Raw genomic sequence first — 72089 nt, forward strand, 5'->3', positions numbered from 1 at the left:
GTGTTGCACAGTCACCTTATATTTTTGTGTAAAAATACTTGCAGAATGTGTTACTATTATACTCCTTGTCCCTGTGCCATAATGCCAGGGATACTTTTATTGTTGTGAATGCTGAAGCACAGTGTTTCAATGCACCTGTTAAAGTTACTCTATGCATAACCTAAATCTTCTTAACAGCAAATTTTAGTGCACTGAAAATATGGATAGGCATTGTACAAAACAGTCATTATTTGACTGCATTGCACATTTAAAATTAACTCTTTAATAAATATAATCTACTTCCTTCCTGCTTTATTTTCTGTTTCTTGGAGGTATATCGTTGCTGCTCAAGCTGGCTGAGGACAACCATAGCACTTTAATCCTTGAGAATGCTGCTGAGTAGTTGCCTATAGGAGATCTTTTGACATGAGTTCGCTGAATTCACTCGCATTATTTGTCAAGCATTTCTTTTAACTCTCCAGGCCTGTGTATTTGCCACCTACAATAAAAAGCATAGAAGTGTGCAGAAATATTCACATTTCCTTATTTATGATTAATCGTCCATCTGCATTGGTTATTTATATCTAGGAACATGAGCTTGCAAATGTAGCTACTAGAAATGATTTAATCTGACAAAATACATCCAATATGATCAAGTTTGTTTGTTTTGGCTTTACCAGACTTTGTTAGTTGAAATTCTTTGAATATGAAAGTGCAGTTTGAACAATGTATTTTCATCAGTTTCTGTTTAATGCTAAGAAAAGGATCATCCTGTATTTATTCATATAATTGATGTACTTATTTATTTCTTGAATTATTTTTTCTTATTTGTTTTTGCATTTTATTGTATGTACGGGTTCACACTTCCCCAGAAATAGTAGCAACAATTTGTTGGGTTATTAACTATCTGTATTACTAGAAATTATAGGCATTTTGTACATTATCGTTAATGAACTTTTTGTTTAGATTCACTATTTTAGGTTTGCATTATTCTATTATTATAAGGTTTTATAGTGTCAAACTTGATCATTAATTCTGTAATCATCAAATTTGTTTGTTTTGTTGTTGTTTTCTGGACTTAAAAAGCTTTCGCATAAGTTAGTGAATAGTTTTTTAGAGCACGATATGCCTTTGAAAGCACAGTTTTCATGTATCACTTACTTGGGTGTATTATGGCTGAGCAACAAAAGGTTCCTTCTGATGTAAAAATAAAAATAACAAGAGAATAATGCACCTGATTTAAATGGTATAAATAGTAATGATAATAATATAATTCTGTATCGTATTCAGGTCTCATAAATCCTATTACCTGCATTTGTTAAACTTTTGAATAGGATGCCTAATTGTAAAAAGGTAATCAAATAAATATTCATTGTGGGTAATTTTCTTGTCAGCGAATATTCTATTTGCAGCGAAATGTACCATCTTCTATCTAAAAATGGATCTCGGTGATGACCCTTGTCATGTGAAGTGTTCATTTAGTCACTTTGTAGATCATTTGATTTCTAACCCAGATGATTTTCTTGGTACGACAGTGGAAGTAATTTTCTCAAGTAAGTCCTGTACTTTTCCCCTATCACAGGAAACTGCAGCTGTCAGTCTTCCAGGGATTCTGTTATTGTGTTTGTAACCCATCCCTATCTTAGTGCTGCTTGGTGCAGATAGGAGCAGTGAGTGTTATGTCAGGGATAAATTATCACGCTCTGTCTGGCTGGCAGCATGGTATTGTTTTGGCCACATTCTATTACAAAGCTTGACTTGTCCTTATAAACAAGGTTTCAGCTCAGTGTTTGATGTATCTTTTAAAATCTGTGAAGTGGATGAATGACAATAAAACCACATATTACACTTTCAATGGAGCAATGAAGAATAACACTGGTTATGCCCCCTAAAATGAATATGAAAGCTTTCTACCTTGCAATGATATGATCTAAGTACATATATTAGATCCAAGGTGTTCTTATTCTTCAATTTGAAGTATCATGCTGTTTTGTCTCTATCAAAAGTCACTTTTTACTAAAGCGTATTGTTCTATCTGGTCAAATCCCTAACCTTTTGGAGACAAGGTGAAAGCTCAAACTTTTTGTAAAGTATACCTATTCTTTATTAAAATATCTAAGATGATTTATTCAGTCAGACCATCATCTACTCATCAGCAGGAGAACAAGGTAAGAAGGAATTATATCTTTTCTAGCATAACACTTAACGTGCAGCATTTTGATCTAAGAGGAAGAATCGTCTCTTTGAGTAAAAGAATAAAAAATAAAAAAAAAAAGCTTCCTGAACTGAAACTTGTTACAAGAGAGACCTCTTGTGGATAGAATATGCATGTATGCGAGCCGTTCTTTGTTGCATTATTAGGAAGTTCGGTTTTTAATGAACAGTGACTTTCATTTAAGTTGGAAACCATTGAAGTATTGTTCAGGTATTAGTTTATAAGGTGCTGCAGAAATGCTTTTTCAAGATGTTTTGTATACAATTATTGGATGTTAAAGAGTGTATTTGCTTCTCTTTATTGATTTTTATTTTTATAGCTTCTCTGGAAAATTCTTAATGTACACTGCATCAATAAGTTCCCATGTAAAAAAATTTAAATGGAATGAAAAAGAAATAAACAAATTGTTCTTATCATGATAAATACAAATTGATTAGAAGATTTTATTTAAGAATAGTACCAATACCAAAGTGCAGCTAAGCTTTGCTGTTTCAGTTACATGATGTAGAACATTCAGGGCTATTGTTTTTAAGAATATACAGACGTGTACTTTTTGGAGATTGTTTATACCCCAAAACACAACATAGTGTTAAACGTAAGCTATCACTTGGACTAAGTCCCTATTTTGTTTTGTCTCATGTACTTCATGTCCTGGTCATTTCTAATTAAACTAAAAGCATTTTTTTTTTTGTTTAAAGCACAAATTTGTTTTCCCTTGATCAGATCTAGTTTCCTTAATAATAACTTGGCAAGACCAGAAAAAACTGAAAAAAAGAATCCACACCAGTAATATTTTAATTAAAATGTATATAAGTACTGTATGTGTGAAATTTTTTATTTATACATAATATATATATATAATTTTTTTTTTATTTATTTTTTTTATTTTAGAAGTAACTTAAGACATGTCTGTCTGTCAAGGATAAACCCGTCTGCCATTGATCATACAGAGCCCCTAAGCCACTCTGCAAAAAGATGTAATTATTATAACTTCAGTAGTAAGATAAGAATAAAGAAAATGTAACTGTTTTTACAGGCACATGATAGTGGGTTTACAGGTAAGCACAAAAAATGCACACCACACAGTCTGATAAAGAAATGCATAATAAGAGCAAAGCACAAAACAAGTTGCTTGCAGTTCCATACAAAAAGCTGTACACTGTGTGCCAATCGTGCAAAATGTCTAAAAAAGGATTCAGGAAATATATTTCCATGCTGAAAACGCTTGATATAGTATGCTTTACTAGCCACAGTCTACAGCAATGGTACTGAAGCTACCAAATAGGTTTGTATCCTCAATATAAATCCCCTGGTAAAAAGTAATCTAATAAAAGTACAAAACATGAGCAGCAAATCTAATAATGTAATAAAAGTGCAACATATCAAGTTGTATTAGCAGTGTGTTACCAAAGAGTACAAAACCATGGAAGTAACTACTTGATTTCAAAGACTCTTTCGGAAAAAGCAGTGAATCACATTGACACACATGCTAAAGTAATGGGTCCCACAAACAACCAAGACAAGACAAAGTAACCTAACACAGACACAAAGAAGCAGGAGGCTATGTAATGACGTGACAAATGTCCCAGCTTTCAGTATACAAATTAAAACGATCGCTCCCAGTAAGGCTATTACTAGGCTTCTTAGAGCATTCCAGCTGTTGATGTCTGCATACCATCAAGTAGTGAATCATTAAAGAAAATTATCAAACAGCATAAGGCAGTAATTTATTTGGAGCAGTGGTTAAACACTACGGGGCAAATTCACTAAACGACGAAGCGCCTAACGCTAGCGTGAATGCGCCAGCATAGCGCATTTTCGTTAATTCGCTGATTCACTAACGGACACTGGCGTAAATTCGCTAGTGTTACTTCGCACCCTTACGCATGGCGAATTTGCACAATGGACGTAACTACGTAAATTCACTGACGCGCAAATTATTCTGAACGCTACCTTTTACGCCAGACTTCCTTCGCCACCTCAGACCAGGCGAAGTGCAATAGAGTAGATATGGATTGCTTTAAGTCCCAAAAAACGCTGGCGTTTTTTTCAGTTTTTATGGGTGATAGGCTGGAAAAGATCGAAAACATTTTTGGGGCTACCCTCCTTCCCCCCTACATTTCCTAACTCATGGCACCTTAACTATACAGTGGGCACATGTGTAGGGCAAAATAAAAATTTTATTTGCTGTTTTGAAGGTTTCCCAGGCTTGTGTAGTGCTGCTACATATACCTCCATTGTAACTTGAATTTGGCACCATATGCAAATTAACCATTGCTAGCGTAATTTTGATTTGCTTGGCGAATTAACACTAGCGCAACTTCGCAACCTTACGCTTCCCCTGAGCGCAACTTCGGATTTTAGTGAATTTGCGTAGCACTGGCGAAAATACGCCTGACGAATTGCGACGAATCCAGGCGCAACAACGAATCTTAGTGAATGTCCCACTACATGTTTTGGGCTGAGTGACACTTGATAAAGGGCTCAACCGAAAACATGAAGTGTTTAAACAATGCTCCAAATAAACCCACATTGTAGTTTAAAATTACTGCCTTATGCTGTTTGATAATTTTCTTTAATGAGTGACAAATGTCCCCCCTTCAATCAAGTAAAAGAGCTAATCAGTTTAGGTATGGGATCAGTTATCCAGAAACACATTATCCAGAAAGCTCAGAATTACAGGAAGGCCATCTCCTATAGACTCAATTTTAAACAAACAATTCCCATTTCTAAAAATAATTTCCATTTTCTCTGTAATAATAAAATAGCATCTTGTACTTGACCCCATAAGATATAATTAATCCTTATTGAAGCCAAATCATTTCTATTGAGTCTATTTAATGTTTACATTTTTTTTATTAGACCTAAAGCATGGTGAGACAAATTACTGAAAGACCCCTTATCGGAAAACTCTTAGGTCCTGAGCATTTTGGATAAAAGGTCCCTTACCTGTACTTATTTTTGGTTAGCATAGTGTAGAATTATAAAGCAAGTGACAAATGATTCATTTACTGGGGATTTTTACCTGTCATTTTTCACAAGGCATACACTGCAACTGAGAATTATTTAGAGACATACACAGAAGCATTGATGATAGATTAAAGGGAACAAAAGTTAAATCAGGCTAGTCCAGTAATCTTAATTACATATGTGTTAATAGCTCTTGAAATTCCATTGTGCTTATGCCAGGTATGGTTAAATTCTCAGCTTTATCTCATATATTTTTTACTTTTACTTTGTACCTTATGAAGATTACTCCCCTCTTAATTGAGCCTTATTATTTATTTAATCTTTTTAACTTATGACTCTCCTCTCCTTGTCCTTATTTTAGCCTTAACCTTCTCCATAATTTTTTATTCCTAGCACTGCATGTCATTTTTACATATGTATAACAGTAAATACATTTTTGTGTCATGTTGGTGCTGTTAAATGGCACTGTGTTGTATTATTTACTGCTGTTATTGGGAGTAGAAGTCTTAATGAATCAGATGAAAGTAACTGTAGGCCTTGCCGGATCAGGGATAACTTTGACGTGGTTGGGCAGCTAAGTAGAAGGAAAATCTTTGTGCACTTGAGGGTGCCAAATGTTAGTCACCCCCAAGTGATTGTACTGACTTACCTGAAACCCGCTCCATGGTGCTCACTGGTATAACCCCGGGCCGGTGCAGTTTTCTGCTGATAGGAGCACCTGCCCAGGGTTATATCAGTGAGCACCACGGATCCTCTTCCGGCTTTCCCTTTCTTCGCGCGGCATTGCATGCGCAATAGAATGAAGAGTTGAACTTTAACTAAAATGTTGCCTATTTTGTTCAACTACGCATGTGTCTGCCCCGCGAAATTTGAAGAAAAAGAAGCCAGAAGAGGACCGCTCTGTGGTGCTAGCTAGAATAACCCTGGCCAGTGCAGTTTTCTGCTGATAGGACACCGGCCTGGGTGCCAGGTAAGTAAATATAATCACTTAGGGGTGCCTAATATTTGGCACGTTCAAGTGCAAGATGACGTTCTTTCTCTTTTAAATATATTGCAGTATATGAAAAATATATGAACAAACAATGCCCCATTCAGTATCCCAAAACAAAGCCAAGGTTCCAGTCACGGCTCATATGTCTACCTACAGTATAACAGCTGCCTTTCACGTCAGGAGGAGCCCTTCTCTACTCAGATGCCTCCAGGTCTTAAAGTGAGAGAACCAAGGAGATGGTTTTGGGCAGGCAAGGGAACGGAGATTAGAAGCGTGGTCACAGGACAGGCCGACTCAGAACCAAATCAGGCCGTGCTGTACCAAATCAAAAGACAATATGTCACAATCACAACAGGCGGTGCAGGATCAATAACCAAACAGACAACACAGTATAAAATCAGGATCCAGAAGAATAGTCAGCAATCAGGCACGGTTGGTCAGGCAGCGAATAGGGATGTAGCGAACTGCCGATTTGGTGTTCGCGAACGCCGCTCGCGAACACCGGCAAAAAATGCGAACGTTCGCGAACAGTTCGCGAACTTCGAACACCCGCTAAAATCGTTCGATCGAACGATCGAAGGATTTTAATCGTTCGATCGAAGGATTTTCATTCGAATCGAACGATCGAAGCCATTCGATCGAATGATTTTCATTCGATCGAATGCTTACAATCGTTCGAACGAATGGAAATCGTTCGATTTTTAGCGGTCAAAGGAATTCGAATGGTCGAATGGTCGAACGACTTGTATTCGAATCGAACGCGAACTCAAAATGCGAACGTTCCCAAACGTTCGCGAACATTCGGCGGACGCGAACGGTCGAAGTTCGCGCGAACTAGTTCGCGGGCGAACAGTTCGCTACATCCCTAGCAGCGAATCAGCAAAGGTCAAGGACAGGCAAAGGTCGGAGAACAGTAAATCAGATCACAAGCATACCCAGGAACCACCTCAGAATATACTTACTTTGGGCAATGAGTCAGTGCAGAGCAGGGGGGATATATAGGCACAACATGTCTCAGTGTCCTAAATATACTGCTAATGGGATGAGTGCTGAGAACATCTTGTATTTGTCTATATGAATTTTGTGGTCACAGCCTCATTGTACCCCTGCCTATGTGTGAATATATATATATATATATATATATATATATATATATATATATATATATATATATATATATATATATATATATATATACTGTATATACATATGTGTTCTAAATTCTTGTTTAATTTATTTAATATATGTATACTCTGTTGTATGCATAAGTTTTATTCAGTTGAGCACTGTTATTCACTTAAATCTGAACTTCTGAATCTGCAGCAGAAAACCTAATCTAATACTGTTGCATTGGGCCTTGTATTGCATAGAATAAGTAGTTGGTGCACACATCTCTATTTATAGCTCAATAGTTCCCTAAACCTTTGCTTCACAAACTGCATTAAAAATAAAAATGCATAAGAGGTAGACATGAAAAAACGGACAGTGTGAGACTTTGAGTGACTGCATTGAGATGCTAACTGGGAAATATTACAGTAGAAAGACAAAACTCAGAAAGCAAAGCATGACAAAGAGGGACATCATAAATTGACAGACTACCTGTGAAAAGGCTTTAGAAAAATTACATCAAAGGCAACATGGTGACTGAAAGGTTGCTACGCTGGCTAATTTAAGATGTTTGACAAAAAGCAAGATTTATGAGAATAATGGCATAAGGGAGGAAATACCTGTGAAACATAAAGATAGCTCACATGGAGATGCTATAGGATATAGAATTTAAAAACTAGTTAACTTTAGTCACCCTAAAAGGGTCATAGTTCAGAATGCTTATCAAATAAATATCTATCTCAAGGAGGAGCACTCACAAAACAGATCCAACTGCTTGTCTGGTATCAAGTAGAAAAAGTTTTACATGCAAGTAATGTATCTGAAAAAAAATCTATTATCAACACGGAACTAAAAGTAGGCAAAGATTCATTCCCTATAGCAAAACATTTTCTGGAAAAAGGCAGTAATTTTTTTATGATATTGCTAAGCTTAAAATGGGTTAAGGGGGGAGAAGCATCTCCACAATGGATCATGTGGTGCCTGGTGAGTTGAACACATTTATTAAATTGTTTATTAACAAGTACAGTACTTATATATTCCTTACATTCCCTTCATAAACTTGACTACAGTGGGTGAGGTTACATTAAAATATAGAGAGATAGCTATGAGCACTGGGATATTTAGAGAATGAGGAACGATACCAAGGAATGAGTGAATATGGTTCACATCTGTTAGTAAAAAAAGTATATAATGGTTACAAAATTGATACTTCCTACATAGTAATCCATTTGGAAGTATAGTAATGAATGAACAATGTGTTATTGAACATGTCTATGTTCTTCTAACATCACATTTTAAGCATGTATTACTTTAATTGAGAGGATAGCTTGCACTTCATAATATGTGATGCATACACAGTGATTGCAAATTTGCTCATCACTGGTTGTGGTAGGCCAAAGTAATAATTTGTATTCTAATATGGATTCTCGCTTTCCATTATTCCACAACACATGAAAGATCTAAGAAGCCAGAGCCCATATGCTTACCTTAAGGTTATGGTTGAGACATTAGACTACCTAACCCGTGTCTTCCTTTCCTAGTCATTGGCTATTCACAAAGAGAGAACCACATTGGTATGATATGATTGTTCAGCCTCATCAAATGAGTGGACCATATAGGCCTTTCAGCCAAGGACTGAATCCAACTGCAGTCCTTGTCTAATTGAATTTACCATCAAGTCCAGTTTATGGCTGATTGACACCCAAGCAAATATTGATCAGGGTGGGCAATACTTTTGGCTCCTTTAAGGGTCAATAGACATAAGTTAAGAGTGGTGGAGTCAGCAACCAAGGACTAAAGTTTTTTTATAGCAAGGTCAGAAAAAAAACAAGGCTTCCACTGACGCTACGCAAAGTACCTCAAAGTTCCCCAACGTCAATTGGTTCATGCAGTCTCGGCCTGGGGGGGTCTGTTGAACATTCATTAGGTATAAAACTTTCATGCAAAGTATTGTTTTTCAGTGCCACAGGATATGCAACATGTAAATGTGAATTTTCTTTTCAGCTGGCATGCCTTGTGATTCACATGCCTTGGACATTAATGTTTAATAATGCATCTTAAACTTTTGTTCTCCTTTAAGTCTTTAAAAATGTCATTCTGATTTTATATTACAATTCATTTATAACTTTGCATCTGTCATTTCCAAGGACATAGGGTACAGGATGGAATTATGAAAATTTAGCCTGCATTCTAAGAAGGAATGGATTTGCATATCTTTGTGAAGCTGCCTGTATATTAAGGAGCTTCATTCACTAGTAAAAATCTGTTTCATGCACTAGTCAACCATCTATGCTTAAATATTAAGCAAAGTATATGACCTGTGGCCTAAAAGATCAGTTTGATACAGAAAGAGTAAAATCTATTAACTGCCAGGGACGTGCCATGACCACAGCTCTCTCAAGACACCTATTTATGATCATTATTATAATAACCTTTCCACCAGGCATCCTAACGGCAAATAACCTTGGGCTTATCAGGGTCAGTCCGGAATTCCTTGGAGTAACATGAGGAGAATTTCTGGTTTATGTCACTCTAAAATCAACTACCAGCAGCTGTCATATTCTCAAGATAAGAACTATCTGTATCCAGACTGTCTTAAACATTCAATACATTGGAAGAATGAATGATTGTTAATGACAGAGCTCTATATTGTTGTCCTCAAAACCGACATCAAAAATATATTATTTAAAAACCTGCCAGATCATGGACACCTGTGTTTGATGCAGACAGAGTAATTGAGAACGCTCATTTGTATTCAACAAAGAAATGCACAATTACAATTCATATCTATTACTTTCCCCTCAAATGCAATAATATGCTATGGCTGAGACTGCAGAACTACATTAACCCTAAGCATGCAATATGACTAGAAAAATAGAAGCAGAATGCAGAATTAATGTACCTCTAAGTTAAGTACCTTCTATTCCCTAAACTTTTTACCTTGGAGGATTAGTACACGGTTCTGCAGGTTCCAGATGTGTGACACATAAAAAAAAGTGGCATAACTGCTATCCCAAATGCATCATTTCAAGTAAATGTTTGCTTCACAGATAAAAGAACAAATGCAATATAAAATAATGGTAATAGATGTAATATGAACACAGTTGTATAATGAACATCATTTCTTTTTTCTCTAAACATATTTATCCATTTATCCATTCATATGTGTGTGTGTGGGTAATGCCAAAAATTTATGATTTAAAAATAAAAGGGCTCATTCACGTCTGCTGACGCAGTTGGCAACTTGTGCTTTTTGCCACAGGGATTTGCGTCTAAAACCAGTTTCATCTAAATGCACTATTTGCACCTTTGTACAGTTTCGCACAGCACCATTCAGTCCTTCCTGCCTCCTGTTTCAAATTAAGCTCTGGTGTGACTATTGATTCATGGTACTATGCGAACCCTGGAGCTACCTTTGGCATTTGGTACAACTGCATCCAATATGCAAGGAAGCACAAAAGCAGTTGCACCATTTTGAGAAATCAGATGTTTTTCAGGGGAAAAATAATACATTGTGGAGTTAATTGCACTAGAAATTGCACTTTCCATACTGCCTCAATGATAGTAAGCATGCCCTGTAGTCTACGGAGAAAGAGATTAAGGATGGAAAGCAATCTCAACAAGATAATAATGGCCATATGCACCATGTAACATTTGGTAAGGTTAATATCTTTGTCGATGATGGACAGCACCTTTTTGTATAGATAAAAAGCCTTTATTGTTGCATGGCTACGCCCAAAGATACAGTAACGTTTCGAGCCACATCCTGGCTCTTTGTCAAAAAAACAGGTTAATATCTTTGGCCAGGTTGGGGTTTTACATGGCAGATTAACGTGGTTGCTCATAGCAATCTCTTGAATAACCAGATCACAGTAGGGAGGTAAGCAAATAATTGCTTTCACAATCAAATGTGATCATTATCAAAACATGTTTTACAGCAATGGATGTTTGAACTTAGTTTATTTTTGCTCACACTTGGGCAGTTGTTAGGCCAGTTTGGGTAAATAAAGGCAAAAAAGAAAATTTAAACAAGAAATTGTGAGTGAAGGGAGCAAAGAAACAATGTTTAAAGGCAGAAAAGATATAATGTGGTGATGCTACTTCGTAGTGAGAGTAACAAAAGTGGAAGACAATGGAAGATCAAAGACTTGGCTAAATGGATTGTGTCGTGATTTTTAATGTATAGTTTTTATTTCTAAATTACACTGTTGACATTACAAATAATTTACCATATAACATATTATTCCTGAACCAACAAGTGTATTTAATATTGGTGTGGGCTATCAGAAAGATCCTGCACTTCATAATGGTGTGCTATTCTCATGTCTACCATAAAGCTGTTGTTGTACAGCAGTAAAAAAATGACGAGGGCACCTGAGAAACTAACAACATGTCAGATTTCAAAATTAACTATAAAAAATGTGTTTGCTCTTTTGAAAAAAGGATTTCAGTGCAGAATTGCATGGGGATGGACATCAGGTCCCCCATTCTGGTGCACAAACAAGATTCTGAGATGATGCAAGACTTGTCTTAATAACAGTGTCCACAAAATCACTCCAGCCTGCTTGCTATAATTATGAATTCCCAGACTGAAGGAAACAAGATTCAAATACTTTATATAGTGTAATTAAAGTTAATTTTGCTTGATTCATGTGATAAAATAGGATTTTTAATCATTTTTTTTGGGGTGATGGCACCCCTTTAAGGAAATTATAGGGAAGAGAGAAATATACAAAACAACAGACAGGTTTTTCATATGCCCATTAAAAGATCATTTTATTATTTTAGGCCTGATAAAGAAAGCACACTGAAAAACAAACAGACACAGAGGCTTACATATGTAGTATTGTCCTACAGCAGATTTACAATTGGACATTGAATAGTCCCATACAAACTATAGGGGCTTAGATTTGCTTGAAGCCTTCTGTCCTGTTAAGCATGGCCACTACTGCATTTTGTATTGTCTTGCACTTCCAAACAGCTTTATTATCAGCACCAAAAGGTTGAATAATCATGGCAAAGGTGGATTTTTTTTGCAAATCATCTCTTACATAACTCCTTCCAGTCATTAAGTGTTTCCCATACAGGATTAATCAGTGCATTAGCTCCTGCTTTATTTTTTGCAAAAAATATACAACAGTAAAATCTGAGTAAGATTTTTTTATGCTTTTAACCTTCAAGCATTTAACACATATAAAGCTTTGTGCATCACATTGCTAGTTCCATTTCTCAGCATACAAAGCCAGACACAAGGGTCACTACAGAATAGAAAAACAAAATGAAGACTCATGTTCACATAAACGTGTATGTCCTTGAAAGATAAAGTATTGGTATAATTAATCTAGATATAAGATATTTAATGTTTTCAAAGATTGCCATTATCTAGTGTAATGTGTAGTCACATTTCACCTTGGCCTAAGAATTCCCAACCACCCTCACTTTGCGGCCCACAACAGAGTATGCAGTCTGTGTTTAACTTTCATCTTACAGCCACATTTTTTTCACTGGACAATACACTGCACAAATCTTAATATGAGAAGTAATTTCAAGGGATCATAAATCAGGAAAGGTCTGCTGAAACAGTTTATGAAGAGCAGTAAAAGCCTGAACTTGAACTGCATTATTAGAATCAGGTGCCACATATTGCTATTTATAATTCTGTCTACAGGATTCCTATTAACTGTTGATAAGGACTTAATATTCTACTTTGATGATTAAGATGGCTTAAGGCTCAGTTGCTTACAGAATCACTTAATATGTGCTGTACCAGATGTGAATTATGTATTATTATGTATTATAAGATTTTGTATTCTCAGTAAGAAATGAAATATTCTGCACGGGGGAAGAAATGGTTTTACAAAGGTGCAATAATAGTTTACACTGTTCAGTAATGTCAGTAATGGAACATATTACCCCCTGTTGGTACTTATTGGTTAGTAACATCAAATATTTTAAAATATAATTAGTACAAACTTTTCATCATAACAGGAAAACCAGGATTATGCTTAATGTTCACAAGTAAACTACAAGAACTATGTTAGATAATTAACTAGTTCTTATCCTTATCCTTAAGCAGAATATATTTTAACACTTTTAGTCAATTAGTTTTATCCTTTTCCAGCTTGAAACTGGATCCTGTCTAGTGTCCTAATTGCAGGGCTCCTTCTGAAGGCAGAACACACAGAGCTTTGTTGCTGACACTGGTACACTGTTGACACCATTTCAAAGCAGATCAAAAATGTGGCTGTACAAATGTGTGTTGTGGTGTTTATACAAATGACCTGTAGGTGCCACTGTTTACAATACTTATGCTTTGTTACATCGCATTTTTCTATACTGATAAAAGTGTTAGAGTTGTAGTTCCTGCTAAAGTATAAGAGCTGCATGAAGCTGTTAATAAAGCACTCTTACTCCTTACATAATATGTGGCATTGCTCGTATACCTGTTTTGGCAATCCCTAAGGCTTTTGATGGTATTTGGCTAAATATAAAGTCTCCCAGAAGCAAGCCTGCAATTAGCCTGCAAGGGTAGACAAAACATTTTTAAATATTGAATGAAATGCTGGGGCATTTTTTACTTTTGAGGAAGCTCTTGGTAGTCACAAAGTCTCTAAAGCAATTTATCCTACTCCCTATGGTTATTTGTGTTATTTATTTTAATATGGATTGATAGATACCGTATACTGTACATTTTCTGGACATTTGGTGGCCAGTTGCACCACACTATTTTATGCACTTTGACACATCAAAAACGAAATTGCTATTTTCTTCCCATGCATGGTTCTTTTTAACCCTTCTGTATACTATTTGCATATGCAAATTAAGGTTCCGATTCAGTTCCAGATTCAGACAAATTTTATGAAGATTCCTAAAATGCCAAACCCCAAAATAAGTATTATAGATACAGAGCATCCCTATTTAGAAACCTGCAATGTTCAGAAGTTTCCGTTAGGACATTAGCAAGTGTACCCTATTTATTTATAACTCTACATGAGATTAAACCAGACAAGGTGCACAGGCTCTGGAGCACTTATTAAAGCAATCTTCTGCAAAGAGCAGAATTTATAGAAAATGTTGCAGAAATGATGTTCAGATAATAGTTAAGGAAATCTCCAGGTGTCTGGCAGCCTTGGAAGTAACCTTAGTTGTTCCAAAGATGTTGTGATGTAATACACAAAAACACTCAACAAAAAAAATCAACTAATTTTAAGAGCATTGCCTTTTCTTAAATAGCTATAGGAGAGGTGGGGAACCCTCTGCCCTGAAGAGGATCAAAAAAATGGGTGTGCTCTCTGATACAGTGTTATGTAACATGATCTTTGTCTGCTAATACAGAAGTGTTAATAAAGTTACATTTTCTTGAAGCAAGGAAAGCATGGTGTCTCTGCGCTGTTTCTCTTCTGTCTAAAAGAAAGCTGCAGGCTCACGTGAGATTGAGCTACTGGTTATCCCATCTCTTAAGCAGAATGGCAACACATGCGCTGGCACACAATACAGAGAACCTCGTGGTTTTGTTGATCCATGCATCCATGGTACTGTTCATTATGTATGTAACTATATGTTCTATGTATGTAAACATTTATGGTTGCCACAGAAATGTATCACCCAGTGGGATAGCAAGAGCAATCAAGGTACCAGGCAACACACCACAGTGCTGTTACGTTCTGTCACTGAGGACAGGCAAGTAAAAGGGAGCCTCTATGCTGGGTAATCTTATTCATAACCATAAATAGGACAGCAGAGTTCGGAAGTCATATTGGAGCGAATGGTTTAATGAAAAAGGTGCAAAAACAGAAACCAAATGAATAAACAGACTATTAATGTGGTAACCAACAGAGTCCAGTAAACAGGCCAACCTTCTGGACAGGCAGCTAGCAGTGAAGGTCCAATAAAATAGCCGAGGTTGGAACAGGCAGAAGTCCAGAGTGAAAGTCCAGAGGGAAAGTTCAGGAAATAGGCTGAGGTTAGTACTGGGGATCACACAAAGTAGACAGGGAGTCAGTAGGAATGTACTGTGAGCGGGCCAAGCTCAGTACTGAGAGATCCACAAGAATTAGATATGAAACCGGGACTAGGGCACAGGAACAGGGAGAGGACTCATGAGACAATGACAACGAGACAGGTATACAATGAAGCAGGCTTGATCTGGCTGGGAAGCTCAATGATCAAGCCACCGGGAGTTGCTTGTAGGGATGCACCAAATCCAGGATTCAGTTCGGTATTTGGTCAGGATTTGTCCTGTTTTGATTCAGTCAAATCCTTGTGCCTGGCTGAACCAATCGGAACAAAGACTCGAAAGGCAGACGGCACTTCTGAAGATGGGGTTTATTGGAGTTCCTGCTGGAAAAACCTAACGCGTTTCGGGAGTTATTTTGTCACAAAACAAGGAAGTAAAAAATGTCTAACTGCATGAACAGCATACGGTTCTCTTTTCCGATCCCCATTTCTGATATGCATATTCAAATTAGGACTCAGATTAAATTCAGTATTCAGTGAATCTTCCACAAAGGATTCGGGGGTTCGGCAGAAATCAAAATAGTGGATTCGGTGCATCCCTAGTTGTTTGTAACAGGCTTATAAAGAGGCTAAATTGTTCATTAGAACACTGGGGGGCCCATTCACTAAGCTCGAGTGAAGGATTCGAATGAAAAATACTTCGAATTTCGAAGTATTTTTTGGGTACTTCGACCATCGAATGGGCTACTTCGACCTTCGACTACGACCTTCGACTTCGATTCGAACGTTTCGAACGAAAAATCGTTCGACTATTCGACCATTCGATAGTCGAAGTACTTTCCCTTTAAAAAAAACTTCGACCCCCTACTTCGGCAGATAAAACCTACCGAAGTCAATGTTAGCCTATGGGGAAGGTCCCCATAGGTTTGCTAACCTTTTTTTGATCGAAGGATTTTCCTTCGATCGTTGGATTAAAATCCTTCGAATCGTTCGATTCGAAGGATTTAATCGTTCGATCAAACGAAAAATCCTTCGATCGATCGAACGAACGTTTAGCGCTAAATCCTTCGACTTCGATATTCGAAGTCGAAGCATTTCAATTCGAGGGTCGAATTTCGAAGTATTTTTAACTTCGAAATTCGACCCTTAGTGAATCTGCCCCTGGAAGTAAATGAGGAAGGTGGGGCAAAAGAGTTGCAGAGAGAGGTAGCATAAGTCCATCGGCATAACAAACCCACATTGACTCCAAGAAGCCCCAGTGGCTTGGAGGTGCAGTTCAACAAGCAGATGATGGTTCAATTTCTGGTATTGCCTGACAATTCCGGTGCCTTTTAAAAAGCAAAGGTTATCAAGCGTATACAGCATGTATTAGCTCACAGTCCTTTCCAAGGGTCCCCCCATGGGTGGGTTTAAAACTCACCAGAGGGCACAAAAACAGTATTCTGGCTGTTTATAAACAGCCACTGCAAATGGCGTACCTTGTGTTGTATTAGAGGATTGATAAGGATGACTCGCCCAAGTTATGTTTCTAATTTATAGCGATTCTCAAAAAGTAATTTGACACAGTATATGCAAAATATAGCAGCAATCCATTTGGAATTGGTGTGGCAACTGAGGCAGCCAGATGGAGACTTGGAGATGATATGATTCACAAAATAGGCCATTGGGTAGCCCAAAGATTCAGGCCTTATGTTAGACCTCAGAGGGGGGGAATAAAAAGTTTAAAAAATGTTTCATGTGTCTACATATTAATTTATAAATGGATTATGTCACAGGAAAAAGTTTTTTTTGAAAATGCATCAGTTAGTTAATGATGTTGCTCAAGCAGAATCCTGCACTGAATCCATTTTTCAAAATAGCAAACTGATTTTTTTATATTTTGAAATCTGACATGGGGTTAGACATATTGTCAATTTCCCAGATGCCTCCAGTCATGTGACTTGGCTCTTTATTGCTGCACTACAAGTTGGAATGATATCACACCCCTCATTTTCCCCCAGCAGCTCATCATCAGAACAATGGGTATGCAACAAGATATAAGCTCCCTAACACAATGTAATTTAGAAAAAACTACACAATAAAAATCATGTCACAATCCCTTTATAATGGATTTATAAGGTAATATAAGTAATATATGTTTTACAGGTACAGGACTTTGGGTAGAAGGGGTAAGGTTAGAATGGATAAGGGTTAGGAGGTTTATGTGTATGAAATGGTACCACCCATTATTCAAACAGTCAGGAATTTAATTAAATGAGTGGGACAATAGTTTGGCACAAAGAGTTTTTAGGATTTTAAGACAGATGAAGTATAGCCAGATAGAGCTGGATCTCTTGAATATGGTCATTAAAGATGTATTGAAATTTGTCTGGAAAGTGTGGCAGCATATGGGTGCTTGAAGGGGATCCCAGCAGGTACAGCAGGTCAGATGGCTGGGATTTGTTGGCATGGTAGAGATGGTATCCTTAGTATGGTAAACCCCTTGGTGGGTAACAGCGCATGTATGCAATAAAACTCACAGTCTACAAAAAGTCATCACAGTCTAGGAGTAAATCAAATCACCTTTGGTTTCTTACATCTGAAATAAATTGTCTGTAGGCCTTAAATTGTAAAATGTTTGTCAGCTTATAGAGCATATTCTAAAAAGAAAGAAATATTATAGAAAATAATTTAATTCAATGTCAGACTGGAAGAAAAGAAAAATACTAAAGTTGGTAGCCGCACCTTCTAACCAGTTGTTTTTACTTAGGGTTGCCCCTAAACCGAGAGTCAGAAACAAATGGGCATGGATGTGCTGACCACTCCTATATACATATTTGGTTTGGTGCTCAAAGGAGAGACAAAAGCGGAGTATATGACGTCGCACAATCCCAAATTACCCCAGTATTAAACGTTGTGTGTGCCTGCTTAAGATGATCGACTCGGAATTAAACTAAACAAACAAACCAATGTGTTCACGTTGTGATCATACCATTCATGTCTTCTGTGATTGTCAGAAAGAAATTAAATAAAGTGCATTATTTGGAAAATTCATGGTGACTTAATATTTAAAGTGCATGGTGCTTGATTGTGAGCATAAAAAAGTGCTTGAGCTAGCAGTTTGGGCTGATTAAAGAGACTCGTAAAAAATAACTTTTATTAAATCTACTAAAATTTCATTAGTAAAAGGGAATTGAGAGTAACAAACACTAAAAACAATTAAAAGACGAGGGTGGAAATCGGATCTGGATTAAGTGTGAAAGGGGATGACAGTGTAAGTGTTACCTTAGACTGTTCCCTTATCGATCCCACGACACCCGTTTCCCTATACTGGCTAAATAGTAGTCAGGGAGTACATTAAGGATAGGTTAGCACAGAAGCAGTGATCTCCAAAGAGATTAAGCAAAGGTAAGCGAGGATTGGGGGTTATGAGGAGATGCCCCTGGATCGACAGGCGTGATATGTCAGCCACTATACAGTGTGGTGTGCGCAAAGTTAACTAACACTGTGTCCTCTCAGAGGCGCCTAAATCGTTATGGCCTAATCCCTAGACACTATATAGGCAACACACCATGCTGACAGATCCGCTGAACAGTGCAGACTGAGGAAAGATTCCCCCACCCCGAAAATATCATCCGTTCCTCCCCCCTTGCTCCTCTGACCCACTGCGTGCTTAAATGAAGTTCCTTATGGTTCCCAGTTTTTAAATCGCTAAGTTAGCGGTTAAGCTACAGTGCCTGTAAGGAACTTCATTTAAGCACGCAGTGGGTCAGAGGAGCAAGGGGGGAGGAACGGATGATATTTTCGGGGTGGGGGAATCTTTCCTCAGTCTGCACTGTTCAGCGGATCTGTCAGCATGGTGTGTTGCCTATATAGTGTCTAGGGATTAGGCCATAACGATTTAGGCGCCTCTGAGAGGACACAGTGTTAGTTAACTTTGCGCACACCACACTGTATAGTGGCTGACATATCACGCCTGTCGATCCAGGGGCATCTCCTCATAACCCCCAATCCTCGCTTACCTTTGCTTAATCTCTTTGGAGATCACTGCTTCTGTGCTAACCTATCCTTAATGTACTCCCTGACTACTATTTAGCCAGTATAGGGAAACGGGTGTCGTGGGATCGATAAGGGAACAGTCTAAGGTAACACTTACACTGTCATCCCCTTTCACACTTAATCCAGATCCGATTTCCACCCTCGTCTTTTAATTGTTTTTAGTGTTTGTTACTCTCAATTCCCTTTTACTAATGAAATTTTAGTAGATTTAATAAAAGTTATTTTTTACGAGTCTCTTTAATCAGCCCAAACTGCTAGCTCAAGCACTTTTTTATGCTCACAATCAAGCACCATGCACTTTAAATATTAAGTCACCATGAATTTTCCAAATAATGCACTTTATTTAATTTCTTTCTGACAATCACAGAAGACATGAATGGTATGATCACAACGTGAACACATTGGTTTGTTTGTTTAGTTTAATTCCGAGTCGATCATCTTAAGCAGGCACACACAACGTTTAATACTGGGGTAATTTGGGATTGTGCGACGTCATATACTCCGCTTTTGTCTCTCCTTTGAGCACCAAACCAAATGAGCACTTAAACTACCCTGTGATTGGAGTAGAGAGCAAATAAAGGCAAGCTCTGGCATGCAAACCATTATTTAGCATAACCACCAGCACTTATCTTTACATAGGCATGTCAAATATTTTACTGTAACAGAAAAATGGAGTGAGCATAGGTTAAGAATAAATGGCATATTTAAAGCTCTTTTATGTTACAGGACAAATTTCAGTATTCATGGATATACTATAACAATCCAACTCTTCCAGTGCAATTTTATTGTAAAATTGATTACTTCTTTGGTACAGTATATGCTGAGAGCATAATGAGAGCATAATGAGCCCAGATAAAGCAGAAGTATTATAAATATAACAGCACCATCATTTCATTCATAATGGTCCAGTCAAGGGTTATTGGTCAAACCTATTAGATTTTTGATAAAGTTTGCTCCAAATCCATTTGATTCCAAATGGATTTTTGGTGAGTAAAACAATCTTATTAACATTCATCATTGATTTTTTTTTTTTGCTTCACAATAGCTAGACATTTACTAATTCCAATGCTATGTACCCAATAGTACATATAGCATATACATCTATTGCTGGTACAGAACAGAGTCCTTGTGGCAGATGCACCAATAAAGGTAATACAGAGGCACTGCTAAAGGTGACACAGAGACACTGAGAACAAGCTATATATACAGTGCTTCTAGTATGAAGCACTTTATACAGACAAGCACATCTCTTTGTGCTCCATTCAGTGAGAACAAAGAGTTGTATTTGCACACCTCCCAACATTTGAATACAGCAAATGTTTTTGATCATGCCCATTTTGTGGCCACACCCCCTAAATATCATGTCCATTTTACAAGATTTGGCAGGTTATGGAAAGTCTGAACACATTTCTGGGGTTTTAAGAGCCATTTCTTACGTTTACAAATAAAGATAGTCCTGTATCACATAGGGACTCACCAATCAAGGAGGAGGCCCAGGTGCACTGCCCTGCGCCTTCATCAAAGGGAGCAGTTCAAACCAGAATTTTGTAGAGCAGGCACTCAAACAAAGGCACTCTTCCACCAGGCAGTATATATTGGTAAAATTATTTATTATGTCACATGTATAGCACATGTATAGCCTTACGCATTTTGTGTTACAAACACTTGTAGTCATAGGCTAACTGCAAGCAGTTCTAAACATTATATTTAAACATCACTACACCAATCACATAACACTTCCAATCTTCCAATTAACAAATCAACAACAAACAGTCAATTAAGAACATACGACTGTATTAGGGCGAGGACCACACCCCCATTATGAGGTAGTGTGTGCCATCTTGGTACACCTCAGTCCTGAAGTCAGATCACAACAAAACTCATTATTAGTAAACACTCATGACAGGAAACGCGTAAGGCTATACATGTGGAATAATAAATCATTTTTCCTATATCTACTGCCTGGTGAAAGAATGCCTTTGTTTCAGTGCCTGCTCTACAAAATTCTGGTTTGTACCATTTTTTTACGTTATTACAGTTTTGCTAATGAAGATGCCCTTTAAGCTGAGACCAAGAGACCTGATTATCTTAAATGGTTACAATTGTATCTTTGCTTATCTTAAATAGTTACAAAAGTGCAGGGTCATTCGGAAGGTATGCATCTGTGGGCATCAGGTGCGACTTAGGAGTGGCAAGGTGCACTGGGTGCAAAGGCCCAGTTTCCCTATATGCAAAATGAATCCTTATAACTACAAATGTAGTTATGAAAGACATCCATTGACAAAATTACATTTGAATATGGACTAAATGTATTTTCTTAAACAATAAATCATAACATGAAAATCTCAAATGTACATTATGAAAAAATAATATATATACACTACAAAATAAAATAACAGTGGGAAAGGTTTCCTTTCACTAGACAGATATAATTGCAGTTACAAGAAATTATTTTTCTATGCTTTCTGACAATATTTACAAAGTAAAAAAAAGTTGAACTCTTAAATCTGCTCATGATTAGAAGACACCTTGGCGTTCTTACTTATTAGGTGCTACAGGCAGTGTCTCTTTCATGTTTTGTTTTTATGTTTTCCTTTAAAGATCATCCCCATCATCTGTGCTGAAGCTGCTTCTTCTGCTGCTGCCTTTGGACAGGTCCGGGGACGTTGCAGAGAGAAAGGGATCAGCTCCATATGGAGACATTTCTTCCAACATTTGTTCTTTTAAAGCTGCAGTAAAGGATAAATCTGTGAAATGGGATAGTGGATCGGAAAATGACGTTGATACATCACACAAGTCTGTGGTTTGTCCAATGGAAACTGGAAGTTGAGAAGCATAATCCTGAGCCATATCTTCCCGGTATGTTTGCTGTTTGATGACTTGAGATGCTATTTCAACTGTACATAATGTTGGCATGGGAAGGCCATGAGCTCGAGCTTGTATTTCAAGTTCCTAAAATGAGAATCATTATGAAATCATTAGCTGGCATTTCAACTATATCACTATATAAGGCACAAGGCTTTAGGCTAAATACACAGGTCACAACATTTTTGTGACCTGTTCGTACTATCCTAAAGATTTTTATATGTCAGCATTGGGTAAGCAGTATTTATTCGGTGGGTATCACAATGGAAATGAAGGGAACAGCAGCCATAGATGTTCCACCATCTTGTAATCAAACGTGTTGAATTAAATGTTATACCTTGCTCACAGATCTTGCCCAAAATGTACAGCAACAATCTTGCCTTAAAATGATATTAGCTTCTTCCTAAAAGAACATTATCTGGGAGCCATTTATCTTTTCATCTCATACAGAGTGTATTCTGATATAAGTTAAACAAATGACCACAGTTAGACAGTGTAAATTCTTCAAGTGTTAACCATATCTGAATATGTTCATTTAAGTGATCTATGTAGAAGGTTAAGCACCCTTTAAGCAGCAGATGGCCCCAGTGTTAAATGGGAACAATAAATAAGTGATATCATTAGATAAGATTGATGGAGACAATTTCGGTAACTTTGTAGTTCATTCTTATCTTTCACCAACCTGAATACGAAGCAGCAATCTTCTGTTAGCTTGCTCTAATTTTTTCTGTCTGTGTTCTAATTCTCGACCTCTTTGTTGTTCTTTTTGTAACCATTTGATGTATTCTACCGAAGCTTTTAAAATAGTTCCTTTGTTCCAGCGCATATCACTGCAAAATGGAGAAATAACCTTTTTTCAATTGTGCGCATCAGCAGAATTCATAAGAACTTACAAAATCTTTTACATTAACCTGAAATAATGATTTACATGACTATTATTCACTCTTGGATCAATTTTACCATACATGGGCTTCTTAACTATTCTATTAAAATTTCCATTCTGAAGCAATAAGATCTAAGAATGAAAATATGTGTCAAAAGAAACGAATAGAGTGACTTTTTTTTGTGGGAATACTAAATGCATTATCACGATTCCAACATTACAGTTTCTATATTTTTATAAGTGAAAATTGCTTTTATTATTAACTTTATGATACAAATCTATGTGCTATACGTACATATTAATCGAAGTAAGGACTGCACATTGCTTGCTATTCAGGAAGCTTTTATTTAAAGACCATTTTAAATATCCAATTCTTTATACAGTGTGGGATTCATATAAGTGGTAGTAGGGACCTTTTCTAAAAACAAATAGCTTTTGAATACTTGTTTAATTTTGTGTAGTCAGTGTTTTAAAAACTGTTGCTAGTGTGAAAATCTAGGCAAATACTTTCTCACACTATTTCAGTGAAGTATACATTGTTAATGTGCATATGTACTAACTGCAAATTATTATTCCACTCATATCTTCTGTTTAAACATACCCACATGTATGTACAGGCATGGATTAGGATTTGGGATTTTTTGGATAAGGGATCTATCTGTAATTTGAATCTTCATACTATAGAACTATAGTACTATATCCACTAAAATGTAATTTAAACATTAAATACACCCAATAGACTAGTTTTGTTTCCAATAAGGATTAATTAATCTTAGTTGGGATCAAGTGCAAGCTACTGTTTTACAGAGAAAAAAGAAATCATTTTAAAAACTGTGAATTATTTGATTAAATTGGGGTCTAATCAAGATGACCTGCATATCCCTCCATAGGATGAATCTAATTTCAGAGCGCACACAGCTTTTAAAACTGCAACTTGAAGTAGTCCTATCTGTTTCATTTAACAAATGTACCAATTGTGAAACAACCAGTTCCTCTGTCTGCACAATCTCTGCTTCTACATTTCACAAAATAGGGAACAAACTCTTCTCTAGTGATTGGTGAGCAATATGATGAACCCACAAGGCAAATTGAATTTAGGATGCATAACTGTATGCTAACTGAAACGATCATGTAGTAATAACAGTTTAAAAATATATTTGCACAATATTTGAAAGTAATATAAAAAAAATGAAATACATATCAATCCCTCCGTAAAAGAAATTTGTTTGTACTCACGGATCATTGGATTTTGGGATTAGTGTTCCAAGTTCTTTAATTCTGTGGTTAATATTGTATCTCCTCCGTCGCTCAACTGTCAAAAAAAAAACAAGCACATTTATTGCAAACAGTAGTGGTATTACTGTAATGTTTTTTATAGAGTAAGTACTTATGTACATTTATACAGGATCTTCAGTGACCATTAGGGACCCCCTTAATAATATTTTATAATGTATTCCCATAAACAATAATCAATAAAGATTTAAAATAGGTAGAGTACCCTTTGCATTCTAGTTGAAACTTGTAAACTGTATATTTTGTTTTTACTGCTTCACTTCACTCATTGGGGCAAATGGCAGCGAAGTGACTACATTTCCTGACATATGGCACATAAACTATACAGTGGGCTCATGTGTAGGGCAATATAACAACTCTATTTTATTTTATTAAGGTTTTCCGGGATTGTGTAGTGTAATGTTTTTGCTGCAACATATACGTCCATTGCATTTTAACTTCCCTTCGTATGCAAATTAGGCAACGCTAGCGCAACCTTCGCTTCACTTGGCATAGTAACGATAGCGTAACTTCAAAAGTGTTCAAAGCCCTGGATACAACTTCGGATTTTAGTAAATAATCATTGTCCTGGTGTATCTACGCATGGCGAAGTGTTGCGCTGTGAGCGAAGCCGTCGCTGGCAAATTTTCGTAGGTTAATGAATTTGCCCCATTGTCATCAAGGGACAGAGGCAGAGTGTAGTACCACCTCCTAATACTCTCTCCTATTTCCCTGCACAGAATGGAACTAGGGACAATATTCGAGTATTTTAAACAGAGAAATTAGTAGCTGCATGAGTGAGGGGGGTGGGCAGCCATCTACTAGCTTATACTGTAAATCACAGCAGCCTGCACAGGCCTCTAACTAAGTCTCTGTATTAAAAAAAATGGAATCAGTCTTTAATATCTTCTATATAATACATGTTTTCAAGTAGTTAATGAAAAATGGTAAAATCATAAGGGGCACATGCGTTACCTTCAGGTTTCACCTGGTGTCAATAGGCACAGCAGGGCTTGATTTGGAACTGGAGGAAGAGGAAGGCAACTATACTGAAGTGCAATTGATGCGTGTTGGCACAAATACCATTAATGAATGTTTTTTTTTGTGCAACTGACTGCTGGGCAATCTGCAGGCACACAACTGCCCTTGTGGTTGTCAATGACCCCTCAGTTTTCATGAAAACGTATACTCACTGAGATTGTGGTTGTCCTTTTTTTGTCTTTCTTTCACCATTGCTCGGGTATCTGTGTCTGGTAAAAAAAATTGTGAGTTAGTGGAAAGACATTATAAAATAATGCTACATGGTACATAAGACACAGTCCATGAAAAACTAAATCAATTATCAGTATTCTAAATATATAGGTGCCATTGCACCTTTGGGGCGATGGTACTTGGAAGGATTTGGGGCATTTGCCTGAGAAATTTTTACTAACTGAAATATGTGCCATCAAAATGCTCACAATTTCCCTCTTTTGCCCATTTTGAGAACTCCATGCAAGCACTTGTCAAACTATCTTCAATGAATAACATGCCATTACACATCTTCAGACAAAGAGAAGCGAAATGCTTGTGCTTTCAGGTGATTCTTATAGGGGCAAGAGGTGATTTTGGGGCTTTTGATGGCATGTACTTGAAAGCATAATAATGTGGCTAGTAAAATTTCTGAAAATTCCACATGCCATTGGGAAGATTGGGAAGTTTTTATTCATTTCCAAGAAAGTTGGGTAAAAATAATAGTTGGCCATATACGTTGTATCTCTCTGACAGCAACAGGCTACATACAGGCAATATGTTACAATATGGGCTACAAAATAAGTCTAAATTGTATCTCTATAAATAACAGATAGCACATGGGCTGTTTGTTGGTTGACTCAAATGTAACATGGGTCTTTATTTCAAAAGGCTAACACTGAAACATTGTAAAAATCGACTCCACTACTGATAATCCAAGGATATATTTTACCAAAACAAATAGCTCCTTAGCTTGATTCTGTGCTAGAAAACTCTCTCTAGGTATAGGCAGAAGTCCTAATTTGTCCCATAATGTTTTTAAGCCTATAGATATGCACAGATCTCAAGTGATTTTTTTTTTTTTTTGAGTTTGATGTGTTTCCATGGGGTATATAATGGGGTGTTTGTTGTGTGGGCTGTACCATTGTATTGGTAGAAAATCTGTACTTAATATTGGTTCTGGGGATGCTGCATTACCTAGAATTTTTTTAAAAAAAAAAACTGTGTGTGAGTATCTCTCAGCATATTGTCTGTATAGCTAATTATTATATGAAAAATGTAGTTTTTCTATACAAAAAACTCTTTGCTGTTTAGCAGTAGCTTTAGTTGCTTACATTCCCCTACTTAAATGATAATCAGATTTCCAAAATATTCTACTGAAATAACCTTGTGTTTCATATCCCTGACATTAGCAAACAGTAGAAGATTTTAGGATTTGGACGACTAATTGAATGTAACTTGTCAAGCTGTTAATCCGTTAATATAGATACTTATTGAATAGAGTTTCTGTAAGCCTAAAAAAGCCGTTTGTTCTAGCATGGAAAAATTAAATAGGAGATAATTAATTTATACAGTTCATCCCAAGCCAACGTCTCAATGAATCTTGTGTTTCCCGAAATAATTTGATTTCAGAACTGCATGATATTCATATAGATCATAAAACCAGCAGTGTCCTTATGTTTCTAAATTAAGTGTACACTATAAACATGTCTGTTGCTCTCTACCCTCTTGTTACTAAAATAGAGTTTATTAGGAATGACCCGTGGTACTAACAGAGGTAGGAAGACACAGAATCAATGTTTTAGCATGGAGGAACAGGAAGAGATATCCAAATCTTTAGGGTAAATGATTAAAATGTATTACATGGCATTATAATTTATTATAAGCGCATTACCTGTAACTTCCCTTTTCACTCCCATACTAGGGCACACGTTATTCGAAAGTCCCATGTCTGAGCTTTGGTCACTGTTGTAAATATCCAGAATATTGCTTGAGAGTGAAAGCTGAAAGAGATCCATAGACTAAAATATTATTTAATGCTACTTGTACAAGAATGCAGAGTATAGTAGAGATAACAGGAGAACTTTTATTTAGGAAACACAAGTCCCAGCAGCCCCAGCCATACTTTTGTCTAGGGTTGTTGTGGTGCTAGAGGACTACCCACCAAAAGAAAAAATTGTAGTTGCTGTCCTGTTATACGTCAGATATTAATTACAGACAAAGTGAATTGAGGTAAGGACAAGGCTATACCAGCTGCTGTTTTACTGTTTGAAATATTGAGATCATTTCAGGTGACCCATGAAACAATAAGAGATTATAAACCATCATTATAAGTATTATGGGCTAAATACCTATACAATAATTATAATAAGAATCCCCCCTTTACACCTTACTCTCCAGTTTTGCTGCAATATGATGGGATGAAAGATCTTTCCTCAGCCCAACACAGCTTGCAAGTCCTCCTTTTGGCTTGTATTTGAGTCATATCAGTTTTACAACATATTGCATTTTATTAATAATACCTATTATGTGTTTGACAGTGCAGGCTTCCAGGCTTAATACAGATACATGATGGGGTATGCAAAATCATCCTTTTGAATACAACACAGTAACGGAATAATGGCATACATACTAATTAGGAAGGCTCCTCTATTCCTCCTCAACCAGTTATCCAGAAAGTTCCAAATTATGGAAAGGCCGTCTCCCATAGACTCCATTTTATCCAAATAATTTGTGAAGCTGACCTGTTTCGCTTTGGCGAAAATTTAAAAAAACGACTAAAATACACTGAAATGCATTGAAGCCTATGGTCTATGGAAATCAAAATGTTTAAAAATTATTTCCTTTCTCTCTGTAATAATAAAACAGTACCTTGTACTAGATCCCAACCAAGATATAATTAATCCTTATTAAAAGCAAACCCAGCCCGTGGGGTTTAATGAATGGGATTTTCTAGTAGACTAAGGTATAAAGATCCAAATTATAGAAAGATCTGTTATCCAGAAAACCTCGGGTCCCAAGCATTTTGGATAACAGGTCCCAGGTCCTTAACTTGCATAGTAGCCTAAAGGTGGCCATACACGGGCCGATAAAAGCTGCCGACAGACCGAGTCGGCAGCTTATTGGCCCGTGTATGGGGGCCCCCGACGGGCTTCCCCGATCGAGATCTGTCCGAAAGTCGGCCAGATCTCGATCGGATGGGATTAAAAATCCCGTCGGATCGCGGCCGCATCTGTTCGTTGATGCGGTCCCGCGATCCGACCGCCCGTTTGGCGAACGCTAGGATCCGATCGTTGGGCCCTAGGGCCCACGATCGGATCAGCCCGATATTGCCCACCTCAAGGTGAGCATATCGGAGGGAGATCCGCTCGTTTGGCGACATCACCAAACGAGCGGATCTATCCGTGTATGGCCACCTTAAGGGCTGGCAGGGATGCAGAGTTGCCTCATTACTGTATTTTCTGCTAAAGGGAGCTGGGCTGGTAAATCTAAAATAACAAAAACTAACAAGATTGAAAAATGTGAGACCACAGTTTAACACAATAGGAAAAGTGTACAGTTCTGCATTTTTCTATACACGATGCACTGCTGCATTCACTCGCTGGACTCGTTTAAACAATCATGTATTAATTAGCATGTCAGCACATTTTTCAACTTAAAGTTTAACATTTGTCTCATTTGTGGAGCTCCCATTCTACAATAAGGGGCACATTTACTAAGGGTCGAATTTTGAATTGTTAAAACTTCGAAATTCGGCCATCGAATTGAAAAAATTCGATAGTCAAAGTTTTTTTTTGAATTTAGCTGTTTTCGATCGACTTAAAATCGTTCGATCAATCGTAGAAATTGTTCGAATCGAACAATTTGACCGATTTATTCGATCGATCGAACTATTTTCAAAAAAAAACTTTGGCTTCAATTCATAGCAATTCGGCAGGTTTAAGGTGGCGAAGAGTCTAATTAGAAGTTTTTTAAAGAGACAGTACTTCAATTTTCGAATGGTCGATTATTCAAAGTTTTTTCAATTCGAATCGGATTTTGGCCTATTCAATGCTTGAAGTACCCAAAAATTACTTCGAAATTCGAAGTTTTTGAATTCGAAAATTCATTTTGAAATCATTAATGGATGCAATAACCTACCCTGGGAATGTATTTATCTAAAAGGCTAGTTCACAATTTTATTGAGTTGTTTGAGTGTGCCCATGTGCCCTTTGCTAGCCAGCTACTTACTTTTTCCAGAGCATCAATGTACATTACATTCGGAGTTTAGTAAATAACCCTCTTAGTGAATTAAAACTTCCAGCAAGGATTGTGGGAGCTGTAGTTAACCAAAGTAGAGAGTGATAGGTCAGAAATGCCTGTTCTAATTTAAGACTGATGCTGGTTTGTATATCTGCAACATATTTATTTATATATATATATATATATATATATATATATATATATATATATATATATATACATAGCTAGCTACTACAAGTGGATGTCACTGCATTGTTAAATATTAAATAATACCACTTAGGAAGATAACAAAGCATTTTTCTCTGCAGGATATAGAAATATTCAAGTTTTTGCATTTCCAGTCATAGTAGCAATCAAAGAAAATAAAGCAACTCGTAGTTTTTGCTACTGATTCCAATCCAAACCACGACTATATATTTAATAATGAATGATGAAATAAAGAATACTAGAATATAAACATAGAGGTATGCCCATATAAAGCAAACACAGATTAAGTGGTTTCTTACCTGGCAATTTCTCCCCAGTTTAAACTGTCCTGCAACAAGTCTCTCCCATTCCTTCTTACACTCACAACCCCTAGTCATCTAAATGTCCCTGGAGGTTAAGGAGAGCTATCATTTGTGCAGCCAGCTGACCTTTGTTTCTGCTTATAACTTGGTATACTTGTTTGGCAGCCTGTTTTTTTCTCTATGCTAGCAAACTGTGATGTTAATGTTTGTTTTGTTACTTCCCAGCAAAGGCAGATGCCATTGTAGGAATTAGGCACCCTCTTCTCGTGTTTGGGCTAAGGCAATTGGAAGGCTATAAATCACACAGAATAAGGGGGATGTTAAACACCTTTATTCAGTGTGCTAAAAATTTAAATTTTGTTTTTCAAAACAGAGCTATATTGATAAAAGATTATACTACAGTTTGTTAATTGTATAAACTATTCTGGTATTTGCAGCAAACAGAGTTACTGTATGTAAGTGCTGTTTCTGTCTATTTTTCCATCTGCAGTGGAATTGCAGAATCAGTCAACATTTAGTGGCCTAACTATAGAGGAAGCAGAATCCGCAGAATCGAAGGAGGGCCCAGGGGACAGGGTCAGCTTCCTCTATAGAGTGCAAATCCCCCTCCTCACCGCACGTCTTCTTTTTTTCCTTGACACACTCACACCTGTGGGAGCTTCTGGTAGGGGAAAGGAGTTGTTGACATGTGTAGCTTTGCAGGTGGTTGCAGCTACGTGCACTGTGTCCTCCAAAAAATGTTCAGGCTCTTGTTACACTCGTGTCAAAATTGTATCTATTAGCAGCAGTTTTTAAACATATATTCACAAAATATTCACCTTGTCCAGGAGTTAGGGGTGATTCTGCCCACACAACACTCTAAGTCTTTTGGATGCCACCCTCCACTCTCACTCACCATGTTTACAGGTTTCTTAACATGCCTCATGACAGAGGGGTAGGAAGGGTGGGACGGGTTGGAAGGGTGGGAAGCCCAACCAAACTGAGCTCATTTATCATCACTTGCACCTAGGCCTTGGTACCAATCAGTGATTAGTTTTATTCAATCAGCTGCAAGTAAAAAAAATTAAATAGACCTCATGATTGGATGCCATGGGTAACTGTCCATGTGCAATAGTGATGTGCGGGCAGGCCTGATACCCGCAGGACCTGCGGGCCGACCTTGCACTCCATTTCGCGGTTAGCCACCTTCAAATGCCAGCTTCCAACTTCTGGCTTTATAGCCGCGAGCCTGCTTGGCCCTCCCCTTTTGTGAAGTCATCAGTCGGGTGGATCAGTGCGGGTCTATAAAAGGAACTCGGGAATTCGGATGCGGGCGGGCGCAGGTATATATAAATACATATACATATGTATATATATACCAGCATTTTCAATATTGTGGAGATGGGATTACAGCAATCATTATAAATCTAACTAGTTAAGCTGTGTGCACACAAAGCTCCATGCTACATAAAGCTGGTTGTATTTCAAAGCCTTGGCTGACCAGTGATACATGCAGAGGAGGACCACTCTATCAGTTTTAGCACCAAAAATCTGATGTGGTTGAAATATTGAAGGTATGAAAAATTTGAATATATTATTTAACCAACATGTCATTCTAATGAAACTCCAGATACACTGGGAAACTTACATTACTTGACATCAAAAGTGCAGGTTCTGCGCAGTTCAAGCCATCGTCATTGAAACTTGATTCTAGGCTAATTATGTCATCAATTACTTCTTCTATCTGTTAAGAAATAAGCAAAGATTGAAGAAAGGCAAAATTAGTTATAGAAATAAAAACAGTTCGATTCAAGAGGCTGGCCTAGAAATGACAATTTGAATTTACATATAGATACAGTATTAGTGACGTTCTAGTCACAGGGGCTAATTTACTAACCTAGGTACTAAATTGCACCTGTGAAGTTACTCATAGAATCAGATGTTTTGTTTTATTTACCAGCTTGTAGTAGACCTAAAAAAGCTAATTACTGACTGGATGCCAGATTTAACTCCACCGGTGTCTTAAGTCATTGGGGCCCTGTCCTTACCACCTGCCCTAAGGCTAAAGTAAGGACAGGGCTGAGGTGCTCTTGCACTTGCACCCATGGGATCTTAAACTACCCCTTATGTATTGATTTAAATGATCCTTATTTAAAACAATGAATAACATTCAAGTGATTTAGTTGCATGCTTTCCTGGATGGAGATATGCAGATGAAAACATTTTTGGGTGTGTCACTTGAGTGCATAAGAACATGGGGCGCAAAGTGGAAACTTCCTTGCAAACAGCTGTTTCAATAGGTTGAAGTCCTTGGCTACAATCTGGGCATTGTGTTATTTAAAGGCTTTGATAGGTTAAATACAGAGTTTGATTTGCTGAATTAAAAGCATATTGTTTACTGGTTTGGTTTTGTGCACCATTTTGCACCCATCTAAGGAAGTTTGTAAAATTTTTACATTGTAACTGGGCAAATGCCTGATTCTACTTTATAATATAGCCTTGTTTCTAAATTTGCTCACATTGATATACTGTATAAAGGTAGTTACCTATTTTTACCTCACCCACTAAGGAGCTACAACTAGCATTCATCCACTAGCTTATACTGGTTCATCACTGAATAGCTTAAGTGTGCCTATCCCTCTTTTGTCACACATGAACAGAGTGTTTTTTGAATAACATTATAAACAATTAGAATACCTCATTTTCACTGTTGGCTCCCAAGGGCATCAGTTTTGTTAACTGGCAATCTGTTGTACAGTTGTCTGTATCAGGGGACATGTATCCATTTCGTAAGGTTGGCACAATTCCAGTAGGTTGAACTACATGTGGGTGGGAATACGCAAGTGTCTGGGTTGAAAATTTGTTCCCAAGATTCAGATACTGTTTAACTTGTTGTCTCTGTGATTGTTGCAAATGATACTTTGTTGGGTTCTCCAGGTGAGCTTGAACCTGAAAAATAAACATGTAAAGTTTTCAAACTGACGTATCCATGAAGTATTTGAAAACATTTTTTTTCTAAGAAATGTCATTCAAAGGCTTAATTGTAGATAATAACGACTGAACTGCAAAAGCCACTTTTCTACTTGCCTCCAATTTTCTTAAGGAAACTAACACCAAAAAAGCTGTTACTCTTTTAATGATAAAAACTGTGTTTTTGCTTTAGTCACTCAAATACAATGTATATAAATGTTGCTCTTTATCATTAGGGATAGGCCAAATAGGGCACATGTCTACATAGCAAATATAACACAATTATTATTGGTTTTAGCGAGGAAGATATACAGAGGTCATATGTCATTCACGCTTGTTTAGAGAACTACAGAAAGAAACCGTCTGCATTTTCTGAAAAATTCGTTATTTGTAGATCCTGTAGGTCCTGTAAGTCCTGTATCAGCAGATGTGTTTTGTTTGTGAAAGTTGTGCTTTGGAATTACCACAACCTTACTTTTGGAGAATTCTAAAGATCCAGCCACTAGAAAAACTTTTTGCTTCCAGTGTTGCCTATGGGGAGAGCTTGGTATATTCTGGGGGTAGTCATTTCCACCAAGATGTCCAAACTGATATCAAAAGTATACAGCCAAAAGCAATTTCCCCTGTTGTACTGCAGTCATATTCCTACAGTAGCCAGACAGCCAATAGACTTAGTATAACGTGAACTGCAACATTTAGGGGCAGATTCATTAAGGGTCGAATTTCGAAGTTAAAAATACTTCGAAATTCGACCCTCGAATTGAAATCCTTCGACTTCGAATATCGAAGTCGAAGGATTTAGCGCTAATCCTGCGATCGATCGATCGAAGGATTTTTCGTTCGATCGAACAATTAAATCCTTCGAATCGAACGATTCAAACAATTTTAATCCAACGATCGAAGGAAAATCCTTCGATCAAAAAAAGGTTAGCAAACCTATGGGGACCTTCCCCATAGGCTAACATTGACTTCGGTAGGTTTTACCTGCCGAAGTAGGGGGTCGAAGTTTTTTTTAAAGGGAAAGTACTTCGACTATCGAATGGTCGAATAGTCGAACGATTTTTCGTTCGATTCGTTCAATTTCGTTCGAATTCGAACGAATTTAACCAATTCGATGGTCGAAGTACCCAAAAAATACTTCGAAATTCGAATTTTTTTCATTCGAATCCTTCACTCGAGCTTAGTGAATCGGCCCCTTAGGGTTAGTTCACACGAGGAGATTCGAGGAGATTTTGTCGCCTGTCGACTAATTGCTACGTCTTCTGAGCGACAATCTCCCCGAACTGCCTCATAGGCTATAATGAAAAGTCGCCTGCGCTAAAGCACACACGGCGAAGCATCACGGAGGCAACTTCGGGCGACTATAGAAAATGCATCGCTGCGTGTGCTTTAGCGCAGGCGACTTTTCATTATCGCCTATGGGGAAAACACGCTGAGGCAGTTCAGGGAGATTGTCGCTCAGAAGACGAGGCGATTAGTCGCCAGGCGACAAGATCTCCCCGAATCTCCTCGTGTGAACTAACCTTTATCCATTTTTTAGTGTGACCTTGATAATGGCCAAATAAAGTAGGCATAATAGATATTATTTTTCTTTTACACCCGCCAAATATCTACTAAATGGGTGATTTGTAATATATTTAAAAGTGCATAGCTATCTTGAAAAAATAAACCTTACTGCATATTAAAGTTATCGATATACAGTAATACAAATAACATTATCTGCAAAGTTGTTGCAATGAGCTCAACAAAATAAAAGCTCTATTTTTAACCACAACATTAAAAAAGGCTCATTTATTATGAAGACAAAACATTTTTACCACTGTTCTTTTCCCACAATCCCTGTGTAATTGCACCCAATGCATACCTTTGTGCCTAATGCTGAAGCTAAAAAGAGTTGCAGCAGAAATGAAGAGTACACATTTGAGCAGCATGTAATGGTTGACATGGGAGCAGAGGACTCTTCTATTTGACATGGGAGCAGGACAGGAGGGTCCACATGCTCCCCCCTAAATAGGTTAGACACAAGTGCCCATAAGCATAACACACTGCTAGGAGCGCTATACAGAAATGTCTTGTGGCCAAATGTGCTGCACTTACAAAAGTACAGAGCCACAACTCTCTTATAGGGGAGCACATACAGACACAACTGCAAGTGCCTAGCATTAAATAAGTCAGGTTTGCATCTATTATTGTTCCTAGCACCACATCTTCCTATACTAAACAAGCCCTATACACTATTTGTTTGCAGATTTTTGTTGTGAGATGTAATTCTCATGAGCTTGAGGATTGTCAGCTTGACATTCAAATACAGTTTTTAATAAAGTTAAACAGAAGGCAATGTTAAAATAATTAACTTGCTAATTATGGACAGTGGGGTTGTACATTTTGTGTGTGCTTGTTACTGAGTAAGTAGAAAAGGTCCGGCTTTCCCTTATTTGACAGAGCGTGTAGAATGTTGGCAATGCAGCAGTGTGTGACAGCAGAGAGACAAGGAAGCAACTGAAGCTTTTCCTGCTGAGAGACAGCCCACAATGTGTTGCATAGCTGGAGATTTCCTACCCTTTAGCAACTTTTTCAACTTTCTTTTTTTACAAGCCATTTTTTAAGCAACGTTTCTCTAGTGCAAGTGAAGATGCAGATATTTTTAAAATATCAAAAAAAAAACATGGGTATGATATGGTGATGTAAAACAGTGCATCAATTATTTCCAATATTTAATAACATTTAAGTATTTACATGTATCTAGGAGCTGAATGACCTACTTACAGCAGCAGTGATTTTAATCCTCTAACAATCCAAATGTCAATTTTATTCAAATTCCCACCAGCAAATATAAAAATTATATATCTGTATTTATAGCAAATATTATTCATTAATTCAATGTACACTTATTATATGTAAAGTATTCAAAGTAATCGAAAGGTATTCACATACTTACCATGCTAGTCAAACTATACATTTGAGAGCTACAGTACAAATGTAAAATAAATGGCAAACGTTTCTTAATATTATTTTGTTCTAAAATATGCATAAAATAAAATATTCTCTCTCTACATCCATTGTACATACCTCATAGTACGAGCACTCAGTTAATTGAGGCATTGTGGAGAGCCACTAAAAGAAAAGAGTTTCCTGCAGCCTCAGCAGTCGATGTGTGAGTAGGTAATACCGACCAACCACCCCGATGGGACTTCCAATTCAAGAATGACAATGTTTGAACTCAGTAGGACTTTATAATCTTACTAAGCATGATAAAGGATCTAATTGGTTACGAGGAGACATCCTTTGATTGCAGTTACTTCAAATAGCTCTGCTTCTTGTAGATGTCACATTCCTTTAATTTAACCACAACAGGAATACTAGATACAACATAAACCATATTGTCCATTGATTCTTGCATTTTTAACTCCATTTGGGTTTGTTGGATGGTTAATTGCAAATGCCTAGCAATAATTTCCTTTTAAGAGCCCCATGAGCCAGTATTTTAATGTGTTTTTAATGCTCAACCACACTAATGCCTGATTTACCCACAATTACATAAACTATTTAGAATTCCCCTACCATACATTAACAAGCATAAATAATCCACATTAAGTCTTTTACATATAAATCCCTGCTATTTGCCAGCCTTTAGACTATTTAATTCAATATTAACACATATGCAAATGACAGTTTTATCTTTGCTATTTTTTCTTATTGAAGCACTATTTGTGTGGGGATTAAGAAGTCTATGATCTCTATTAGAAATGTATTTTATAATTGAAAAGATATAGCATACATTTTAAAAGGGGCACTTTATTAATGGCAATAGTATTAATAAATATTTTTTTCCAAAAGCCAAAACCTTGATGTTACAAAAGCTGTAAGAAAGTCTGGAATGTGTGTAAAGGAATAATGCTAATTTCTCAATCTGTCAAAATGTAGAAATGACATATATATATATATTCAGTGAGTCATGTGACAAAAATGACATCACTACTCACCGTTTATAAGTGATGACGTTACTAGTCACTGTTTATAAGGATATATATAATTTGCAAGATATTCATGGCTTTGTGTATTATATATATATATATATATATATATATATATATATATATATATATACACACATATATATAAAATACACACAAAAGCCATAAATATCTTGCAAATTATATATATCCTTATAAACAGTGACTAGTAACGTCATCACTTATAAACGGTGAGTAGTGATGTCATTTTTGTCACATGACTCACTAAAACTTGTGTATTAAAATAAATAAAGTATGCCTTGTTGGAAAATATGAGGATATTAGAAGTAACCTCGGAGTTCTATGACCTGTATATGGTCATTGAACTCCTCTGTGACTTATAATACCCTTATATTTTACAATAAGGGTTATCTATCTATCTATCTATATACCTGAAGATGATGTTGGTAATTAATGGTACGTTTTCCTAAGGAGACCCCTTCCCAGGGACCCCTTCTCAAATTTACTTTTTCCTACTTTAACTTTGCATAATGATGTGTCAGTAATTTGTCAGTTGATTTTTTACAAAATTGCCAGCAAAACATTTCAATGCATTACAAGCCATATTGCACTTATACACTCATAATGTCCATTATGCCTCAGTATACTGTACAAATAATCAAATGAAATGATGTAAAGCAGTAGCCAGAATACACACATGCACAGAAATTATATAACTTCCCACATACTGCAGAGTGACATATAACACCCATGACAATATTGCACAACACAAGATATTGAACAGGTATGGGACCTGTTATCCAGAATGCTCACGACCTGGGGTTTTCCGGATAATGGATCTTTCCGTAATTTGGGTCTTCATGCTTTAAGTCTACTAGAAATTCATTTAAACATTAAATAAACCCAATAGGTTGGTTTTGCTTTCAATATGGATTAATTATATCTTAGTTGGGATCAAGTACACGCTACTGTTTTATTATTACAGAGAAAAAGGAAATCATTTTTAAAAATTTGGATTATTTGGATAAAATGGAGTCTATGGGAGACAGCCATTCCGTAATTCGGAGCTTTCTGGATATTGGGTTTCCAGATAAGGGAACCTGTACAACACAAGGGTTCAATTTTTATATTTAATATTGAATTAGAAAGTGATTTCCACTATTGTATCTTTTTCCCCTTTAAACTCCATCCCATCCTCCATATTTTCTAATAGGTCCCTGCAATGTACTTTTTATAGTAGTTGTTCTGTACTCAGGTGCTCTATACCCCACTTGTTCTTTTAGCAAATACTGACCTGCAATGTAGAGTGTTCTAATATATATATACAAAAATAAAACAGATTGTTATTCATGTGTTGTAATGCATTCAACTGCTCAGAATAAGAATTTAAAAGAAATTCACCATTATTATTATTATTATACCCTTAATATGTTTCTCCTGCATTAATCTAAGGTATAGTAGCTGTGAGCAATCATATATGTATAATTGAAGGAGGAGATCACAGCATGTACACATTTTATTAGTGTTTGTTAATTTGGCCTTACGTAAACCTTGCCTGCCTCATGAATATGCTTAATAGAAGTACATCTATTCTCTGCCTAAATGTGGTCATTTACATATCAAAAGTGCATCCTGGGGCACACTGACTATTTACCCTTTCAGGATGTTTATTGCCTATTTCAAACTGTAGCCAAGTTTGTTCTTGGGAAGCCCTGTTGTTAAATGATCCATTATTTCCATACATGTACAGTATATATGTATCATTATTATCCATTATAGAGAACCAACATATTCCACACTTCACAAAGATTATACAGTAAATCTATCACATTCACACATACTATGATTATTTTAATCAGGAACCAACTAACTGGATTGTATATGTTTGGAGAGTAGGGGGTAACTGGAATACCCAGAGGAAACCCACGCAAGAATGGGAAGAACATACATACTCAAGTCTAGGACCCTAGTGCTGCAAAGCAGCAGTGTCATTCACTGCATAATTACTAATGATGAGCGAATCTGTCCCGCTTTGCTTTGCTGAAAAAATTAGTGAAACTGGGAAAAAAAATTTGCTAAATGGAAAAAAATTTGTAAGATGCCCCTAAGTCGATGTTCGTCAAAATTTTTTATGTGCAACAATTTTTCTCGATCCAAATTAATTAAAGTCAATGGGCGTTTTTTCTTATGGTGACTTTTTGGGGCAAATTCACTAAAGGACGAAGCGCCTAACGCTAGCGTTAATTCGCTAGCGTATCGCATTTTCGTTAATTCGCCGATCCACTAATGGACACTGGCGTCAATTTGCTAGTGTTACTTCACACCTTTACGCCTGGCGAATTTGCGCAACGGACGTAACTATGCAAATTCACTGACGCGTGAATTTTTCTCAACGCTACCTTTTACACCAGACTTCCTTCGCCACCTCAGACCAGGCGAAGTGCAATAGAGTAGATAGGGATTGCTTCAAAAAAAGTTAAAAAACTTTCTAAGTCCCAAAAAACGCTGGCGTTTTTTCTTTTTTTATGGATGATAGGCTGAAAAAGATCAAAATCTTTTTGGGGCTACCCTCCTTCCCCCCTACATTTCCTAACTCATAGCACCTTAACAATACAGTGGGCACATGTGTAGGGCAAAATAAAAAATTTATTCGCTGTTTTGAAGGTTTCCCAGGCTTGTGTAGTGAGGCTACATATACCTCCATTGTAACTTCAATTTGGCGCCATATGCAAATTAAGCATTGCTAGCGTAACTTCGCTTTGCTTGGCTAATTAATGCTAGCGAAACTTCACAACCTTACCCTGATCGCAACTTCGGATTTTAGTGAATTTGCGTAGCGTTGGCGATAATACGCCTGGCGAAGTGCGGTGAAGTGGACGCTGGCGCAACTATAAATCTTAGTGAATTTGCCCTGGCAAATAGCTAAATGCAGAATTTAGCTGCAAATCTATGGCTGCCTTAAAATTCACTCATCACTAATAATTTCACATCTTTCTATTGAGGCCCTCTTCTACTGCCGTCTCTTATTCATCTCCATGAATAGTTACTAGGTTAATTTGGACCCTAGCAACCAGATAAATAAAAAGCTAAATAACAAAAAAAAACAAATAATACAAAATGAAAACCATTTGTAAATTGACTCAGAATATCAGAATATCACTCTATATTATTTTAAAATTTAATTTAAAGGTGAACAGCCCTTTTAAGGAGTACTTTTTAGTTAGTCTGAATGAGTATGAGTCAGGCAATGTATAGGTGTGTCTTAGTGGCTGTATGTACATTGGGCTTTGTATATTTAAATGTATGCTTGTGCAGGTTGGATCCTCTACCACTCACCCCCCCCCCCCCCCTTTAAACATTGTTTTCAGTTTGCACTTTTCAGAGCTGAGGAAATGAACTCCTACAAGTACCACAGAATCAGAGCCATGCTGCCTTGCATGAAACTACACTTGGAGAATTACGTGTAATATTAGTCTGGGATTAATAAACATGTTTTTTTGTCTGATGATTTTGAATGACCAAACTTTCTCCACTATAATCAGTTGGTTATACTGAATATTTCAGTGAATTCCACCTTGCAGCATGGTTTATTTAAGGTAACGTTTTCATCATTTTAGAAGTGGTAACAAAAGTGATAAATCAGTAACAAAATGTTCTGAATCACTCCCCCAAATTGATTTTTAATGACAAATGACTGGACCTACAGGGGCTCTTGTGGGTCAGGCAACTGTCCCTCAAAAATACAGTAGTGAGCATTTTCAAGCTATAATTGTAAACCCACAGGTCAGGTGTTTACCACCAAAATGAAGGGGTGATTCTTAGCATCTTTGTTCTATTATAGGGGATGCTGGTGGGGGGCAGGGAGTAGGCGGGTGGTGGTGTGGAATGGAATCACTGTGCCCCAGGTTCCTTCAAAAATGTTTTGTGCAGGGGGGGTTGATGCTGACTACTTACACTGCTGGATTGAGGCCATTAGCAAGTCATTTCACAACCAAAAAAAATCTGTTTAGCTATAGATATTATAGATATATGTTGTGTTATGTACAAGGGTAAAGGAGTCATTTACAAACATCATGGCACAGTACAAAAACATACTCAAGCTGGAATATGGGTCAATTATGATCAGCAAGGCTGGGTACAAAGTAAAAAAAATAAATTGTTGCAAGCCACCATATTTTCTACATGTTGCACCCTGCTCCTCCATGAGCAAAGGTCCTTTAGCTTCACTTTTCCAATGAGCACAATGCAGCAGTGTATTTATGAGGGCTGGGGGAGGCATGTAGGCACTGGAAATCATAACTCATTATGAAATGTGCACGTTCAGATTTAATTAATTAAATCATAGAAAAATTTTAAAAAAAAACTATAATCTTTTTTGTGCCTGTACCATTTGATGTTGCTGTGTCACTTGTTCCCAGTACACTCACACGCGGTTTAGATAAAAAGAAAAACCTTAAAACGCACTGACACTGGCACACTAGTATTTTTGTATCATCACAATCAGTTCTGCATTGAGTAGCACCTAAAGAGTTAAAGTATATTCTTTCCTGATAACCAGTTCAATGCTGATAGGGAACTCTTGTAAGCTATTTAGTTTGCTTATTCAATTCACATTGTAAATTAGCCTAAATCCTTGTCAATCACATTTTGCAAACCGAAGAATGTCTTTTATCTACCAGGTGGATCAGTGGTTTAGACAATGCTTACAAATGCCCCGAGTAGAACATGATTTTAAGCTGATTTGCATCACTGTGATTTAACTATATAAGAGTTTTTAAGCAGGATTTGGTGAAATGCCATTACTCTAAATCCACACATCATTGATACTTAAACAAGTCTCTGCTTTCCAAATGCAATTATTTTTACTACAGTCAGCATTGTCCGCGTTTAATTTTTCTATGTTTCACTTACTGACAATCTTTTTTTACTGTTGTTCATTGTAAATACAAAAAGGATACTCTACTTATATCCACTGTACATTTTCAAGCAATTGACTATTGCTGATAGCAGTGACCCAGTGCATACTTTCAGGGTGCCCAAGTAAATTGCCTGCTGGCTGTTCATTCCACTATAAGTGCTCTTTGGCTAAATGCACACATGGCCAAATTCTCCTGATTGCTACACAGAAGCGTATGCTGGTGCAGGTCTCTTGTTGGTTGATTTTGTTGTAACTAAATGCAAAATTGATGCCTGTTTGGCCACCATAGACCCTTTGTATTTCTATAGACCCTTTCTATGTTCTATTTCCCTGTAATAGGATATAAAGCTATAGAAGTGACGTCCATATGTTGCTGATATACAGCTTACCACATACTTGCCGATTGGGATGAATTTCAATGTGAAAATGCAAAATCTATGCAAATGGTTATTTTCTCCACCATATATGCCATTACCCTATGGAACACTGGAGGGAGTAACTACACTATACAGCCTTCCCCAGTAGGTCCACAGTGCTGAGGCAAAAAACATCATACTGATGGCATGGGGAGCTTAATGCAAAGGCGAGGGCTCTGGCGCAAATTTGCCCTGGGGTCTGTAATTCTTCAGCCATGCCACTGCACCCTTCTAAAATTTAATTATAGTGTATTATAGGAATGGCAAATTGGAAAGTAATCTCACAATATTTTTATAACAACAAGATGACTTAAACATCAGTGAAAATGTGGCAGATTTGCAAAACAGAGGGTTATTTATTTATTATTTATTAAGGTCAGAACTTATCTAATATTGTCTGCTTCAAACTCCGATCTAAGCCACTCGGGTTTTTAACGCTTATTTATTATTACATTATCCCGAAAATTTGCTTTGTGGTAAAAACTCATATTTTCACAATATTCACATATAATTCACAGATTTTTTCGGAGTTTTCACCCGAAACCTCCGATTTTTGCCTGAAACCTCCAAAACTTTGGGGATTGGTACGAGACATCAATAAAATCAGTGGGAATTCTCCCATCGACTTATATGCAACCTTGACAGGTCTGAGATGCCGGGATTTCAGATTCTAAGTTTTCCAGCCTCGGGGTTTAACAAATTCCAGAAAAATTGTGATTTTTTAAAACCCTGATTTTATAAAAAAAAATCACGAATTTTTCGTGATTTCTGCATTCGGGGCTTAGTAAATAACCCCCTAAGGGTTATATTTATCATGCTGTGTAAAACATTGGAGGTTATGGAGGTTAACATTACCAGTGATGTTGCCCCCAATCAGCAGTTAGATTTCAACAGTCAACTGCAAGTAAGAAAAAAAAAGCAAAGATCTGATTGGTTACTATGGGAAACATCACCAGTGATGTTTTTCTCTAATGTTTAATGCAGCATGATATATAGGCCCCTAAAGGGCAGGTTTTTCTCTAAAAAAAAAATCACTTTTTTTTAAAACTTTAAAACTCTAAATATTTGAGTTTTATTAAGTGAAACCTTTCCAAGGTCACATAGAAGTCAATGGGAGCTAAACTGATTCTATTGGGCCTCTTTATAAGCCATTCAGACTTTTTAGCATTTTTTCACTGGTAATCTCATATTTTTAGGGGTTTCATATTATTTAATGCATCGTTCAGTGTTTTTTTTTTCATTCATACTTTTATATTCTGATCTTTCATAACTTTCATGGCATTCATGGTTTTAGAGAAAATGTGTTCAATTGTGGTTTTAAAAAGCTGTGATACCACTAAAATGTGACCTTTGATAAATGGGCCTCTAAGAAGGAGATTGAAAACCATTCTATTATCTGAATATTAAATTCTCAATGGAAATTGATATTGGTGGTTAACAAAGTCAGAATCATTTTCTTATGGGAAAAAAAAACATTTGACACACATAAAACATTTAATTATAAATCACATTGGTTAAAATAATAAAAGGTCTTCTATCTAACTGTTTTCCATTTTTTTTCTGTTTCTGAACCCTATTTTAAAAAATTATGCAATTCTCAGCTTTAGGGAAAGTAGCATTGAAAAATTACACATGCCCAAATAAAGCTATCTAAAAAAATTGTAAAACTCATGGATTTGTGTTTAAGACCTCTTTTTGGTCATATTAGAAGCCTAATTGGCTGCTGACCCTTTGTGGATCCTTATTCACCAATCTGAATGGGCCTTTCATATTAATGAGTGCCTTTCACATCTTTATGATATCATTAAGTGATTGTGGGAAATTCCCTCTTGTCACTGAATTACAGCAACATAAATAATTCCCAATATACCATAAACTATGTCATAGTTCAAATGTAGTGTAAGCCTCGTACAAATGTATAGGTGGGTACAGTGTTAGTATTTTAATACAAAAGTGAACTTCTTGGGGGGAATCAGAGAGATAAATGGCCAAGGTAGCCTCCCATCTGGTCTTGGTTAGATATATCAATGCAGCAGTCCCTCTAGTACCAAGTTCTAATTCCTACAAGAGAGGGTTAGTTATCTGGATGCTTCAGCATGGACAAACATTATCTGCACTATGCACTGTCGTTACCTATATTTTTAATATCCTTGAAAAAACATATTCCTGTTCATCTGGCACTTGACATTTCACTACCCTAGCACAATGTCATTTTTTTAATAGACCACATTACAGAGCACATACAGTATGTACTGAATGAGCATGTTACAGGAAAATTACAGTTCTAATCAATACAGGATTCTTCCTTTTTCTATGATCTGTGATAGAGTTCCACCATGTGGCTACAAAATGGCCATTGAAGCATTTTGGCAAAATTTTGTTAATTTCGATAATCCCAGTCCAAAAAATTCTGATGTTTGGTATTACAATGCACACATTACAGTATTTGCTTTTACCCTTTTTCATTTACATACTGAAAAACCATACTGGAAAAACCACAAACAAACTTTAAGATGTTTACTCAGCACAAATCTAGCAAACAGTTAACAAGAGGGAAGCAAATACACAGCAAATGATTTTCGAATAAAAAGGGTTTTAACTTTTTTGGCAGTTCATTCTTACAACAGTCTGATTGTAATTTAGGACCTGAATATTTACTTTAATTAATTTGTTGCTACTCAGTATCTGAATTTTTCACATTAAGTGATGTTTCATATATGTGATTTCCATAAACAACTTTCCATTCTACTCTGAGAGCATGAGGACAATTCAGATTATTCTGTGTTGTGTAATTTAACCTTTTGACATGCTGTCCATTGAGAAATTATGTTCTTCCCAGTAAGGATAGACTGAAGAAGAATCAGATGCTGTCTTAGGTTCTTGACAAAGGTCAAGCTTTAAATATCTCAGATATTCTCCACCACCGTCTATTTTTGTATATGAATGGTCTAAAATAAGCCTGACAGCTATAAATGATCAACTATGGCATGCATTCGAGTTTGTGAAGGGTTATTCTCAAATATAATGCTAATACATTTATAAGTTGCTATTACTCAAAGAAGTTTATTTTTAAATGCCTTATTTAAATCATTTATTCTCTATTTGATACTCATGTCAGTCATATTCCAATTGACATTTAATTTTTCATAGATAAATTAGAAGATGAAAACTATATTTGGTTCAAAGATAAGTTTGCCGTTTATTGTACACTATTAACAGTAATAAATGGTGGAAAAGTACAAATGTGCCATTATTGTTTTACAACTGGTACATTTATAGAGATGCTAATGCAGGAATGTCTCTAGGCACTCTGTAATCTGGGGCTATAATTACATTTATATATGTTGGTACATCATGGCTCAGTCAGCATTTGCAGTTCTAAATTCTATTCTTACAATTTCAATCCATAAAATAGAATACATTTAGCTCCAAAAATATTATGACTTTAATGTTTTCTGTTTGACTGTAAATGTATGAAAGCGACTGCTTATGAAGGAAATAAACCGACTGAACATTATCCTTAAGCAAAGTTTTTAAGCTTTGTAAGATTTTGGTATTATAAGCAATATTGAAAAGAAATGAAGAACATATATGCATCCTTCCCCAGACACAATACATATTTCCTCTTTTGTACTTTATATATTTTTGTCCAATGTACTTAACACTGCATCCTAAGTGGTAATTTACAAAACCCCAGAGGCCCATGCTAGAGCACTTAGAGGCACAAAATCACACAACTTAATATTCATTCACTTATGTATGGGGCCTTGCTGTGCTCTGCAACAGCTATCCCTAACTTGATGGGCGTGCATGATGGGTGGCGGGATGAAGGATGCCTAGGTACCTCCCTTTCCTGCCCTCATTAATACAGTTCTGCTAAATGATGGCAACACTGAACTGAAGTTTGCAGTACGGTTTATGTTGTTATTTTTATTTTTAAGTCAGCTCTACCACAAAGGAAAATTATAATGAAGGGGGTCCACTGTGCTAAGGGAAAGAATGGATAAGAGGTTGGAGGAGTGTTTAAACTAGGTAGGGGGGAGGGGCAGGTGAGATAAAGAATTATGGGGAAGCTAGGGTAGACGGGGCAGTGGGGTTAGTAAGGGGTCATGGGGGAGGAGTGAGGGGGGCATATAGTTAACCATTTAAGGAGGTCCCTCTGTTACAAGGAAAACAGAATAATGCTAACTTAACATATAATTCTCCACTAAGTCATGCAAATTTCAAAAGTAAAAGTAGTAACCTCCGCTGTATGTCCGCTGAGTTTGTCAGGTAAAAGGGGAGACCTAGAATTAATAGCATGCTCTAAAAATTATGATATAATTGGTAACACTGAGACCTGGTAGGATGAAACATGTGACTGGACTGTGCATTTAAATGCTTATACCCTTTTCAGGAGGGACAGAGGGATAAAAAAGGGTGGAGAAGTGTGTTTGTATGTAAAGCCTGAATTAAAAGCCATGCGCTAAAAAAATAACCATAGCTGGCTCTGGTGAGGGTGTAGAATCCCTCTGGCTAGAGAATTTGACTGGGCAAAAGGTTACAAAGAGGATTATCATTGGTGTATGCTATAAACCACCTCGTATAAGTGACGAGTATGAAGCCCAGCTACTCTTGCAGATACAAGCGGCTTCACAGCTCCGTCAAGTTGTTGCTATGGGTGACTTCAATTATCCAGGCATTGACTGGGGTAATAGGGTTGCCAAGACAGAATAAGATAGTAGGTTTGTAAATATGCTGATTGACAACTTTTTATTCCAGCTCGTTCAAGAACCTACTAGGATACTCAACTCATCTCTAACATTTGTGTGGGTAAGCATTTAGGGAATAGTGATCATAACATGGTCTCCTTTGAGATTCTGTTTGCAGAAGCAATTCTATAAGGGAGTAACTAAAACACTAAATTTCAGAAGTGCAAACTTTGACAGTATAAGGGCATCTCTGCAACATATTAAGTGGGAAAAGCTTTTTACAGGGTTAAACACAGAACGAAAATTGGAAGTCTTTAAAATGCTTTTTAAAATATACGTCAGTACATGCTTAATAAATATACATGTCAGTATATTCCACTTGTAAGCAAGGAACGTCGTTGCAAAGCAAAACCTTTTTGGTCCAATAGAAGCGTTGGAATTGAGGTGGGTAAGAAGGTGCTTTTAAGGCTTTCAAGTTAGCTGGGACAGCCAAATCATTTATAAGGTACAAGGAGGCAATAAATCTTGCAAAGAAGTTATAAGGCAAGCTAAAATTGATATGGAAAAGGATATTGCAGCAAGCAGTAAAAAGAATCCAAAATTATTTTTTTAAATATGTTAATAGTAAAAAAATGAAGCAGGAAGCTGGTTGATGAAAACAAAATAAAAGCGAAGATTCTGAATTCATATTTTTCATCTGTCTACACAAATGAGGAACCAGTTATTGAAGTTTTCCTTCTTAATAGTCCCAATTCTACTAATACAACTAATGATGCATGGTTCACACATGAGGAAATTCAAAAGAGACTAGAACATGTTAAGATAAACAAAAGTCCGGGGCCAGATGGTATTCATCCCAGGGTACTTAGCGAGCTTAGCTCTGTGATTGCCAAACCTCTTTATTTAATTTTTCAGGATTCATTGAGATCTGGCATAGAGCCGAGAGACTGGCGAATTGCTAATGTGGTGCCTCTATTCAAAAAAGGATCCCGTTCTCAGCCTCAAAATTATAGGCCAGTTAGTCTGAAGTCAGTAGTAGGAAAGCTTTTTGAAGGGTTATTAAAGGATAAGATACTGGACTTTATAGCAAATCATAATACTATGAGTGCCAGCATGGTTTTATGCGTAATAGATCTTGCCAGACTAACTTGATTTCTTTTTATGAGAAGGTAAGCAGGGACCTCGATTCTGGGACGGCAGTGGATGTGATTTACTTAGACTTTGCTAAAGCATTTTATACAGTGCCACACAAAAGGTTACTGGTTAGATTAAGGAATGTTGGCCTGGAACATAGTATTTGTAGCTGGATAGAGAACTGCCTAAAAGATAGACTACAAAGAGTGGTGGTAAATGGAACATTTTCTAATTGGACCAGTGTTGTTAGTAGAGTACTTTGCTTTTCAACTTGTTTACTAATGACCTGGAGGTGGGCATTGAAAGTACTGTTTCTATTTTTGCAGATGATACTAAATTGTGTAGAACTATAGGTTCCATGCAGGATGCTGCCACTTTGCAGAGTGATTTGTCTGAGTTGGGAAACTGGGCGGCAAACTGGAAAATGAGGTTCAATGTTGATAAATGCAGGTTATGAACTTTGGCAAAAATAATATTAATGCAAGTTATACACTAAATGGCAGTGTGTTGGGAGTTTCCTTAAATGAAAAGGATCTAGGGGTCTTTGTAGATAACACGTTGTCTAATTCTGGGCAGTGTCACTCTGTGGCTACTAAAGCAAATAAAGTTCTGTCTTGCATAAAAAAGGGCATTAACTCAAGGGATGAAAACATAATTATGCCTCTTTATAGGTCCCTGGTGAGGACTCATCTAGAGTTTGCAGTGCAATTTTGGACTCCAGTCCTTAAGAGGGATATAAATGAGCTGGAGAGAGTGCAGATACTTGGAACTAAACTGTTTAGAGGTGTGGAAGACTTAAATTATGAGGGTAGACTGTCAAGGTTGGGGTTGTTTTCTCTGGGAAAAAGGCGCTTGCGAGGGGACATGATTAGACAAGTACATTACACGACATTATAGACAAATAGCAGGGGACCATATTACCCATAAAGAGGATCACCGTACCAGAGGCCACCCCTAGAAGAAAATAACTTTCATTTGAAGCAACATAGGGGGTTCTTCCCAGTGAGGACAGTGAGGTTGTGGAATGCACTGCCAGGTGATGTTGTGATGGCTGATTCAGTTAATGCCTTTAAGAATGGCTTGGATGATTTTTTGGACAGAAAGAATATCAAAGGCTATTGTGAAACTAAATTCTATAGTTAGTATAGGTATGGGTATATAGAATTTGTGTGAAAGTAGGGAGGGGTGTGTGTATGGAAGCTGGGTTTTCATTTGGAGGGGTTGGACTTGATGGACTTTGTCTTTTTTTAACCTGATTTAACTATGTAACTATATGTAACTGTGTAATCAGCCTCCAACAAGGTAAGTGTTGGTCCTGCTTGTTACTTGTTCCCAAAGTTTAAGATTATGGCAGCTAACTCTATAATAATAGCTATAATAATAGAGTGGGGAAAAATCCTGGGAAAATGTAGATATGATGTAAGGAACTGTAGAAGTTTCTAAAGGGCAAGTCAAAACCAAAATAAAATTTGCCTCATAACAGAAAATTGTGCATTATACATTCATTCATGCAATACATTCATGCAATTTTTCTATGGTTTTTAAGTTATTTGTATATGTATTGCTATTGAAAGCAGTGTCTGTATGTCCCTTTCAATTTTTTGCACTAGTGGCTCAGATTGTCAATACAATGTAAGACAAGCCAGTTGATTAACAGACCTGTCTTTGCTAGGGAACCAAGGAGCAGATTTACTACCCGGCGAAAATTCGCACTTAGTTACTGTTACTATGTTACTATGGGGTATATTTATCAAAGAGTGAAGTTAATAGTGAAGTTCCGCCAATAGAGTGAAATTCCACCACTCTCCATTCATTTCTATGGGATTTTTATAGGCTTATTTATCAAAGGGTGAACTTTCACTTTCACCCATTGATAAATACGCCTTTCAAAATCCCATAGAAATGAATTGAGAGCTGCGGAATTTCACTCTAGTGGCGGAACTTCACTCTTTTATAAATTTACCCCTATGTAAGCATTTCAGCATTTCAGAGCGAAGAGAACTTGCTCTCAGGTTAATTTGCATATGGCAGGAAATTTAAAGTTGTATGGAGGTCTTTATGTCCAGGGAACCTTAATAAAGACAATAGGGTTGTTATAATGCCCTACACATGAGCCCACTGTAAAGATAATTTTCCATACGTTAGAAAATGTATGGAGAAAACCGGTTGCCAAATGCATTTTCCGTTCACAAAATATGATGTAAGTGACAGAAGATTGAGGAAGATCTATGTACTCAGTTGCACTTCGCCTGGTCTCAGCTGGCAAAGGTAAGTCTGGGGAAAGAGGTAAACTTCAGTAAAATCCGCATTTTAGTGAATTTGCGGAGTAACATCCATTCTCCAGAGTGAATTGTCACCTGGCAATAGAGTGCAAATGAGGGCGCCTGAGTAGATTGGCGATGTCCCTGCGGATGGTAATGCTAGAGAATTGACACTAGTGTTAGCCACTTCACCCTTTAGTAAATCTACCCCCAAGACTTTTGCAATATTGTTTAAAAAGTAACAACCAGAAGTTAAGCAAACGCAGCTTCCAATAGCAGGTTTTTTTTACAAATAACTTCAAAAGCACTGAAAATTATTAATGAATGTTTATTGGAAATTCACTTTATTAGGCAGATTTTTATTTTGGGGTTGACTTGCCCTTTAATGAGCCACAAGGTGTTCCCATATGGGCCTACTAAAAAACTCTTTACTGGCTTTACTGTCTGTTTCCATAATACATTTTTCCCCTTGATGTGAAACAATTTGCCCCATAACAAACATTTACTAGTCTGTAATATCTGCGTATTATAAAATGTATCTGAAAACAGCTAAAGCCTTTTTCAATTTTTCTATGGGGAATTACCTTCCTTTAAGCTTTCTGGATAATGGGTTTCAGGATAACTGTAACATGTATGGATGCAATTACCTTTATTGAATGACATCAATCAGTACAACATGAGTCCATTTTTGTACAACCAAACTATTAGCTATGTTCAGATATAACACCTACAGTTTTTAACTTTAACATACATGCATTATGCATCCAATTAAAATGCTGAGAATTCTCCTAAAATGGCATACTGCTCCAGGATTAAACCTCTCTGTGCTCAGCTAAATAGAATTATAGCTTGTATTTTGAAATATATTGTGTCATAAGCGCAAATGGAAAGTAGACACTGCCCAAACCAGACAAAATGAAACGACAAATAAAAAAGCAAACATGGTAGTTTCAGTTCTTGATCTCAAGTAATGTGTGAATTTTAGAAACCCTGACATTCAATAGAATCAGTTCTTGGAACAGGATTTGCAACATTTTTCAACCACATCGTGTTTTTGTAAAATGGACCGGTTGCATAAAAGTTAAACAGTGCATACATGATTTTGCTCAGTAATGAAGAAAATAGATGGGACACAGTGGGACAGACAGATGCAACATGGTGCAAATACCTTTTAACAACAAGTGACTGCTTAACCCATATTTAGAGAGCACAATATATCCTAATTTTCTTGAATTGCACATGAGTTGAGATGCCTGTGAAGGTGCACCACACATACCAGAAACTAATACAACTTACACCCCTCTGTCTCAAAATGAAAACACACACACATATTCCTACATGGCAGCCCCAGTTTACCTTATTATTAGCCAACACATCTCAGCACCAAGTAGGGAAACAGGGATGAGTAAGTTGTAAATAATTAATAGGCTCTTCCTAAGTTTAGAAAATGTTAAATGGTTTCTTTGTCTAAGTTTCACCCTGCCATAAGAGCTATTTATTATGGGATATAAATTGGGGACAACTGTCTTGGCCAATGCAGGTAAGTATTAGAGCAAGATGGCAACAGTTGGACAGAAATCAGGAAGTAATGTCTGTGTTATCCAAGGCATGGCTCTTCAGCTCCTGTGGAAGTAAAATTCCTAATACCCACTTACAGGCAAAGTTTTTAAGGAGACGTAGAATCATGTAGCTGAACCACAGGTACCCTATAGGGCCATAGGTTAATTAGCCATACTTTTTATAAGGGAGTCCCATAAAGTCTTTATTACAATGAGTGCTGGTACATCTACATTATCGATGTACTTGTCTGTCAGGTAAACATGGATCATAAAATAAAAAATATACATGATTATAATATTTGACCAAAGCTAAAAAAATATAGGAATATATAAGATGTATTGTATCTCATTTGGAATGTAAATAATGTCCCAACTATCATTATTTAAAGGAGCTTTTGCAACAAGATTCCTTGAAGTCCTATTATGCAGTCTAAAAATATGGCACAGGAAATCAGTGCTTATTACATAAAGTATTCCACTGCCTTTTTTACATATACTGTATTAGTAAACAACCATATGTCACATAGGCACATCAAAGAATGGGTTTTCTTTCTCTCTATAAAGCTTGTATTTAGCTGTATATTTACCTATACTGTTTTATGCTATAGCATTATCAACTCATTGTGATGCCAAGATTTTTGATATTTTATTATTCATGTTTTATTCAGAACAGCCCAATCAGGCAGTGTTAAATTGGTTTGTCAGAAGGTGCATACATACATGAACATTGCATCTATTCACTTTCAAGCAGACCTAAATTACAGGTTTGGGTTTCTGGAAATGTGTCATCCTATTAAGATGAAATATTTAAGTAGCCTTAAAGTATGGTAATTCCGATTACTGTAATCAATGTGAATTAATAAGTCTAACATAGCCCGAATACACCGTGAAGATAACAAAACTAATGATAAAGTAAATATATATATATATACTGTATACTAGTATGGAATTGCTTATCATTCGTTTTCAGAAAGCTCAGAGTTATGGGAAGCCCATTTTTAAGCAAATAATTCTCTTTTGTTTTCTTTTTCTCTGTAATAATAAAAGAGAACCTGGTACTTGATCCTAACTTAGCTGCATGAATACATATTGGTTAACCAAATTATTTACAACCCCAATCAAGCAACCTCAGATCCCAATCATTCTGGATAATAGATCCCATATCTATATTGCATTATTCTTGAAATAAATATATAAAGATACTTTAAAAGCTTTGCTACATACCGGGATGGAGTTTATTTGTATCAGCGTTACCATCTTTCTGAAGTGCATCAGCTTATACCTGACAAGCGGAATGTCGTTGGGTTTGTTGGCAATTAGAATAAAGAAGTGAATCACACAAGTACCACACTAATATGTACTTCCTAAAATCTGACTCAAGTAACACTTGGAAGCAATGACTGAGCATTTTGTGCGGAAATAGATTACAAAGATAAATAGACTAAAAGGTCAGCCTGATTTAATTGTTCTGTATCGCTATCAAGTTGAATTTAGAATATTTCCCTAGATGTTCTGGGATAATTGTGCCTAGTTAATCATATCTCTTTATATTGACATGCTTAAAATTGTAATAAAAAAAAGGCTGACTACTAAAATGCTTGTACGTAATATAAAATCTTTTCTTTTTTTTCAGTAATAATAAAAAAGTACCTTTATACTAACTAAGCTGTATGAATCCATATTGGGGTTTCATGTTTAAATGATTTCTAGCAGACTTAAGGTATGAAGATCCAAATTACAGAAAGATCCGTTATCCAGAAAACCCCAGGTCCTAGGCATTGTGGATAGCAGATCCCAAACCTGTACTGTTTACTATTATATTCAACAATAGCTGTGTTTACCTTTAGTTGTAAATAATCAAAGTACATTTTGTATCCCCTTAAATCACAAACAGTGATCAAACTGGACACTAAAATACACTATAAAATACACTAAAATAATGTATTCTGGTTTTAAGAACAATGTATCAAATATTTCGATACCAATTCCACAGTTAAATATATGGCAAGCCCTCAGTGAATGAATATACCGTAGCTGCAGCTCCTCCTACAGATTGAATAATCATTCAGATGCCCTAGGGTTACTGACTGAGAACAAATATTATCACTATACATTATATCAGGGGTGTCAAACTCTTGACTCTCCAACTTTTTAGATTGAGAATTTCACCAAATCACAGATTGTGGATAATTCAGGGAGCCAAACCATTGCAATATAGTTTTTATGCATGGAAGAAACAGATTTAGGGGCCTATTTATCATACTGTGCAAAAAAAAGCAATCAAACACCACACATGACCAGAGGTGTAAAAAAAAATGGCTGTTTAATGATTTTCCCCAGCCGCATACAGTACCTCTGTGTACAACCCAACATAGAAGTAAGCAGCCTTTTGAAAATGCTACGGGAAAATACAATCGATCAATGTTTTTTTTTCAGTAACTAAACAATATATATGGCCTACATTATGTTAGAAATGTAGAATTAGCTTTTTAACTTTGCATTTTTTTAGAGAGGAAGTGAACCAATACCAATCACAGCCCCCCACTGTTCATTGAGATGAATAAAACTGTTAGCCAGAAGTGTAACCATCACGTTTTACAGCTTGGAAGAAGCCAAACTCAGAAATGTAACCAATAAAATTCACTGTGAAGCATTTAGAAGGATTTATTATTTTCTGCTGGGCTGAGATTATTAAGTGCTATAAAATAATTTACTGTGCAGCTATTATAAGGCCTGCATGCAAGCACAAGACCGATCACCGTTCCAGTCTCGGCAATCCTTTCCACAGCAGCTAGATTGTATTTATTACAGTTTGACCATGCTAGCAGATTTATTGATGAGAATGCAACTTTTATGACATTAATAGAGCAAAGGTTGCGCCTCTGTTCTACTATGAATTGCGCCTACTAGACTGCCCAAAATGTTGAGGTCATTTGCAGCAGACACAAAGATGCTGATATTTTGAGGAAAAGACTGCAATTTGCATTGGATTTCCATAATTCAGTCTTTTCTTTTAGCCTCCTGTTAACTCTTTAAAGGAAAAGTAACAGCAAAAAATAAAAATGTTTAAAAGTAATTAAAATACAATATACTGTTACTATACGTTCGTAAAAGATATGTGTTTGCTTTAGAACTATAGTTTATGTAAATAGGCTACTGTGTAGCCATGGGGACAGCCATTCAAGGTATAAAATGAGAAAAGGCACAAACTACTTAATAGATAACAGATAAGCTTTATAATAAAATACAATGGAAATCTACATTAATGCATCTGGTATCTACTTGAATGGCTGCCCCTATGGCGACACAGCAGCTTATTTATATAAACTATGGCAGTCTTTCTGGCATTACTGTTCCTTTAATCATCAAGACAAAATTACACTTTGGACCTTATGCCATTACCAGATCATGGCATCTAAGTAACCCTGTAAGCTACCCACCTACTTAAATTGTAAGATCTGTGGGACAGGTATCTACTTTATCTTGTCACAAAACAATTATCACTTAAGATTAAATGTAATTGTATTTTTGTATTTATTTATTTATTTATAATCTATTTTATTGAGCTGATTGTTCTATTAAACTAATGTTTAGGGGCAGATTCACTAAGGGGCCGATTCATGAAGCTCGAGTGAAGGATTCGAATTAAAAAAACTTCGAATTTCGAAGTGTTTTTTGGGCTACTTCGACCATCGAATGGGCTACTTCGACCTTCGACTACTACTTCGACTTCGAATCGAACGATTCGAACTAAAAATCGTTCGACTGTTCGACCATTCGATAGTCGAAGTACTGTCTCTTTAAGAAAAACTTCGACCCCCTACTTCGGCAGCTAAAAGCTACCGAAGTCAATGTTAGCCTATGGGGAAGGTCCCCATAGGCTTGCCTGAGATTTTTTGATCGAAGGATATTCCTTCGATCGTTGGATTAAAATCCTTCGAATCGTTCGATTCGAAGGATTTAATCGTTCGATCGAAGGAATAATCCTTCGATCGTTCGATCGCAGGATTTGCGCTAAATCGTTCGACTTCGATATTCGAAGTCGAACGATTTTAGTTCCTAGTCGAATATCGAGGGTTAATTAACCCTCGATATTCGACCCTTCATACATCTGCCCCTAAGGGTCAAATATCGAGGGTTAATTAACCCTCGATATTCGACTGGGAATTAAAATCCTTCAACTTCGAATATCAAAGTCGAAGGATTTAGCACAGATAGTACGAACGATCGAAGGATTATTCCTTCGATCGAACGATAAAATCCTTCGATTCGAACGATTCGAAGGATTTTAATCCATCGATCGAAGGAATATCCTTTGATCAAAAAAACTTAGGAAAGCCTATGGGGACCTTCCCCATAGGCTAACATTGAGTTCGGTAGGTTTTAGATGACGAACTAGGGGGTCGAAGTTTTTTTTAAAGAGACAGTACTTCGATTATCGAATGGTCGAATAGTCGAACGATTTTTAGTTCGAATCCTTCGATTCAAAGTCGTAGTCGAAGGTCGAAGTAGCCCATTCGATGGTCGAAGTAGCCCAAAAAACACTTCGAAATTCGAAGTTTTTTTAATTCGAATCCTTCACTCGAAGTTAGTGAATCGGCCCCTTAATGTGCAGTTTAATGTACATACCAGGTTCCTTAATTAGTGTGTCTGACAACAGAATTAAAAATGGAGGGAGCACTGAGGGATGAACAGGGAAAAAAATTGTATCCTTATTTGATATAGCACTAACATATTGCGCTGTGCTTTCCCTATCCCAGTGGAGCATGCTACTCATTCGTTTCATGGCTCAGGTTTAGTAACTAGTGATGGGCGAATCTGTACCGCGAAATTCGCAAAACTGTGAAAAATTTGCGAAACGCATTAAAGTCAATGGCCGTCAAAAGAATTTTGACAATGGTCAATTTTGATGCAAGCGACAATTTTTATATGCGTGACTATTTTGTCAAAATGCATTAAAGTCATTCGGTGTCCAAATAATTTTGACGTGCAACAATATTAATACGCGTGACAATTTTGACACATGACAATTTTTTTTTGATGCCACAGATTTTTCACTGGCCAAATGTTGCCGCAATTTCATTAATTAATTCTATTGTGGTGAAAAACGAAAATTGTCTGGCAAATTTATTCACCCATCACTATTAGAAACGTAAGCTTTCAAATGGCCAGTTTGGTATTTTTTTAGTTTTCTTTTTCTTCAGATGAATGTGGTTGATTGCAATGAAATTAGTTTTGTTGTTAACAGATCCCTTTAAAACTTCTAGAATCTGAAACAAAAGAAATCCAGACTGCTGAAAAATTTAGAACACTACTACACTGCTGAAAAAATTAGAACACTAATTAGACTGGCAAACTGGAATCTCAGACACTACTAGGTAAGACTTTATTGCACAATGAGGATTTCATCGAAGAAATGCAAAAAGTTACAAATGGAAACAAAAAAGAGGAATAAAAAAAGGAAAAAAGGAAACATCTGCTATTGATTCATAAAAAGTCATTTACCACTTCTCTTATTTGTATTAATCCAAAGGCAAAGCGGAATACTGTATACTGTTTATAGCTTGAACAGCAATACAAAGGATGCACATACAATTTTTTGCTAATGCAGAAAGGTCAGAAATAACATGTGTGACACTCAGCAACAGATATAGAGTAAAGTGCACATCAGGACATGTGGAAGTGGAAATGCTCACGGCACATTCAGTACATTAAATTCTAAGCGGCTAGCATTTTTTAAAGATGTGTTCATATAGGTTCCAACATTTGAACATAAATCCATCTGGCCACAAGATAGGTGTGCAGAAAGGGACATAAAGCATTAAGCCAACTTTATGTGACACTTGCCCCTAACATAAGTTCTTCATGGAGCTGTGTTTGAAACACCAATTACAATTAATTATAGATTATAAAATAACACCAAACACTGGAAACTTATTTCAGTCTATAAGGTTATCAAAATCCTCTATTTTGTTGATATTCAATTTAAAAAGTTGGGTTTTTGTAAAAAAAAAAAAAAAAAAGAACTCACATTTTTTTTCGACATTATACCCTGAAGCCGGAAATAGCTTGACTCCGAAATACTCCATCTAAAACTTGTTGTGGTAATGTAGACGTCAGTGGCAGAGGTCCCTAGAACCATTTGAAAAAGTTAATAGCCTTCATGATGTTCAGGTTTATTTCGGTGGGTTTCACTCGAAAGTTAGATTAATTCCATCAATTCTATTTTTTTCCGGCAGACAACTTGATTAATTCCAGTTTTTGGGTTTTTAACCCTGAATTCATGGATTCGAGTTTTTTCCGTACAAGTTTTTTGTTAAATTAGAAAAAATTGAGTTGTGAGTTCATTTGAAGTAGAAGGAACTTCATATACCTATAAAACTTGACCTTTGATGAATAACCCCTTTAATGTAAACCCTTTGATGTTATGAACTTATAAGTTATGTCATAAAATGTCAAAATCCAATACAAAAAAAATACTGATGAAAGGTGGGAACACTGTTGAAAGCATCAGGATGTTTGTCCATAAAGAGAGAGAGAGAGAGAGAGAGAGAGCGAGAGAGAGAGAGAGAGAGAGAGAGAGAGAGAGAGAGAGAGAGAGAGAGAGATTGAGAATAATGGCTGCAGGTTCTGGGGGCTCCTGAGCATAAAAGGCATGGCAGCAGTCCTGACTGATGGACAATTTTGATAAAAATATCCCTGAAGATTATGACATTGGATCCATAATAAAAATAATTTGCTCTGGGGCTCAGTAATTTATAGATATGCTATAGCCAGTGACTTCTCTATTGTTTTGATCCAAGCATCTACAGAACTTGGCTGTCTGTATAAATACAAAATAATGTACAATGAATACACACAATCATCTATCTATCTATCTATCTATCTATCTATCTATCTATCTTGCTGTATATATATATATATATATATATATATATATATATATAATACATAAATATAGAAGTTAACATAATATAACAAATATAACTTGTGATGAGGATATCCATGCAATCAAAGAGGCTTTCAGTATAGTAGGACTTTGCAATAATGCTTATAAGTTCACTACTACACTCCGTCTTCTAATATAATTACTTATTTTTGAGGGGTACATGTTACTTTTACTTTTACAAGCTGGGACTGCAGTGGCCAGTAGTGGCACTCCCTCACATACCAATTTATTTATGGATGCTTATAAAAAAATAATATCTATGCTGGTACAAGTGCTAGTTTGGCACAAGCAGGGAACATAGGGTAGGCAGAGTATGGCATCACAGGGAGCATAGGGCAGGCAGAGTATGACACACACATGGAGCATAGGGAAGGCATAACAGAGAAGAAGATAGGGAAACCTATAAGGACCACTAAAACGTACTACATACAGTGACATAGTGCAGTGAGTTTGTAGGAGTGTGAACAGGTGAACAATGTGGGCAGTTTCAGTCTGGGTGTCATGTGTGAACAGTAGGGTGCGAACAATTAAAGTGTTACAAGTGTGAACAATACAGGGGATTACAGTCTGAATTTCAGGTTTAAACAATACAGGGGTCAGTTAATATCAGTACTGATACCTTTTAAATCTTACATATGGTAAGAAGACACAGCAGGCAGACTTTCATATGGGGGGCCACATAAGGGGGGTTGCAGGCCGCATACAAGCCGTGGGCCGCCAGTTGGACAGCCCTGCATAATATCAAGACATGTGTAGTTTACAGACTTTGAATACATAAGAGAACATAAAAATGTTTCCTTTTGTGTGATCATTCAAAAAAAAAGTTCAAGCTTCCCAAATAAAGCATCTGTTCTCGCATGATATTTATCATTATTCCTAATAAGATTTACTAAAATCTGCTGGTTCAAGGAAATAGAGTTCACCCATGAAATTATATTTTTAAAATGAATGAATGGATTGTTTGTTAAACACCCTGTAGACAACAGGGAAACAAAAAAACTAAGGATCAAACTTATTTAGAGCACATTGAGATTGATTTAAAGTACACTCAGTGACCTGCATGGTTAATTTTGGAAGATCGCACTGGGATTGGCTGCTCTGAGAACATTGAATTAGCTGCATACAAAAGCTGTAACATGGTTTCATGGTTGTAAAGCAATATGTTAGATTACATCTCAGCAAAAGAAAAGATAGTTTGTTGGAAATTCTGCCAAAAAAATACAAGATGCTTTTACTAGAATTAACAAATATTTATAATACAATGGGCCTTATACATATATATAGAAAGCAAGATATACTGACACCAAAAATGCACAGCTTTAGTTAAGTCCATGGAAGCTGGATGTGAACTCTTGTTATCCTGAGCACAAGTATGTATATGCATTAAAAGAGTAATAAATGGCCATTGTTTAATTCAATGTTCTTTAATATATGAAGTTTTGTCCTTTGAGCCTCTTCTGTAGAGCAGACAAATACACTGAACTATTGTACATTATATTTTTACAGAAAAATATATATATTTTCTACAGAAACTATGAATTTCTATCTTTATTTAAAAAAACTACTGGTTTATCTATGGTATGTCTAATAAGGGTACTATTAGTCTCTGGGTCTTAAGTCTATAAAAATGGCCACACATAAATAGATCTGCATGACCATCCAGGGTACTATTTCTGAAGACTGCAATGGATAACAATTAGTCTGTTTGTACTAAAAATTATCTGCCAATTCATTTTCTCATTGGGTGGCTCATATTAATGGATCTGTGCTACTTAAATATGTTGGTTTGTTACCAGTGATCCAGTGAACTGATTAATAGCAATGGTTAATAGCGATTCATCCATCCAGGGGCTTCCGCTGAAAAAATTAACTTTACAGAATTTATATTTCCCACACTTGAACTCTATACATAACCTCTATAAATAATCATGTTTAAGCAGCAGCAGGACTTGAATAGATTGAATGTAAAGGCCTTGCACTGTTTGGCTTTTGTTTGCTATAACAGAACCTCCCCTAAACATGAACTTTAAAGTCTATGATTATCAATATACATGAAAAATAGCTGAGAATAAACCATTGCAATCAGATAGCTTTTCCTTACCAAACTGGAGAGTAAATACAGCAATAAAAAAACACATCTACTTGGAAAGTGCCTTCTGATGGGTACGCAATGGCAGATATTGTTGGCCATTTGTTTACAAACTTTGCAAGGAAGTTGTTGAGGTCTGAAACCAGTCAAAAAGAATGCAAACAATGAAAATCTTGGTCGCTTGGTCTTTGCGAATGTTTTTTGCACTAACAATAACACATTATATTCCGTCGTATGTGCTCTTTCATTTAAGGCAGTGCTGTCCAACTTCTATGGTACAGAGGGCCGGAATTTTTCTAATCTACATGGTGGAGGGCCAATAACGGAAATCAGTGTTAGCCACTCCCTGTTTTTAGACCACACCCATGTTAAACCACACCCATGTTACCACAAGACCATGTCCATATTAATAGCACACCAAAAAAACAAATGGTTGGTGCTCACTGCAAAGAGCTCTTTAATTTACCAGGATCGGCAATTTGCTGCCCCTGGGAACTTGTTCGACGCTACTGCCTGTTGAAGCACCCCTGTTTATGCACAACTACACAGGAGAGAAGCACAATTTGATGCAAAAGCCTAATGAATGGGATTTTATTTTACATCTGCATCCACATTTATGCAATTGCAACTGCACTTGGGGCTATAAATAAGTCCCGTAGTCTACCTATTATATGCATTTAGTACAAGGCTGCCTTGCATCGGACACCATTGCTAAATTTTAAATCATTCATTTTAAAATGATGCAAAGTTCAGCAATTACACTGGAAATATAAAGTAAAGTCCAATAGCCCTGTGAGGACACAGGCTTTGAGCATCTGTCAGCACTAACAGACAATGCAGAGACAGATGAGGCTTGTCTTGGGCATCATATTCTGTGATCATCTTAGTATGGTGTATGTAACTAAAGACAAGGACAAGCATAGACAAAATTAGGGGATATGATGCAAATGTATTGGTTAATTATGATTAAAACAAAATACAGACATTTGGGTAATTGTGGACAACACAAATCAAATGTACACTTGAAGGGTATCAAAGGGCTTTTAGAAATCAGAAAAGAAATCAGAACATACATAAAATGATTGTGGACCATAATGAATAAGTACTCTAGCAGGCTGGAAATATTCAATACAATTATACTCGTGATTTTAAACTCTGTCAACTTCAAAATGATGAAACGTGTTGTACTTTCAATTGATTCTATTAGGAATGTAAGACACATAATCAGCATAAAATGTAATAAAAAAAGGAATAATAAACTTGAAGTAGGTAAATGTAATTAAAACATACCAAAACAAGTTAAACTGGGATTGTTAAGGATCAAATATGTTCAAAAAGGCAAATACAGGACAGCAGAAATGAGATATAAAGAAAAGATAAATCTCATTTAATAAATCAGTTTGCTATGTCTCTGCTTTATATCATCCAGTTCACTCAAAGGGGAATTACAACTTTATATTAAAATGTTACAAGTAGACTTACTCTAAGATACTACAACTAACTACAACTAATCTTTTAATTAGTACCAAAAGTTTCCTATTGAGCTTTTAATGAAGCACAACAGGAAATGCAATCTAGCTTATTCTTTTTTTCTGCCCATCTTTATTTGTAACTTGTTAACAGTATCCCCTGTTGCTTATCAGTTATTGCAAAAGTTGGTTATACAAATTAATGGCCATTGTGGCCATTTACAATCTGCCTGATAAACTCATTCCGGAGTAAGTTCATCAAAGGAGAGTCAGCAGACTTCTGCAATATTGCGCAACAACTGACTACTGACTCTCTTGTCATGAGAATTAATACACAATATCAGTAAAGATTACTGCCTATAATATCAATGGAAAGAAGCTCAACAAAGCACAAAGACTAGTCCTGAAATCATTACCCTGGGGCTGAGCTTAAGTATATTCATATATAACCATTACATACTACTGAGAATTTACATCAAAGTGCAAAAGCAACTGCATCAATTTTGATGACATTTGGAATTATGGGAGGAAACTCTGCATTGTGTATATAGAAAGACTCCATATCCATTAATATATTGATATGACAACTTTATTTGCTTTAATGGCCACAGAATGACACTGCCCAGAATTAGACAACTTGTTATCTACAAAAACCCCTAAATCCATCTCATTTAAGGAAACTCCCAACACACTGCCATTTAGTGTATAACTTGCTTTTATATTATTTTTGCCAAAGTGCATAACCTTGCATTTATCAACATTGAACCTCATGTTCCAGTTTGCTGCCCAATTTCCCATTGTAGACAAATCACTCTGCAAAGTGACAGCATCCTGCATGGAACCTATAGATGCTTTTCAACTTGTTTATTAATGACCTGAAGGTGGGCATTAAAAGTACTGTTTCTGTTTTTGCAGATGATACTAAATTTTGCAGAACTATAGGTTCCATGCAGGATTCTGCCACTTTGCAGAGTAACCAGCATAGTAAGGGCAAGAACAATCTGTTTTTATGTAAAAAGAACCCAGGAGTTTAGACAATGGGGTGTCTATGACACCACTACATACATCATTCATGCTACAGACTGACTCTTCTTGCTACAAAAATGTGATTAATTTAGGTGTTTTCAGCAGGAATGTTTGTGTTGTGAAAGAAGTATATGAACATTAATATATTAATATATCCCATTTATGTTTATATACACTGAAAGGAACCACCAGGAAGCCAGTGTGCAAAGTGCAAAAAACTGGTGGATTAGGCATTCCTTCTTATAAATGACACTGCATGTTGAGGGGCTATTTATCAAAATTTAAACTGACAATTAGTTAATTTAACTTCCTAAACTGTATTTCTTATTGCCTATTTGTATAGACACCTGTCAAGTAAAATAATCAAAACCAATTATTTCAAATAATTCAGTTATTCCAGATATGCTATTGCACAAACATTTAAGACACAATACAAAAAGGCTGTTTTTTTTATCAACTTGAAATTGCTATTAGAAATAATTTAATTTAAAAGCTAGCAGCATGCAAGCAATTAGTACTGCCTTTAGTCCTTATTTAATAAGAAGTAATTGCAAATTTAAATTCATTTTCCTAAAACGGAGAAGCATAACTATGCTGTACTTTTACTTCATAGAAAAAGGGTCTAATCATTATATTGTATCTTCAAAGTAGCTGCAAAATAGACATTGCGCTAGGCACCATATCCAGCAGACTAAATAGCCTAAAGATATGTAATTAAAGCTGAAACAGAGCATACATTTACTATGAATTAAACAAGGGTCAGCCATGATGTCCCATAAGAGATGGCTTAAGCCACAATTGTTCAAGACGGTCAAATTGTTTTTTCATCATTTTTTGAAGTTGTTTTTAAACACTGTTTGAAACAGAAAAACTATTACATTATAGAAGTTGAAAGACGCAGAGAAAGCTTTGGGTCAATAAAAGTTAGCATGCTTGCCATCAATATAGCCTTTGTAGAAAGCAGTTCAAACCCAACATATTAGAAAGGTTATTCAAGTTAACAGGAATTCTTTCTAGCACTGTAACATTTACACTATGATCACTATCACAGGTATGGGGCCTATTATCTGGAATGCTTGTAACCTGGGGTTTTTTAGATAAGAGGTATTTCCATAATTTCAAGGACCTTGCCTTAAGGCTACTGATAAACATTTAAATATTTAACAAAAATAGGACTGTTTTGCCACCAGTATGGACATGCATTTGCTTAGTTAAAAACAATTGCATTGTACTGTCTTATAACAATTAAAAAGCAAATTAGTAATGAAAAACAAGAATTATTTGATTAAAGAGGACATTATAAGAAGGTCATTTCATATGTCAGAGCTTTCTGGATAATAAGCTCCCAGATAATAGATCCTATACTGACTTAAGCAAAATCTGACACAGACTTCCCTCTCTTTTAGGGCAAAGACACAAGGTCAGATTCGGGGAGATTAGTCACCCAGCAACAAATCTCCTCTCTCTTCAGGGCGACTAATCTAGAACCACCAAAATCCATTACAACAATACAATCAGACATGATTGGCATCTATATGTATATATTCATACTGCCAGCACTCACAGGACTTAAAGAACTGCCAAACAAAAATATAACTGCGGGGATCTATATTCTTTGGCCCTGCATATTTCATTTGTACTAGCACCAGTGATTTCTTAATGTATATCGTGTGCTCTGTGACTACTTTAGGGCACATTCGCTTACAAGCAAACCACAATTTTGAGCACAATTTGCTTGTTTTTATACACAATGCTGCATTTTTTATGGAATTCTAGCGCCCTTTTGGGCACAACAAGGTGATTTTTTTGAGAACATGTCACCAAGTTCAGAGTTCCCTGCATCAATAGGCACAGTAGCGCTAGATACAAAATGGAAGTCAGGAAGGACGGAACAGTGGCAAGCGCAAGTTTACAAAAGTGCGGAGAGACAATTTTGACACAAATACAAATGTTTTTTTATTGCTTTTTCGTACAGTCACTCAATGCCACTGTCTCTCTCTATCTCTCTCTCTCTATATACAATATTTATATTCATATTGACTAGTTATAGCCTAATAGCCTATACAGATTCCAGATGGTACATTAGGTTATTGTAGGTATATACAGAACACTGGGTTCATCATTGTTGACTAAACATGAATAAGCTGAAACAGCCAGTGTTTTGCCATTGAAGCTGCAATATATGCTACTGAACCAACTAAGCACCTAATCTGCCATCTCAAACTTCTGTCACTGTATTTTTAACTTTGATGGATCTACTATTAATTTACACCCGGTTTAAACCCTTAGTCTATTTCCAGTTCTTGTATTTACATTGCCTGCCCTGACCATGCCTGGGCCTCGTACCTGAATCCTGCAGTGAGTCCTGACCCATACTGCAACCATTTTATTCTCTGCCATTTTGTTGATTGTTGGTATACATGGAGCAGGGTCTCCCTAAGTACTACTGTGGAAAGCATGAGGCCCCCAAATTTGGAATTGGTGAAGTACAAGCTTTGCTGTAGCTCTAGTCTCTAAACCTTGTTTGTTAATTTATTAAAAGACCACTGTTTGGTATAAGATGATTTGCTGCATAATTTGCTGACAATATATATAACTGATGATCAGAAATAGGACTAAGATAGAACACATGACCTATAATATTCAGGATAATTTAAGCAGCACAGGAGCAATAATGTCACCATTGTAGCTCCTAAGTATAAGAGGCTTTAGCCAAATGTAGCCTGTGCCAGTTAAGTATGTATTTGAAAAATATGTTTTTACACAGGAGCCAATAACTGTCCTTTCTCTTCCTAATGAGTTCAAGGTGAGCTGACACAGTATGACACAGCTAGTACAGATGGGTTTTGTCAGAAAAATGTTGTAATGCATGGGTGGGAGGAAGAATAATTGGTTTCAGATGCTTTTCCTCTAGATTGAAATATTTAGGGAGAAGAAAAAATGCCCCCTTTGTCATATGCTTTATAATACAGAAGTGCTAAATGTGTCAGCACATTTACTTACCAGGTAGTCAAATTCCCAAAGAATGCTTAATTTTGATAATACATGCAATATAATTATTCACAAAATGTTTAATTATCACAATTCAGAATGCACAAAAACCATAAACAAAATGGAAGCTTAGCAACCTTTATTTGTCCTTGAATATAACCCAGTTCATGGTTATACTTGAGAAACAAATGTAAAGAAAAAAAAGTTTAGAAACTAATTGAAGAATTAGAAAACAAAGTAATATTGTTTTGACAATAACATGAAATAACATGACATGGCCTTATAAGATAGCTCTCTGTGTATGTTTATGGTGACCTATAACACAAGTATGGGATCTAGCATTCACAATGTTTGAAAGCAGGGTGCTCATGAAAAGGGACTTTTTTGTAATATGGAGCACCCAGCCCTAATGCTTTTAAAAACATTTATACATTAAATAACCTTACAGAATTATTTTCTCATCGTCGTGGATTTGTACTGGCTTAGTTAAAAACAAGTATAAGGTATCAGATTGTTTGTTTAGAAATACATTATTGGCTTTCTGGGTAATAGATTCCCAGATAATAGATTCCATACCTGTACTAAATTATTTAGCTAGATGAATGTACATTCAAAAGAAGTATATCATTGCTGTCAGTATAAGCATGACTTTAATTGTGAAGTAATATAACATTATTTGAATATGTCAAACTACTAATATTGCTAACTGCATTTCTGCAATCTTGAAACCACAAATACGAGTCACAGGATACACATCTAAATTTACTGCACATATCAACTAACTGTGTCAGTCTTCAAAAAGATTGCTTTAAATCGTTTAATTAAAGAATAGGGTGTTTTTTTTGTGTATTGCACCATTTAAAATATCTATTTTTATTTGAGTAGAATTTCTGTATACAAAAACTGTTAATTTCTTGTAATGTGTCTACTCAAAAGCTGGGATAAAACATAACTGACACTGCCAAGGTACCTGAGTTAGTTTAAATAGACACTTTACACTCCCCCAGCACCTTTTTTTTACATATTTTGAAATCAATGAATAAACATACTGGCACACTATTAAATGGTACATACTGTAGTACGATCTCCAATCACATTTATTATTTAGTCTTTTAAAGGATGGTGGTAATTTCCACTGTAGTGTTTGTCTAGAGCGGTTAACACTATTTTCAAAGAATATTTGTATAAAACAAAACAGCTCTACTTAAAACCATATCATTAAACCTGCAAAGAATAGATGACACTTTCTGAAATATTTCCTGAACAGAAAAATACAGTTTTATTTAGTATATCATAAAATAAATGGGAAAATGGTACGCTTGGTTTGATACTTTGTCTACCTTCACTTAACAAGTATTTTGATCACATTAGTTAGCTATTATGCTTAATGATATTGATCTGTGCAGATACTCTACTTGTTTTTCACCTCAGGTTGACAATGGCCTGTAACCCACATAACCATGAATTCATCATGTTCACATCAAGCACATACAATTTATTAGAGTCTTAAGAATAGACTAAGGACAATGTTACAAGAATGGGTTGCAAAACAGATAAATCTCAGCTGACCATTAGAAAACATTACCACTGGCCTTTTCTACGAGCAAGTAGAAAATATTTTACATACCTGTCCATACCAGCTGTACTCCAGCATTATAATTGAGGATGGATTTCCCTAGACAAGTTAAAGTTTCCCAGATAACCTGTATAGCTGTATGAACCTTGGTGGCTAGGTTAATGTTTTTCCTTTTAAGAGAGAATGATTTGGGCTCAAACTCTCTCCTCAGCTACCAGTCCAGTTACAATTATAGCTTTGTTTAAGTGTTGTGCACTTTCAGCTTAAACTTGTTGATAATGAACCTGAACCTATTATTTTGAGTCAATGAATTGAAAGAAATAGGGCAAAGAATGAAAGCCACAGGGCCAATTACCAGCATTCTTTGATGTATTACTTGCTATAGCCCACCAAATCACTTTGTGTCTTTGTCTTGATCCCCTCTGTTATTCATTAATTATTCTAGAAGGGTTAGAGTTCAAATTAGCTAATTGTGCAGACAGTCTTACTTCATGGGGATTCTCCCAAAACTGACACTTTCCCCAACTGTGCCCAGCCACCTTGCATTAGGCCAATTAATACAATTCATGGCATATTTGTACTGTATCCAAGGTCCTTTAAAAACATTTTTGTAGAATGTATTCCTAAAGCCATTAACAAATATAAATAAATTATGACAATGCTGTATAACTGATAAAAGTCATTCAGTCATTATATTTCTTTACATTTTAGCTAGATTTCTCTAATTTTTATAATTGCAATTGTTTTCACATTTATGTGGGGTTTTTTTTGGTACTCTCAGAAATTGGCTTATTAAATAAGAAGGCCTAACAAATGCCAGCAAATAGCCTTACATTAGGGGGGCCTGAATAGAGAAGACTACTGGTGGCATTTAAGTGGCTACTGGGAGTAACACATATGCCCTCTGCCATAGCAGTAATAAATAAGCTCTGTATTTTATGACCTTTAGTTGCTTTATTTATAATTCAATTAAATGTCCATTTACAATTCAGTTCACTTTGCTATATTTTTAAAGTATTAGGAAACAAACATGTTAATATGTTTTATTTAATGAAATCTAAGGCTATATTACTACTGAACACTTATGATTCTAGACACAAACATATTTTTGAGGTGTTACACAATATGGCAAAGGTTGTTAATTTGGTAACATGCAGCATCTCAGTAGTAATGGTAATTTTATGCAACAAATAAAGTGTTTTTTTGAAGTCATTATGTTAGTGTGTGAGTGCACTCAAAAGGCCACTGGTTCTATATCACTTAATGAAGTGCATGCAGAGTGAAAATTCCTTGTATGCAATACTCTGCCCCCCTGAGAGATCATAATGTTAACCACTATCCCGGGTACACATCGAATTTAGTAAGTAAATTGGGGCTGCATGGTGGATATCTTTAAATTAATCCTGCTGTTAGTACGAAGTCGCATAGAAGATTGATGCCAATAGACTGTATATATGGCATGGAGTTTTTTGAGAATATTTCATTATTATAATATAATGTGAAATTTACATTAATACAAAATGTTTTCCTAATATAAAAGTTAATATTGCTATTAATATCACACATTACTATAAAATGCATGCTAACTGCATAGTTTATTATATACAATCAGAGGAAAGTTTACACAGAGAAATTACAGTCTAATAGAGGGTAATGTAAAGAGAAAATGTTTGATAAGTGCATATTCCCAGAGAGCTGGGTAAGGTCTCTATACTTAATTAGCTTCCATTCTCTTATACTGTAATTAGCTATTCACAATATAAAAGCATCTACAGTATGTAGTTATTGCTAAGCTTCCACATGTTGCTTGTGTGCCATTGGGGTTTTAAGGAAGGAAATCTCCTTGCATGCATGTTTACAGGACTTCACAAAAATAGCACTATACCAATGGAGTTCGTTACAGTACAACTTTAGCTGAAGTTTTCTTCCTATAAAAAATGAAATGGCTTGACAGCTGAGTTCTCTATAGCTATACGATAAACCATGACACCAGTAAACTTAATAGACACGAGCTGGATACCAAGTGTGAGCAGCTTGACGGAAGCAAAAGATAGTCCTATAAATATTCATATTATTTTACAATAAGAGCTAATACTCCCCAAACTTATAATCTATTTTTAGATGCTTTTTGCACACTTACTACTTACTAACTCTTATCCAAAAAATTAGCTATGTTCTCTGCAGTGACAAATGCAAGTGTTTTAAATTGGGGCTTTGGAATACATTGCACATTGGACTATTTGGGGCACTGATGTGCAGTTTGCCTTGGTTAGGATATGGTAGCTACAATAAACTGCCTTCAATATAATCCAGTTTAAATGCTGTAATGCACTTGTCTCCAATCCCATCCTTAGGAACACAGGTTGAGTAATTAAAATGATTCATTTTGACAGATCCACCTGTGCTGCTAATTAACCTGCCTTTATTCTTATGATGTAATGCTGAAAATATTGAGCTGCTTTAATTTGTTCTGGATCATAGGCTGGGTTTAAATCTAGTTAAACCTCAAGAAATGTTTGTCAAGACACCCAAAATCCAGAGACCCCAACAAATCAGTAATTGCTGATCTATGTTACACATATGAAGAAGTGATGTTTCTTAATGCACTTCTACACTATGCTGAAAATAAAATATTACAGCAAAGTGTTAGAGTACAAATCCCAGAACTATTTTCTCCTGTTTACATTTCCTTTATTATCCCTAGACAAAGCAAAATTAGCAACTAAGCTAATTATGTGCCACTTATCTAATTTAATAAAATTCTAATTACATTCTTTTTGTGTTTTTGATTTTAGTACTACTTACTTACTAAAACATTTTTGGTTTCTTACTGTTACTGTTTGATTTGGTTTTGCCCATAGCAGTTTCTGAATCATACTTTGTTTTGAATACACAAGACACCAGAACCACTCAATCACATTTAATTTGCCTTGCCTGCCTTATATTATGTACAACCTCATAAATGTCCCACTTGTGGTTTAGAATGGATGGACAGAAATAGAATTTTATTATTGCCATCATTTCAACGCAGTAAGTTACATTGTAGACCATGCAGGATAAAACTTCTGATTTTGATCAAAAACCAAATGATCTCTCAACAAGTGACAGGGCAGTTCTGAAAAAATGTTAATACCTTTTGATGCTGCTGATTTATCTGGGGTGTTTAAAACATTTTGGGGTGAATGTCAGTCTTTGTGAAGATTAGTCTTTTGGTTCACAGGAAAATGCATTCTTGCATTAATCTACAGGCTAGCCATCATTGTACCAGTAACTACAATGTAAGCTTCCAGACGTTAGCTCACTTATGACCTGACCTTGGACCTTAGAGGACTAAGCTCTCAATGGGAGATGGATAATTCCCCACTTAGGATAAATGCATGGCTTTTCACGGTATTGGATTTTGTTTTAAATGTTTAAAGTAGCCTAATAAAATTGTATTATTTGGTTACGTTAGGATAAATTATAATTGCTCCTGTTGCATATGATATTTCAGTAAATACATTATTATTATGATACATTTCTAGTTTCCCCCTTACTTAAAATTCATTGTTTCACAAAAAAATTAAATAACCAAAAACATGTTACAAACAAAAATATTTTGTTGTCAAATGTTAAAGGAAAAAGTACCCCTCCTTTAACATAATCAGCCAAAGTCTGTGCACCACCCACTATGAAAAGGAGCTGAATGATTCTGTGAGCCTAAAGCTGGCCATAGATGAAGAGATTTTTAAAAGATCAGATCCTCATCGTGAGACCACGATTTTCTCGGAACGATCGTACAATGGTACAAATTGTCCATCAACTAAAAAGACCAATTTGCCTGCTTGGCCCTGCAAACATAGATACATTGCACTGGGACCGACAAAGATTTTTTTAACCTGGTCGATCAATATCCTTGCAGATGTTGGCCGAAAAATCGTAAGATGTACGATCGTTCGAATCCCACTAACAGCACCATAATTTAGAAGGATTGGTCGTCCTTCGCTAAAATCGGTCGTTCGGCAAGAAGAATCATTGCGTCTATGGGGAACTTAAGGCAGTTGGAAATG

The 72089-nt window shown here is 36.2% G+C and overlaps 1 protein-coding gene across 3 annotated transcripts; it reads right to left on the bottom strand.

Moving 5' to 3' along the window:
* Positions 1-19941: 19941 nt before the first annotated feature.
* On the bottom strand, positions 19942-53267 carry LOC108711135 (transcription factor EC). Of its 3 annotated transcripts, none has more exons than XM_018252556.2 (8): positions 53165-53267; positions 32715-32966; positions 31666-31761; positions 27182-27290; positions 25470-25526; positions 24241-24316; positions 22804-22951; positions 19942-22208 (listed from the first exon to the last, which is right to left on the bottom strand). In XM_018252556.2, the coding sequence occupies exons 1-8, from the start codon at positions 53210-53212 to the stop codon at positions 21852-21854; spliced, it is 1143 nt and encodes a 380-aa protein (XP_018108045.1). In that variant the 5' UTR covers positions 53213-53267; the 3' UTR covers positions 19942-21851. The 3 variants fall into 3 exon arrangements, with proteins under 3 accessions (XP_018108045.1, XP_018108046.1, XP_018108047.1); XM_018252557.2 differs by lacking the exon at positions 53165-53267 and adding an exon at positions 36057-36322; XM_018252558.1 differs by lacking the exons at positions 31666-31761; positions 32715-32966; positions 53165-53267 and adding an exon at positions 30036-30287.
* Positions 53268-72089: the final 18822 nt, after the last annotated feature.

This window comes from Xenopus laevis, chromosome 3L (genome assembly GCF_017654675.1).
Source record: "Xenopus laevis strain J_2021 chromosome 3L, Xenopus_laevis_v10.1, whole genome shotgun sequence".
Lineage (NCBI taxonomy): Eukaryota > Metazoa > Chordata > Amphibia > Anura > Pipidae > Xenopus > Xenopus laevis.

What these genes read in the sequence shown, in the direction of transcription:
- LOC108711135 (XM_018252556.2), bottom strand. Translation starts at nt 53,212, where the DNA reads ATGCACTTCAGAAAGATGGTAACGCTGATACAAATAAACTCCATCCCG. An exon ending in TACAAATAAACTCCATCCCG is followed by an intron (nt 32,967 to 53,164) that starts GTATGTAGCAAA and finishes TTTATTTTTCAG; the next exon opens with GTTCAAGCTCACCTGGAGAA. An exon ending in AAAGGACAACCACAATCTCA is followed by an intron (nt 24,317 to 25,469) that starts GTGAGTATACGT and finishes TTTTTTTGACAG; the next exon opens with TTGAGCGACGGAGGAGATAC.